The 72,089-nt window shown below is 33.2% G+C and overlaps 1 protein-coding gene across 2 annotated transcripts; it reads right to left on the bottom strand.

Moving 5' to 3' along the window:
• Positions 1 to 17,666: 17,666 nt before the first annotated feature.
• On the bottom strand, positions 17,667 to 66,565 carry LOC127710671 (carbonic anhydrase 7-like). Of its 2 annotated transcripts, XM_052216624.1 has the most exons (10): positions 66,472 to 66,565; positions 53,486 to 53,515; positions 46,832 to 47,002; positions 45,174 to 45,325; positions 43,413 to 43,505; positions 41,400 to 41,463; positions 33,933 to 34,090; positions 30,431 to 30,634; positions 30,139 to 30,174; positions 18,037 to 18,122 (listed from the first exon to the last, which is right to left on the bottom strand). In XM_052216624.1, exons 1-9 carry the CDS (start codon positions 66,545 to 66,547, stop codon positions 30,154 to 30,156), a joined length of 969 nt encoding a protein of 322 aa, XP_052072584.1. In that variant the 5' UTR covers positions 66,548 to 66,565; the 3' UTR covers positions 18,037 to 18,122; positions 30,139 to 30,153. The 2 variants fall into 2 exon arrangements, with proteins under 2 accessions (XP_052072583.1, XP_052072584.1); XM_052216623.1 differs by lacking the exon at positions 30,139 to 30,174 and having other exon boundaries at positions 17,667 to 18,122.
• Positions 66,566 to 72,089: the final 5,524 nt, after the last annotated feature.

The following is a 72,089-nucleotide window of genomic DNA, read 5'->3' as shown; positions in this document are numbered from 1 at the left end:
TTACTTATCTTAATTTGCAACCACGTTTTTAATTTCTTCTTCGGCTACTGGACTATTTAAAAATAACTCAACGTCGTCTATAATAGTATCAAAGTCAGAATCTTGTTCGAAGTCATTTGCGGGATCGACATTTTCAATTAGGATTTTAAAATGGTCATACAACGCTGTAAGTGATATATCGTCATTGTTATCTTTTTTTTTACTACTATTTACTAGTAAATTATTAGGGATTTTCCATAAAGCTTTTATATCTTTATTTTAGAAATGTTGATAATCTGCAAAAGCCTTATTTAATGTTACTTTATGTTCGTTTCTAGCTAGTTTCATTTTGCGTCTGTTTTCGGCATTTTTCGAAAAACTATATCTCTTTCGAGCTTTATGAAATTTTTTTCTTCTTATCGAGCATTTTCTATTAAACCAAGGTTTTGAATCTTGATGTTTGTAAAATGATTTATGTTGTTTATTGCAGCATGTGCTTAATATATAAACACATATCATTTTGATGTATACTTTGTACTGAGAAACCAAAATATTAACATGGTTGCTAAGTTCAATCTGGAATCAGATTATATTATCGTTAATGCCGAAAGGTCAAAATATATCTTATTTGACCAACATGTACTCATCTTTAAGTACCGTATTGTGCTGTAAGTAGTCCAACATAACAAATTAATCCGAGTAATCTATGCATCACATCTCTGTTTATGAAAAAAGGAAAGAAAGTATTGGTTGATTGTCAGACTCTAGTTTAACCATTTGCCGTCCTTCCGAGGGCAAAGTATATTTCATCTGGTTTTTGGTTAATTGCTACATGGATACCTTTAAAATTTGCAATAGCTTGTAGACACGCAGAGCAGAAAATAACTTCTAGTACAGAGATTTTTCCACCTATAGATATTTTAAAATTAAATGACTCATGCACCGCTAATTATCATTATATGGCGCTTTCTTCACTCGAAAAATAAGTTTCAAGTTTAAAGTTCAACAACCCGACTAAAGAGCAGAAAACAGATGAAGGCTACCAGTGGGTCTTCAACACAGCGAGAAAATCCCGCACCCGGAGGCGGGCTTCAGCTGGCCCCTAAACAAAATGTGTACTAGTTTAATGAAAATGGACGTCACACCAAACTCCAAAACATATAAATGAACTAAAATTAAAAAACATACAAGACAAACAAAGGCCAGAGGCTCCTGACTTGGGACAGGCGCAAAATGCGGCGAGGTTAAACATGTTTTGAGAGATCTCAACCCTCCCCTAATACCTCTAGCCAATGTAAAATAAACAAACACACAGCAATACGCACAGTAAAACTCACTTTAAAAGAACTCGGAGTCCGATGTCAGAATAGGCAAGAAAAGAAACTAAGCAAAATGACAATGATACATAAATTAACAAGGGACTACTAGCAGTTACTGACATGCCAGCTCCAGACCTCAATTAAACTGATGAAAGATTATTATGGCTTCATCATATGAAAATCAAGCACAATCCCTCCCATTAGGTATTTAGTATCATACCATCATAAAACATATGAGAAGAACATAACCCGTATCATGACAACAACTGGATTTAGAATAAATGTGTTTATTTCTGATGCAAAGACCCTATGAGTGAATCAATATTAATACCAAAATATGCCATCTTTAATGATCTGACAACAGTATCATAACTATATCCCTTCTGAATAATTAATGTATTAATTTATTTGTTTGTTGCTTTTGCTATAGAAAAATTAAGAATAATTGTTAAGACAAGCGAGGAAGTAAAAGAGATGTTCAAATAGTCACTTGATACCTTGGTGGCGATAAAGTGGTGTCCACTAATGTTGAGGGCGATGGTACTGCCTCCAGAAATGGTAAAATAGCTTCTGCACCACTATTAGAAACAGTCACTAAGAACCATTATCCAGTACTCAACTTGTCAAACAATGAGAAGTAACAATCGAGTAAACTAACCACAAGAGTGACGATTGGACAAGAACACTGGATATTGGCTTTAACTATTGGACACAACGCAGACGTAAAGATGTAAATAAAACTGTACGATCACATAATAAAAATGAAGATGTGGTATGATAGCCAATGAGAAAACTCTCCACAAGAGACCAAATGACACAGAAATTAACAGCTATAGGTCACCGTACGGCCTTCAACAATGAGCAAAGCCCATACCGTATAGTCAGCTATTAAAGGCCCCGAAATCACAAATGTAAAATAATTCAAACGAGAAAACTAACGGGCCTAATTAATGTACAAAAAAATGAACGAAAAACAAATATGTAACACATAAACAAACGACAACCACTGAATTACAGGCTCCTGACATGGGACAGGCACATACATACAGAATGTGGCGGAGTTAAACATGTTAGCGGGATCCCAACCCTCCCACTAACCTGGAACAGTGGTGTAACAGTACAACATAAGAACGAACTATAAAAATCAGTTGAAAAAGGCTTAAATAATCAGATGGATACAAATAGAAAAAACATATAACAAAAACACGTGGACGTGACCGGGTACTTGTAACTCCCAACAACAAAAAGACACTAAGTACAGATCTGAGAGTACCCGCAGTTATTGACAGCTAGTTCAAAGCCAATAACAACTAATATAAAAAATCATGCATCTAAGACTAAATTATCAATCAGTACACATCCAACATCCAATGGATTTAGAGTAAAGACGTCATAAACAGTCAGAGAAAAACATGACCTTGTGCAATGCCAAGATACAGGAGTCGACAGATTGTAGATCCATGAAAATGTATATGTATATAACAAAAATATTTAGTTTGCTTTTAGTTTACAGATAACAAAATCAATATTACTACCAATAAAAACAATATTCAAAGATCTAATGACAGTGTTGAATTGGTAACCTTTTAGAATAAGTTTATTTAAAGGATCGATAAGTTTACCAGGATCGTTTCTACAGTAAACAATATCTCCTTAAAAATGAGGATGTGCTATCCCATTTCAAATAAGTTTTCTACAGGTACAACCGAACTTCAAAACCAAATCTTTATATCTATGGAAGAATTTAGTAAAAGTTTTAAGTACTTTGTGGTAACGATATCCCTCACTTAATAATTTACCAGTAATACATAGATTACGTTCGTTAAAATCTAAAACGTCACAACAGACACGGGCATAGCGAACGAGTTGTGAAATATAAACACCGTAAGATGGTGCCAAAGGAACATCACCATCCAAAAAAGGAAAATTAACAATCGGGAACGAAAAATCGTCCCTTTTGTCGTAAATTTTAGTGTGGAGTTTCCCGTGTAAAACTGAAATATCTAAATCTAGGAAAGGACAGTTATTAGCGTTAACATTTGATTTATTTAAAGTAAGTTCCTTTGGGTAAATTTCGGCAGTACATTTAGAAAATTCTTGATTATTTAACGAAAAAATATCATTAAGATAACGGTAAGTGTTATTGAATTTATCAATTAAATGTAATTTAGACGGGTCTTTACTGAGTTTGGTCATAAACTGTGATTCATAACAGTACAAAAACAAGTCTGCTATTAAAGAGGCGCAATTAGTGCCCATAGGAATACCTACAATCTGTCGATAAACTTTGTTGCGGAAACGTACATAAATATTATCAAGGAGAAAATTAACAGCTTCAATCATCTCATCACACCTCCAGTAGGTATATCTAGCATATAACTTTATATTGGTAGAGGGAATCGTTCTACAACATCACATGCAAATTTGCCTGATTTGTTCCAGCCGGTGATAACTGAGCAACCTAGTCAGGGATTCTGAATCAACAGGGTAGGTAAGCTAGGTCAGTTAGGAGTAATACAAAATGTTTCAGCGACGGATGATTGATCACATGGAAGTCTGAGTACTAGTAATATCAACGTCGGATGGTGGATCACATGGAGGTCGGAGTAATATCAACGACGAATTGTGGATCACTTGGAGGTTGGAGTAATATCAACGACAGATGGTGGATCACATTGAGGTCGAAGTTATCAACGACAGCCAAAGTAGTTGCGGTACTTCTGAATGACGGGGATTGGCGTTGCAGACAACCAAATGGATTGTTGGAGTTGACAACTACGTTCTCAGGAGCAGTCCCTCAGGGTCAGGGTTATGAAGACGGTCCGCAGTTAATGGTTGCGCCTTTTTCTTTTATTTCGAAGTTCCGATCATTGATGTTACGGAGTGTGTAATGATAGAACTTTAACAGCTAAGTTATTCCACTCAAGAACATGAACTAGGCATTGCTGGACATTTAGATGTTGTTGAACTGTTGAAATAATTTTATTTATGAATTTTTTTTTTTGCAAGCATTCATATTCTCACCGATTTAAACTAAAATGTAAAATTATATTTCTCAAGAAAGGGAGAAATGTGACAATATGATGGGCTTCAAAATATATACATATTGTTGGGCTGTTATTTGGACGAATTATATATATATATATATATATATATATATATATATATATATATATACAAGTCTAAATTGGAAACAACGTTCAAACCTATGATTGCGTTGGATAAAAATCGCAATTTTTATACGTGTGCATGCAAAACAAATTTCTTGTTAGAGGGGTCTAAATACAGCACAAACAACATTTTCCAAAAGACCAAAAAAGTGAGAAAGTATATTTTAACAAAACGCATTTGACTAACAGGTAAACCCTGCTGACTGCCATTGGCGATTGCCAAATAAACGGATCACCGATGTAATAAATGGGTCTTAATTTTAAATTTAATACTAAACAGAAAACAATAAACTTACGGAAAAGATGGTATACCGCAAATAAAAGGTGCACAGGTTTTTGTACACCATATCCGGATTTCGACAATTAATGTCTCTTCAGTGATGTTAGGAATCGAAACAGTATTTGGAAAGCCATACAATTTACCTCAATTTAGGATAGACTCTTGAATTTTGAGGAGTTAAAATAGGATGAACGGATCATATAAACCCGAAGGCAAATATAATACAAGCCCAAACGAAAAAATATAAACAAGTCTAAATTGAAAACAACGTTCAAACCTATGATTGCGTTGGATAAAAATCGCAATTTTATACGTGTGCATGCAAAACAAATTTCTTGTTAGAGGGGTCTAAATACAGCACAAACAACATTTTCCAAAGGACTAATAAAGTGAGAAAGTATATTTTAACAAAACGCATTTGACTAACAGGTCGAACAACAAATGTTCTTAAACCCTGCTGACTGCCATTGGCGATTGCCAAATAAACGGATCACCGATGTAATAAATGGGTCTTAATTTTAAATTTAATACTAAATAGAAAACAATAAACTTGCGGGAAAGATGGTATACCGCAAATAAAAGGTGCACAGGTTTTTGTACACCATATCCGGATTTCGACAATTAATGTCTCTTCAGTGATGTTAGGAATCGAAACAGTATTTGGAAAGCCATACAATTTACCTCAATATAGGATAGACTCTTGAATTTTGAGGAGTCAAAGTAGGATGAACGGATCATATAAACCCGAAGGCAAATATAATACAAGCCCAAACGAAAAAATATAAACAAGTCTAAATTGAAAACAACGTTCAAACCTATGATTGCGTTGGATAAAAATCGCAATTTTTATACGTGTGCATGCAAAACAAATTTCTTGTTAGAGGGGTCTAAATACAGCACAAACAACATTTTCCAAAAGACCAAAAAAGTGAGAAAGTATATTTTAACAAAACGCATTTGACTAACAGGTCGAACAACAAATGTTCTTAAACCCTGCTGACTGCCATTGGCGATTGCCAAATAAACGGATCACCGATGTAATAAATAGGTCTTAATTTTAAATTTAATACTAAACAGAAAACAATAAACTTGCGGAAAAGATGGTATACCGCAAATAAAAGGTGCACAGGTTTTTGTACACCATATCTGGATTTCGACAATTAATGTCTCTTCAGTGATGTTAGGAATCGAAACAGTATTTGGAAAGCCATACAATTTACCTCAATTTAGGATAGACTCTTGAATTTCGAGGAGTCAAAATAGGATGAACGGATCATATAAACCCGAAGGCAAATATAATACAAGCCCAAACGAAAAAATATAAACAAGTCTAAATTGAAAACAACGTTCAAACCTATGATTGCGTTGGATAAAAATCGCAATTTTTATACGTGTGCATGCAAAACAAATTTCTTGTTAGAGGGGTCTAAATACAGCACAAACAACATTTTCCAAAAGACCAAAAAAGTGAGAAAGTAAATTTTAACAAAACGCATTTGACTAACATATATATATTAGTACGTCTGAACCAGTGACAACTCTACAACAGATTTATCCATCGGATCACCAGCAGTGATGGTGATACATGGCTGTGTACATTCTGTATAAAATACAACTCGTCTAAACATCAGCCCAACACTGTTAGATCTGTAAATTTGTCTTCTTTCACATGACTTGTTATATAAAAAAGAACAAGCCTTTTCGTGAACATTTCATTTTTAGAATTATTAATTATCACTCACAATTACTTCGACTTAATGACAAATAATGTCAATATTGTAATGTATATATGTCAAAAAGTGTATATAATTGTGCAAATAAAACATATTTAACATTTTAATGTCATTTAAATATTTCAAAACGTTTCCTGGTAATCATGTATGTCACACATAATGAGAAATGTTTGACATGCAAGGGATGCTTTAGTAAGCAACCAATGAGATAATAGTATGTCAGAATTTGGCCATTCGGGATTTATTTCCCTTTTATATTTGATATGATTAGTCAGAGGCTGGACGTCTGGAATGTGGTAAATCTGTTAACGGTATCTCATTGGTTATACATAACATTAAATGGCTGCATCTCAGCTGCTTCCGGGCTGCTTCTGGGGGAAGTGAAGGATATCTTAACGTCTGATTGGCTATTATTGAGTTGTATGCATTATATGTCAACGCGTCCGTAAATGGGGTCGGATAAAAATCATGATAGTAGGTCATCGGTAGAAACTATAATGAAGTGTTCAATTGCTATCATAATTTAAGCCAAATTTAGTTCACGAAGCCCTGTCAATTTGAGCAAATAGTATCATTCTGTGATGATGAAATTTATGTTACCTTGAAATTTTGTTGCAATTTTGGTACAAAGGTGTGTATTTATGATTATTAATGTTCTTTCAAAAACAAAACAATAATACATCTAATCTTCACTTTATAGTGCGTATTGAAACATATTTTGCTATATTTCTTCATAAACTATAATTTTAAATAGTAAATACACAAAACTTGTGCTCTATGATTAAAAATGTTATCCTCATATTTTTCATTGCTTGAACATATTAATTAGAAAATATTCAAATCACGGAATTTACCGTATTGATACGAAGATGTCCTTTCCTTTCCCCGCGCATTCACCGCTTCATTGATTTCTGATGTAAACAAAACAGACAATTGCCGATAAACAGCTGATTAGAAGAATAGAAAACAAACAAGGTGAGTAATTAATATGGTTGCGTATGTGCAAGGAAGCAAACACCAAGCATCACGGTTTAGTTATGGGCAAGGGTTTCAGTGCTCTATAGTTTGTTTAATGACCCCTCTAGCTGGACGTCTACGACTATAGATAGATGAAATTAAAAAAGGCAGCAATGAGCAATTTGAATTAATATGCCTGAAAACCCAAGATACTTGCAACACAGCAAGGTCCCAAATGATGTTCGCATGTGGGATAGACAGTTTAATGTACTCGTACATGATGATTTATTCTTTGGAGTCGTTGTACACCCCGGATCCAAAAGGGGGGCTTGGGGCCGGGGGCCTCCCCTCCCCTTGGTTGATTATATAGCCCCCCCCCCCCTTTATGAAAAGTTCTGGATCTACCACTGTACACAGTGGCGCTCAGCAGTCATTGTTAATTGATATATCAACAGCACTGAGAACTGCATTTGACAAATGTTTAAGATGGATAAATCCAATTCTTATTTGTTCACATTACAATGTACAATGTATCAGGTCTTACAAAAAGTATATTTCGTCGTGATGATAATTACCATTTGCTTTGATTCACATGCTCGAGATAATCAAGGTTTCCCATTTTCAGATGGTGCTGCTATTTTGCTAACCTTTTCAAATCTGAATGAGCCGATACTATATGTATAATCATCAATATACAATGGTGATGAGTTTAATCTATCGGCTGTATTTGTAAAAGTATTTGTAATATGTGATATTGGCAGATCGAACTGACTATGTAAAGGCTCTAGTTTATGACTTGGATGCGTTAACAATGATGGTGGTTGATAAGGAAATCCAGATCCAGGATGTTAATCCAAAACCGAACAGGTATTTTACGTATACATGTATATATTAGAATTCATCCTCCTGAACATAGTACCCATATATGATAACTATACACCTAACAGCTTCAACCATTGACATCATACTACAATCACTTTTCCATTGTGGCGTCAGATATTTTGTATTATGACGTCAAAATTTTACTTGAACCTTTGTGATGGCCAGTAATTGCAGACAAATAGCAATAAGTAGGATTCAAAGCAATCTTTAATAAATCAACTCTAATGAAATATTCTTATATATTATATAGATGATCACATGACATCATGAACATAGACGTCGGTTTACTAGTGCCGAAAATAAATTTTTCAAATGCATCTATTGAAAATAAATTATTGCATGCCTTTCATAAGTTCTGCTTTTGACATAACTGAATAACAATGCCGAATATAATGGAAGCATTATTAAGGTAAATATCTTTATTTTTCACATAGCATCTGACAGCATTGAATGATACGATATGAATCAGCAGATTTATCGTTGTTTTAGAAGTTCAACGAGAAGTTATATATCTTACTTAGTTGGGTGGGTAACATAACATTTATCTTGTCATTATAATATAAAAAAAGAAGATGTGGTATGATTGCCAATTATACAACTCTCCAAAAAAGACCAAAATGACACAGAAATAACAACTATAGGTCACCTCATGGCCTTCAACAATGAGCAAAGCCCATACTGCATAGTCATCTTTTAAAGGCCCCGAAATAACAATGTAAAACAATTCAAACGAGAAAACCAACGGCATAATCTATGTTTGCTCAGCATTCATCATGAAAACGATCACATTACAAATCGTTTTAGGAAAGCACTGTGTAGGCAGACATTTCAGGAAGCAACAAGTCTGTAGGCTGACTGTATATTATCTGAACAAGTTCATTTCTTGTCAACTTCATAATTATTTCAAACATTTTAATAAACGTATTTACACTTTTGGTATTTAGCTATATTTTGCCTCCGAATGACCTTAGATCTACTCCGAATCACCTTTTGACGTCAGGCAACAATCACTTTTTAATTGTGACGTCAAATGTTTTGAATTATGATGTCAAAGTTGACGGGAACCTGTGTGATTTTACGTAATGGCGGACAAATTTGCATACAAGTGTAAATAGGTCTATAGATGTCATCCAATTTTTTTCTATTTCTTTTAGCTTAATATTCTTGCTTTTTCAAAGTCATGTTCATTTATTTTTCAACTGCGCCCAGAAATATGCGGTTACCTTTAATTTCTGAAAAAGATTTAGGGAAAGGCGATCTGGGTCCCCCTTTTAAAACCTACATTTAATGTTAATGCAGATATATTAATTGTTCCAAACCAAACCTTGTCAAGTTTCGGGCCCCCGGGTACCCCTTCTTTCTATAATTCATCCTACATCTATTTTTGAATTTGTTGCTTATTTGTTATTTGGTCTATGAATATCTGTCTATATATTGACAATGAAACCACATCTTGATGGTCCCACAAAAATGTTGATAATGTGTACATTTCATTTTTTTTTTTCTTGCTCCTCTCATATGATAGCAGTTCCTTTTTGGTCACTACTCTGTGTTGTGTCTAAATATTAATTGTAACACTTTAAAGTGACTGAACAGGTAAAACAAATATTTCTCAAGAAACAGAAAAAGAAGACTACTTGGAACAGCACCAGACTATGTACATGTGTGAATAAAAACTCAGATCGGAATAGCATGGATGATGTATTTATACATTTTGTACATCATTGTGAATAAGCAAGGAAAGCTATTAATAATAGTGCATTTTTTTAAAGTTTATTGGGTTTTTTATTCATATTCTGTTGGAATTTTCACACAATCTGTCAAAAAGGCAAAACTAACTTTACTGAAACTTTCAAACAATATGAGAAGTGTTTCTTTCACCAAAACACTCTTGCGATTCTGCAAAAAAAAAAATCATGCAAAAGTCATCGATTTTGTGAATGAAAGGGGGAAGAAGATCCTGACACAGCGCACCTGAGCATGTCAATTGCGAACTGACCCAATAATTTATATATCACGACCAGTCAACTGATACTGACATTATCAGAGAGTACACATCAAAGGAAAAATGCACAAATTACCGATAAATTGTTAAATATGATATCATAGAATTAAATATGTTTTATTACAAAAAAATGTGTTCTCAATCTTGTCGATAGGTATAACAGAATGTCATATCAGTACCAAAGACAACTCTCCATCCAAGTCACAATTTGTAAAAGTAAACAATTATAGGTTGAAGTACGGTCTTCAACATGAAGCCTTGGTTCACACCAAACAGCAAGTTATATAGTCCATATCAATCATGACAATAAACATAAACAAACAAAACAACTATCGCTTACTAATAATCCTGACTATATGTATTACATGAACTTGTTGCCATCAGAAATGAAAATATAAATATTCCAACTAACAAAAGCATATGCTTACACATGCAACCAAATATTAAGCACTAAATGATAATACCAATATGAAACTCTCATCTATGGAACTTACAAAAAAAATGTCAAGATTACAAACTGCAACAAAATGATAAAAAATATAAGAAGCCAGCTGACAACATGTTCTAGAAAATTATTTGCAATTAATATTTCATTCCAAATCCATTACCACAAAACATCTTCTTACAGTTATACTACATCTGGAAATTAGTAATAACAACACTTAACCTGTACCTTCAAAACTAATTGCTTCTTCTAAGATAAAAGCCAGATGAGATATTCATCACTTGAAGTGCTCCAGCTAGAAATAGAAAGGGGCAGGGTGCCAGTGAAGGGCAGGGCCCTTTTTATGATAGGAAAATGCACTTCTCATTTCTTTTGTCTACGTTTCCGTGTGTATCACGAGTTCACTTTTTTTTTACTGTATATGTTGTTAATAAAGATGCATAAGTTGTTGTTTTGATTATTTACTCTATAAAATTTGCATTAGAAAAGTCATTCATACTACATGTTCATAAAACATGGCAATACACATTCATAAATCAGATCACTATTAACCAAAAGAAGCTAAATAAACTTACTATTCTCCCCCTTGGTAAAAGAGGGGTGCAATTGAAGGCACCCAGGGTGCGGCGCCCTTCTAATTTGGGCTAAAGGGACCACTGTCTTCTATACATATAAGATGTAATATTCTCATATTCGAACGGCCAACTATAGTAGTTAGAGGCGGATTTAGAGAGTTTTTCAGGGGACCCCCCCCCCCCCCTTTCGTGGGAAATCTTTGGTTGATCATATACATGTAGTGAATCACTGAAGCATGACTGGAGCGGGCCCCCTCTTATGAAAATTTCTAGATCTGCCACTGGTAGTCCATTTTGTCTAGCAGTAATCCTCAAAAGTAAATAATACGTTTTTCTTATCAACTTGATTATAACCTTGCTAACTATTACATAACTGTCACAGTATGCATGTTAAAACTACTTGCATTGTCATAAAGAGTAAACAATCATATTCCACAAAACAAACAAAAAAGTGTTTGTATCGTTACTCTAGCTATTACAAACCATATATATATATATATTATCATATGTGACTATCAAGCCTCCTTCAATGATAACCCTGATTCACCAATACTACAACTAAAATAAAAAAAAACAGGAGAAAAAAGACACTATATATTCTAATGCTTGGAGTGCAAGATTCCAATAAAAAAAACCCTATACCCACAATCCACCGATCTCAATACATGTATAAGCAGCTAAAATACGGCAAGCTTTTTAGAAAAGCTATTACTTGTTGTTTTATGGCTCGGTCCACATGGCTGATTGTCTAAACATCCGAACGATGTCTATCTAAGATCAGTGGTAAGACTAAACATCCGAACGTAGTATAAGTAAGACCAATGATAAGACTAAACATCCGAATATAGTCTATCTAAGACCAATGGCAAGACTAAACATCCAATCACAGCCTAAATACAAGGTATCTTGTCTTAATGAGGGATAAATCCTACTTTGTAAACTAGAGGCTCTAAAGAGCCTGTGTCGCTCACCTTGGTCTGTGTGCATATTAAACAAAGGACACAGATGGATTCATGACAAAATTGTGTTTTGGTGATGGTGATCTGTTTGTAGATCTTCCTTTACTGAACATTCTTGCTCCTTACTATTATCTCTATCTATAATGAACTTGGCCCGGTAGTTACAGTGGAAAATACTTTGTAAATATTAACAAAAATTTACAAAATTTATGAAAATTGTAAAAAATTGACTATAAAGGGTAATAACTCCTTAAGGGGTCAATTGACAATTTTGGTCATGTTGCCTTATTTGTAGATCTAACTTTGCTGGACATTATTGCTGTTTACAGTTTATCTCTATCTATAATAATATTCAAGATAATAACCAAAAGCTGCAAAATTTTCTTAAAATTACCAATTCAGGGGCAGCAACCCAACAGCGTGTTGCCTGATTGGTCTGAAAATTTCAGGGCAGATAGATCTTGACCTAATGAACAATTTTATCCCCATCAGATTTGCTCTACATGCTTTGGTTTCAGAGATATAAGCCAAAATCTACATTTTACCCCTATGTTCTATTTTTAGCCATGGCGGCCATCTTGGTTGGCAGGCGGGGTCATAGGACACATTTTTTAAACTAGATACCCTAATGATGATTGTGGCCAAGTTTGGTTAAATTTGGCCTAATAGTTTCAGAGGAGAAGATTTTTGTAAAAGTTTACGGACGACGACGACGGACGACGACGGAGGACGGACGACGACGGAGGACGGACGACGACGGACGACGGACGACGACGGACGACGGACGCCAAGTGATGAGAAAAGCTCACTTGGCCCTTTGGGCCAGGTGAGCTAAAAATGACTCTGATTCAAACAGGAAAATCTCTGAAACTGACATTATCAAGATGTTTGATTTCTTGATTGACAACATATTTGTTACGTTTGGAGGACGTGTTTTTCAACAAACAATCGGCATTCCCATGGGAACCAACTGTGCCCCTCTTCTTTCCGACTTGTTCTTTTATTCATATGAGGCCGACTTCGTACAGGAATTTCTTAGGAAGAAAGAAAAGAAGTTAGCAGTATCCTTTAACTTTACTTTCCGCAATATAGATGATGTTCTCTGACTAAATAATTCAAAATTTGGTGACTATGTTGAACGCCTCTATCCCATCGAACTTGAGATAAAGGATACAACATATACAGTTAAGTCTGCCTCATATCTTGACTTACATCTAGAAGTTGACAATGAGGGTCGGTTGAAAACAAAACATTACGACAAAAGAGGTGATTTCAGCTTCCCAATTGTGATCTTTCCATTTCTATGTAGCAACATTCCAGCAGCGCCTGCACACGGAGTATATATCTCCCAATTGATACGATATTCCCGAGCTCGATTTCCTTTCATAATGTCCTTGATAGAGGGTTGCTGCTCACAAGGAAGCTATTAAACCAAGAGTTCCAAATGGTGAAGAGAAATTATCCCTTCGTATATTTTACGGACGCCATCACGAGTTGGTTGACCGTTAAGGAATATCCGTTTCACAGATGATAGCGGATATGTTCCTAATGTCGTAACTACAATCTCGTCCCCTTTTCACGAATGTGACCTACCGAATTAGACTTATTACCGGGTTTGTACTAACATGAACAACACGACGGGTGCCACATGTGGAGCAGGATTTGCTTACCCTTCCGGAGCACCTGAGATCACCCCCAGTTTTTGGTGGGGTTCGTGTTGCTCAGTTATATAGTTTTCTATGTTGTGTTTTGTGCACTATTGTTTGTCTGTTGGTATTTTCCTTTTTAGCCATGGCGTTGTCATTTTATTTTCGACTTATGAGTTTCATGGTCCTCTGGTATCTTTCGCCTCTCTTTTCTAAATAAGAAGCTCGAGCCACATATTGAATTTACTGATCCCGCATATATCGTATTAGTTCACTAGCACACTGTGTAACGAATTTATCTTACCGACTATCTTAATGTGGTGAATTTAGCCGTAGTTGTAAACCTTGGTATCACAAATCACCTCTTGTCTGAAGAGCGCATGCAAAAACACAAATGATCTGTCTTCAACTCCAAATTTCCTTAATTACAAAACGCGTAATATAATTTTTGTTGTGCAGGATTTATAAACATTATTTAAATCCGACTAAATTTGATAAGTTAAGAAATACACGTTTTGGGTAAATCTAAAGGAATATGTCTAGTTACATTAATAAGATATTAACCGAATGAAACAACTTATCAGAAGAAATTTAGAGGTCAGCATATGGTTTTCCCCGCGTCTCACAGGAAATGAATTTAACAGAGATTTATTGAATGCCACAGCTGTCTTATGTGGAACTCTGATATTACGTTATGTTGTTTTATTATGACTTGATGACTTGATGATATTTTGTCTTTACATAATATGGTTTTGGCATTACGTAATGATGTTTTGATATATCTCAATATGGAATAGTCATTACTTAATGATATTTCGATATTACACGATATGGTTTCGTATTGACTTAATATAGTTTTGTCATTACTTAATATGGTTTTGTCATTACTCGATGTGGTTTCACAATTATTTAATGTGGTTGTGTCATTAGGCAATGTGGTTTTAACATTACTTGATGTACGGAGTTTAACATGTATGTGAGCGCTAAACCCTAACCTAAACTCGGACTGTAGTGTAACAGCACAACATAAGAAAAAAATGTAAAAAACAGTTTCAATTGGCTTAACTCAATAAATCGGTATGACTGGGTAATATAAATCCATCGGGGGTGATCTCGGGTACTCCGGAAGGGTAAGCAGATTCTGCTCAACGTGTGGCATCCGCCATGTGCACTTTCTTTATGTGCCTGCCCCAAGTCAGGAGCCTGTAGTTCAATGGTTGTCGTTGTTTCATGTGTGTCATATTTGTTTTTCGTAGATTGTTTAGTTATAAATTAGACCGTTAGTTTTCTCGTTTGAATTGTTTCGCATTTTCACGTGGTGGCCTTTTGTAGCCGACTATACGGTGTGTTGAAGGCTGTACGGTTGCCTATGATTGCTTACATCCACTGCATTTAAACTCTGGTGGATAGTTGTCTTATAGGCAATCACACCACATCTAACTTTATTTCAATTTCTATGGTGTGTTTTGTATACTGTTACATTGTTTATCTATTGTACGTATACCCCTGAGCCTTCTTTTCGGAAGCCCGAGCAATAGCCCTTGATCCGCGGTAGAAAATTTAAATACGAACTCATATTAGATAACTCGAATTTCAACTTGAAATCTTAATCTAAATGAGACTCAAATTCGAGTCTAACTCGAACTCTACCTCAAAAGGTGACTCAAATTCAAAGTTGAAGTCGAATTGTAACTCGAACTCTACCTTTAAATGTGACTCAAACTCGAAGTTCAACTCGAAACTCAATGCTAACTAGAACTTTAATTCTAATAATGGCTTGAATTCTAACTCGAAATCGAAGACTAACTCAAAGTTTAACTCGAACAGTAACCCGAACTTTAATTTGAACTCTAACTCGATGGATGGCCACACTCATCCAAGGCACATAAAACATGGAAATCTATTTAAAAATAGAACTTGTTTTTCCGAATTGGTCACGTGATTTTACCTCATCAAGTAATGTGATAACCACATCAAAGAATGACAGGACCACATCAAATACTGAAACAAACACATCATGTAGTGTAAAATCGTCAAATTTTGAAACATCATTACGTAATGTTAATGCCATATAAAGAATTGGCAAATCATCATTACGAAATAACAAAACCACATCATGTAATGAAACAACTACATTACGTTAAGTCACATACACATCAAGTAATGTTAAAACCACATTGCCTAATGACACAACCACATTTAATAATGTTGAAACCATATCGAGTAATGACAATACCATATTAAGTAATGACAAAACTTTATCAAGTCAATACGAAACCATATCGTGTAATATCGAAATATCATTAAGTAATGACTATTCCATATTGAGTTATATCAAAACATCATTACGTAATGTCAAAACCATATCATGTAAAGACCAAATATCATCAAGTAATAATAAAACAACATAACGTAATATCAGAGTTCCACATAAGACAGCTGTGGAGTTCCATAGAGATTATGTGTATTAAAGATCTGGGTTAAAAGCCAAATCCTCTAAATAACAAATATATTTAGATATTATAATAATTTAAGAACAAGTACATGGAAATGTGGAAGGGATAATCTAGTTTATTTTAGATTTCAACCATTTCCCTTTTAATCTCGAGTAATATAACAAAATATGCATAATAGAATTGTCAATTAACAACAATACAAAGGAAGCATTCAATAGGTTGACATGCGAAACAATAATATACCGTACCGATAAACACGCATACTTTATAGAAGCCCAGCATTCTTAACCTATGGACGCATTACATTTGCGCTTGTTTGGGGATTAATTTTTTTTGCGTTTGCGCGCAGCTTTTGATTACAATTGCGCGCTTCATTTCACAGGTAACACAGGTAAAAATACATACAATTCGTAATAAACAAGACGATTATAATTATTATGATTTTTCATATTGAATCCTAAAAAGATAAAAAGTGATCATGAGAAAATATACATATAACTTGATTGCGAATATTTCAGAGTAAATAGTATTGTTTCCGAAAATAAATCGGAATAAATCAGTTTGTAAAGTTGCGTCAAGGCACACACATGGAGTTTCGTTTGTCAGAAACAAGACGGAGGAAAACATAACTAGTGTACGATAATTTACTTTCCTATCGAAAGAACACTTAAGTCAATAGATATTTGATGGCGATGTACCGTAACTATTTGAAAAGATATTTCACCAGATTCCCTATTTCACCAGGTCTTTTGGCATCACTACCGTCAGCAGAATCCAGGTGTACTACAAACGGCCCGGATTCATTCTCTGGTCACTGCAATGACCAACATTATTCAGCACATCTATGTATTAATGTGTTTTCATAAAGCAGTGGGCCTGAAATATTCAGCACGTTACTACATGAATGATCGGTACTTTTTATCTTAAGACAGCTATATTTTTACATTTCTATCTGTATATATTTCCAGGAATAAGTGCTTGTGCATAATAAAACAGACTTTCTGTATACTGCTCGAAAATAGTAGTTGAATAAATGAATAAGAATAATCTACCTGTATCTGCCTAAGTTTACCTATAAAAAATGCGCGCAAATGTAATCAAAAGCTGCGCCGTAACCTATTGATATGAGACTTTACCGTAAAAAATGTTTTCAATCATCTGTGCATGACAGGGTTGACAAAAGCCCGCCAACCAAATTTCTTTTTTCACTCTCATTTTTTACCAGAACGTATGAATACGCAGTCACGTTCATATTGATCAATGTTGTTTAATCCGAACAAGACTGGATGGAGGAGTTGGTGGGTGGGATCTGTTTGCCGTTAAACCTAGATATGCAATCTTTGTTTACCAAGTCAGGCCTAAGGCAGTCAATCACAAATTGTTCCAATGCAAAATGTTTGAAATAAATTTCACAATTATTTTGACCGTACCAATGCATTTTAGCGTTTAAACCAGGACATTGTTTAGATATCTGCTGCTAAGCATGCAAGTGTTTCCTGTCTCGTCATTTATTAATTGCATGTTACAATCATTTGAACTTAAACACATTTGTTTGCCTTTGACTCTTTTATATACTGTAAACATCATGCATATAAACAGTTAATATAAGGTAATGTTTCTTGGAAATAATCTCCCGTTTAAATTATAACGGCGTATTTGTGAAGTTCTCCTGAGATTGTTTCTTTTTCCATTAAACCTGGTATTAGATGAAAGAAACTGAAAAGTAAAATTACAAAAAGATAAGAGTGCTTAAGAGTTTTTCTGAACATAAAGGTTTTGAAGGCACACATTAGAATAAATAAGCATGTTGTACATACAAGAATCTGAGCAGAAAATCTCAACCTTAGTGATTTGTGACTTTTGCTATGGTTTAATAAAATCGAGTTTAATGTGTCAATCTGGAACCCTCATCCAGGCTAGACCAAGTCCGGTGTTCGATCTCCGATGACTCATACAAAAGATCATAGCATTGGTATTTGAAGTTTCTCTTCCAGCACATACAGTATGTCCAGGAGTAGAAGTAAACAAAAACTTGTCGTGACGTTTGTTTGTTTTCAGTCCGTGTTGAAGATTCATTGTGACTTTAAACTGAACAACACCATTAACACAAAAAAGAAAGCTGTCTTGAACTGATATAATTACATATGATCATACGCTACTAGTCATCAAAAACTTACCGTCACGAACGAGTGCTTCTGTGTATACGTAATATGTCAGTTAATTTTCTTAAATACACCTGATGAAAATTAAATCATAAAAGCGCTTCAGACGCGCCTAAATAGCGTGTTTTCACTTTCTAGTACCGGGTAGATGCCGCTGCTGGTGAACTACTAGCCTCCGAGGGTAATACTATTATATAATAATAATAATAATAATAATAATAATAATAAATTCTTTATTTAAAGAGGGTAACTCAATTAGAAGTAGTCTAATTTTCATTGAGGCCCTCAAACAAAATACATGTATACAGTTAACATTCATACATTCGATTCATACATTAAAATGCAATATATATTACTAGTATATACACAATTCAATCATTCAAACATACAAATGGCAATAAATGGCAATAATTGGTAAAGTTTTGATTAAATTTTCTTATTCTTACAATAAAAGAAAGAAAACAAATTATTCGACTTGCATAGAATTTTCAAGAAAATGATTATAACAATGTTTCTTAAATAATTCCACATTTCGACATTTTTTTATTTTGAGTGGTAAATTATTCCATACCTTTGTTGCAGAATAATGAAAAGATTTTTTATAAAAATTTGTATTTGGTCTTGGAACAAATAGATCATTATTAGAGACAGATCGTAAGTTGTGGTGTTGCACATCATTAATATTTAGCATTGTTAAGTAATCAGGTGTTAGTCCATTTACAAATTTATACATTAGAATTGATTGTTGGTATTTTATTCTTTTTGTAAAAGATAGCCATTTTAAAGATGAAAACATAAAATTAGATGGAAAACATAAAATTAGATGGAACAGAAATATCGCATTCAAGTATAATTCTTGCTACTCTTTTTTGAAGTTTTATGATTCTATCTGAATCTTTTTGTAATAAATTTCCCCAAACTGAACTACAATAGTCTATATATGGTAGAATATATGCATTATAAAATTGTTGTCTTGTGTGTATAGGCAAATATACTTTAATTTTAAACAAAAGTGATATTTTAGATGAGATAATCTTGCATATACGATCAACATGATCCTCCCAGCTTAAATTTTCATCAATGTCAATTCCAAGTAATTTGAAAGAATGGACATTTTCAATACATGTTTCATTGACGGTAATACATAATTCTGATAGTTGTGTAAGTTTTTGTTTTGAACCCAATTTCATACACTTTGTTTTTTGTGCATTAATTTTCATACTGTTATTGCTACACCAAGATTGTATAGCATTTAAATCATTTTGCAATATGCTGTTTATTTTTTCAATGTTTTTATTATGAAAATGCAATGTTGAATCATCAGCATATAAATCCATGTCGGATTGTTTAACATGAAGTGGTAAATCATTTATATAAATTAAAAATAACAGAGGACCTAAAATAGAACCTTGAGGCACTCCATATTTTACAAACGATTTATCAGATTTAATGTTAGCGTATTGAACTTCTTGTTGTCTCTCAGACAAATATGATTTTATCCAATCTATCGAATGTTCTCCGATATGATAAAATTTTAACTTTTCTAAAAGTATGGCATGGTTAATAAGGTCAAAAGCCTTACTGAAATCTAAAAACACAGTACCAACTATTTCTCCATTAATAGCTCGGTACTGACATGATTCATTAAATAGCTTTCTTCAAATCGATAAATTTAGAAATTAATAAAAACCTAAGATTCCAACTCCTAGTATAGCTCTAGTATAGCTCTAGTATAGTTCTTGTATAGCTCTAGTAAAGCTCAGTATAGCACTTGTATAGTTCTAGTATAGCTCTAGTATAGCTCTAGTATAGCTCTTGTATATCTCTACAGTATAGCTCTAGTATAGCTCTAGTATAGCTCTTGTATAGCTCTAGTATAGCTCTAGTATAGCTCTAGTATTGCTCTTGTATAGCTCTAGTATAGCTCTAGTATAGCTCTAGTATAGCTCTTGTATAGCTCTAGTATTGCTCTAGTATAGCTCAAGTATAGCTCCTCAAGTGTTCAAGTAGTTATACATCTTTGGCTTTCATATTCTAGTTTTGTAGTGTTCCTGGAAAAGGTATATCCAGAAAAGCGCTGCGGACACACCAAACTTATCACGTATTTTTTTTAATTTTTTTTATCCATCTTGTCATCAATGCAAAATGTTCATTAGTTACATTGTAAGTACCTGTCTTTGTAAGAATCATGCAGGTTCCTGTTGATTGACGATTCATGACCACTCTTCAAATATCTTTATATTTGGTTTATGAAGACGGTATGGTATGATTGGTTTCATATAAAATATTATTTATTTTTTTCTTTTGAACCTTTGTTCCCATGGAAACCATCCTAACAACATTTTGCCTAAATACGTGCAAAAGTAGCCTTTGAAAATTGAAAAATAAGGGATTTTAAAGTACCATTGAAATAAAGTTAATCAAGACAAACAATAAACATGTTCACACTGTTGACAAACAAAATCCCAAACTATTCAAAAACAATAAAATCTTGAATTTACTTAACAGTTTGTTTCCATAGCAACCATTTAAAAATATGTTAAAATTCGATAATAAAACAATTCAAAAATCGCTAAATTTTATTTCTGTTTATCTCCCAAGACCAACAATACCATAACATGTCACCGACAAATTTTGAAAGACAACATATTATATATTCATGAAATAAAAAGAAAGTCGTGTTTTTTTGTTTTTTTTTTCTTTAAAAAAATATTTTTATTAAAAAAATGTCCATTTTCACAAAAATCCAGATTGCCATACAGATGAACAATCAAACATATTGAACTTAACAAGCCAAACTCTTCCAGTTATGTGTGCAATTCTGGCACCCATTTGTTAATTATAAACGAGAATATATGATTTATGAAGATATATGGGTAAAAAATGAAAACTAATCACTCTGGGTATGGTGCACCCCCTCTTTTTAAAAAAAAAATCAGTTTTTTTTAAATTTAAAAATTTGTCGGAAAAAAAATGCGGTATTTAATTGTGCTTCCTTGTGAACATTTTGAGCATTCAAGCATTACATTGCTTCTATGGTTGAGGGCAGTAAATGTAATTTTAGATGTTAGATTTCTCAGAAATATGAAAAAAATGGTAATGGTTACGCATAACCCGTTGTCTTGTCTGGGACTGATGCTGTCAGTGAAAAAGAATAATGTTGAACTCCAAATAAAAATAAGAAGATGTGGTATAATTGCCAATGAAACAACTCTCCACCAGAGACCAAATGACATAGAAATTAACAATTACAGGTCATCGTACCGCCTTCAACAATGAGCATAACATGTTTATCAGTAAAACAAAGCATAATGAACAAATTAAATAAAAAAAAAGCTCAGGATACTATCACTATCAAAATGGCTATGAAGAAGTTACAGTAAAAGTTTCATGAAACTCATTGTTGGTTTGAATCAGATTATTGATGCTTTAAAAACTTTAATCCCTAGACTGTAAGATATCTGCTAAACAAGAATGCTAATCCTGAAATGTCTCGCCTGTTTTATTTATCATTGAATTACTGTTGAAACTCTGTTATATGAAGATTTTAATACATGTATGATATCAACTTAACATTATCAATGTTCTAAGAAAATAAGGTCACGGTCAGATGAACCATAGCAAACAGACATGTACAAATTGCAATCATTCCGTACACTAAATATAGTAGTCCTATCGCTTATAGTATCGATAAACTGACATAATTACGAAAATCGATCATTGACCAATGAACCATGAACCATGAAAATAAGATCAAGGTCAGATGAAACCTTCCAGAAAGACATCTACACCTTCCAATTGTTCCATACACAAAATCGAATGGCCCCATTGCTTATAGTATCTGAGAAATAGACCAAACCAGAAAAAAACAAACATTGTCCATGAACAATGAAATTGAGGTCAAGGTCAGATGAAACCTGCCAGTCTGACATTGCATGCACCAAATATAATTGACATATTGCTTATAGTATCTGAGATACAGACTTGACCACATAACTTTAACCTTAAACACTGATCTACGGAATGAGGTCGAGGTCAGTTGAACATTACCTGACGGAAATGTAGACGTTGCAAGGAACACACATACCAAATAAAATTATCCTATGACTCATAATAATTTGAGTATTTTTATTGTAATTTTTTTTCAAGCAGTCACTAAACCTTGAAAATGAGATCAAGGACAATGGACATATAAGTTAAACAGACGGAATCTTCGTAACATAAGGTATCTGCACAAGGGTATATATGAAGCATCGAGGGGCTTGTTTTATTGGTCTCTTCTGTACATCTCCAGAATGTATTTTGGTGAAGAGTCAAAAAAAAAAAATCTGGACCTCTTCTGGAAATATTCTATAGAAGACGCAATAATACAAAAATTCAATTTGCTGTCCAATATAGCATTTTTTTTTTTATTTTGGATGACACAAATGAAATTTACGATGATTTATTGTAGAATATAAGATACGTCAGTTCCAATTCGGTAGACACGAATGTAATAGTGTGCTCTGTTTTGGAATTGATGTAATTATACAATAAGTGTAAAAACAAAGAAAATTGATTGGAAGAAATCGCTGTGTTCGTGACATTTTTTTCTTTATGCTTTCCTAACTTATTTTTTCTAAACAAATCCGACTGAAAGCTCCGACCATTTGATTTTCAGGAATAATCTCAAACTGTACAAGAATTTGTAAATGTTTGTCTGGTATATGATCGAAAAGGACATCTTGTCTACCATTTTTTTTTTTTAATAACCAAACTGGATTATTTTTTTTGGATTAAGGTAGAGATATTGCAAAGTTCTTAACATATTTTTTCCCTGGTGGTCCTTGAAGAAAATTTGCTGGTCCTAACTATTATTTACTATTGCAATATTTTGATGCTAAAAACCTTAGGACCACCATGTGCAAAGATCATTTGTGTAATTTCGCGAAATTTCATTTATTTTTTTTTATTTACACATTTTTTCAAGCTCTTTTGCATTAGTTCGATTTGTTATATAATAGAATAGGAATAACGGTTCTGTAGTTTCTTCTTCAATTTCAATTTGAACACAGTGAAATCGACATAATGACAAATAAGTGTTTGCCTAAAGGTTTCTATACATGTCGATTTACATGGGAGGTAACAGCCATAAATGTGACTCTGCGCTTAGTATAAACATATCGAGAATTTTATCACATTTCATTTTAGGATAGTAAATTTAACATGCAAATATCATTTATTTTTATGTTTGATTCATGCTATAGGAAATAACAATGATTTCCCTCTGATGATCATTGTTTTATTCAGTAAAATTAGTAGTAACTTAAGACCACACTAAAATATCCCGTCAACTAGTATTGATCACTCAAGGAGTATTGACCAGAGAGGTAAAATTGATAAATACAAGGGCCTGATAACTAATCAACCTTACCTACGAAGCTGGTTGGTGAATATTGTACACTTTATATCTTAAAATTACTTTACCAACAAACATTCTATTTTCTTTTCCTATATTTGTTTGAATAATATTTTTATTCCTTTGAATTATAGTGTGTAAAAATTTTGACTTAAATAAAGATACAATTTGCGAAAATAATACTGCCCATAAAATGTAAACTAGGTATTAAGATTATCGACCTTTTCTTTAAAGACAAAGAAGTATCGATTGTCAGAGCCTTTAATATTGGTCAGGGCCATTTGATATGAAAGATGACTTCCTCCCAAAAAAAACAGAAATCAACAAACTAACAATTACCATGCGGTTTATGAGGAGCAATTTTTTGTGTTTGCAATAGTTATAGGTTGATTTATGAAGATTTAACACAACATTAAGATTGATAGGACAAAACTCCCTTTTGACTTTAAAAACTGTTGGTTCTGTGGTGCCAGAGCTACTGGACTTCAATTGTCAGATTTAAGGGAATAATAAAATAAAAGCTTCCTTTTGATTAATTTTATGGTGAAGTAAGGCATCATTTGATTTGAAAATTATCCAAATTTGTCATTCCAGATTTTAACTGTCAGATAAATAAAAGGTCATAGTTATGCTTAGGCTCTAGTATGCTTATATCAAATTACTACAAATTGTGAAGTGTTGTTTGGATTAGAGACTGTAGACTTGCTTTGGATTTTGAAAATTTACTGGGATGTTATTCCAGAACCAGTGTATGTAATGTGCGAATCCTAAAATGTCATGTTTACTGTATCTGTGATGAATTTCTGATGTAGAATGATAAATAAATAGACGACAAATTCAGGATTTTTGAATAAAATAATATATAATGTGTACTGTTTTTATAAATTCATAATATTAGGTATGAGATGCGGACGGATATTCATCGCGCCTACAGCCATCCAGGTGCAAAATTGATACACAAATAGATAAATATTAAGAATAGTTCACGAACAGAGCGTGCAAGAGATTTAAAAGTAACAGTTAAGTTTCATTTGCAGAAAAATGTACCTTTTAACATAATCATTAATGTTGTTTAACTTAAAACAGATTTTGTTCTTCAGCTTGTTGATATTGAATCAAATTCCACTATGTTGTTTTCGTTTATGCGATTCATGTTTACTGTCGAATAATGATACATATGTACTAGACTTTCATTTTCACTGTAGGGCGATTCATTTCTATTGTATATGCGATGTATTTTCACAGAGGGAAATTGATTAATTTTCATTATATAAATTCTTAATTCAGCCGACTCTCTAACAAAATTTATGAAGTCAGAAGGATTGATTATATATGCATACTTAGTGAGTGAAAGTCTGAGGTAATATATCAATAAATTCCGTAAACATGGTATTTATTGCTAATATAGTCAATTCTATTTCCTCAAATAATTTGTCCTGATCTATATGTAGGATAAAATTTATTCTTTCCTATGACACGTCATCATTAAATACATATATCTTGGACAGTAAAGCCAATCCACGTCACCGGAAAAGCAAAGCTAAAACTACATCGCATACTAATAAATTAAACGTCATTAGAGCTAATTTCCTAATGCTTGTAGTTAAAATGTGTGGTTGGCCTTGATTGTGTAAATGTTGCCTAAGCATTGTAATTAAGATTGAGCAAACGTTTATACAAACAAAGCAAGCAAGCCAACCAAACCTTTAAACCACAAGCGTTTGGAAAATAGCTCTAATGGATGCATTTGAGATAACAAAGAGCATTCACAAAACGACCTTCATTTCACGATTGAATGAGTGGAAACGTTTTCATCTAATCAAACAATTGACGCTTGGATGACTGGATAATTGATATGTATCATGCCATTGTGTATAAATCTTATACAGTAAAGAAAGTTCGAGCAACAGTCGAGTCATCTTGAATATGCTTGATTTTCTTATATATACGTCGGTGTTATAAGCCAATACGCAATTGTGAGAATACAAAGAAATATTGAAAACAGTTTATTGTTACATGTTAAATGGTTCTATAACACAGGGTATTATAACCGCCGTACAGTTGATTCCGGACGTTAATCGCTACATCGCTACATCGCTACATCGCGAAGCAATGTTGGTAGATATATCGTTCTTATATTTACACCAAAGACTAATTGACTAAATGTTTAGTTAAGTATTCAATGTTTATGAAAACAAAGTGTACTGCTCCTGGCAGCATTGTATATCATTTATATTACATGAACACCATGTGACTATTTTGAATAGACATGTCTGTGAATTACTTGTAAACATAGCGAAACAAACACTACGTGTAACTCAAACTTGATTAAACTACAAATAGAGCATAGTTGGTTGGCTCTTTCACTAAATGCGACCGTTTATTTTGTGCTTTGTTGTTGTTAAAATACATAATACGAATGAGAAACCCGTTGTTTTAATTTCATTTGAAGACATTTACTTGAAAAACTAACCTCAGAATTTTGACACTGTACGATTCATTCTTTGTAGTTTGTTTTCTTTCTTTAGTACCGTTCGTTGTACATTCTTGTACTGTTCGTTGTGCAAAAGACTCAATACGGTAGAAATATGTATGACACGGGGTGACAAATGTTCAAAGCTTTGTTAAGCGAGTTATAAAACTTTTCAAAGAAAATTCGTCGTAGAAAAACGTTATATTCATGGATGTTCTGCTCCAGTAAATTTTCGGATCCATAACAAGCTTATAGCAAACTCACCAACAATATTTGAATATTCATGATATGAACGTGTTTATACCCGTGTATATTCAAGTAAGCATCTACGACTAGCTTGCATTTCAAATTGTAAATATCATCAATATTAAAGTCATTTAAAAAATATTTTCAGTTGTTGTACGTCAAATAATCATATAAAACGACAATGAAAATTCATCACACTTCCAAAAATTCCACATCAGAAATGGTTGCACTTACAGTGATAATTCATCGCATCTATAGTTAAAATGAACCGCATTCAGTAATCAATATTATGGATTCTGCTGCTTAAATTACACTTTTTTGGATTTAATCCTGTTATTATACATTAAAAAGTTATATTCTAATGAAATTCTGTTAAAACATACATTCAATTCTATTATTTTGTATTGTCAAAAAGTAAATAAACGCAGTTTTTCCCATCATCCTTTATTCTACAATAGACATACTCGCATACAACAGTGAAAATGAACTAACTGGATTCGCACTTTATATACACTGAGAACTATGAGACTTTAAACAGCAGTATTTGAATCAATATTGATAAGTTTAGGGAATGACTGTTTTACTTTAAGGATTTATTTGTTTGTGGAGCTTGAGACATTAAATTATGTCGCGAAAGCAGGACAAAGCTACCTTAGATTCCGTCCATTGCGTCGGCGGCCTCGACATTTAGGTTCAGTCTGTGGTTTAGGATTTTTAGACATCAATAACTTTGTCAAACCTCAAATGGAATTTTAGGAAATTTGGACAGAAGCTTGTTTATGATCAAGATATACTGTTTATTTCCATTTTTCTGTATTTTACTGATAAATGGACTTAGTTTATTACACATCAATTACTTTGTTAAACCGTCATAGAATTTAAAGAAACTTTGGTATGAGCTTTTTTAATAATGATTAAGAGATAATTTCTGGAGCAAACTTTTGAAAAAGTTTTTCATTTTTTCATTTTCAGTATATATCTGATAGATGGACTTAGTTTTTACAGTTACAATTTACAGACTGTCTTGGATTCAGGTTTTTTTTTTACATGGATTGTTATGAAATTTGGACAGAAGCTAATCTTCAAGACCATGAAATAGCATCAAAAGAAAAAGTTTTATTTTCTAATTTCAATTTGCATAAACGGGTGTAATAAGAGCCGCGTTCTTAGCTGCTAATTGTAATGCCTGCTAAAAAGGTCGCAAAAATGAGACGTAGCAGTCCTACATTCAGTCATTATTGTAAACAATTATGTTTAGTCTGTGATTATAATCTTTCTAAGACAACAATAAGATCTGATCAAAAATACCTTTTTCCACTAATTCTTCCTACCTTCACTAGATTTTAGTGCCAACCCTAAAATAATTTTTTTTATCTTTAAACATGAAATACAAGCACTAATTCATTCAAAAACGTTTTGAAAATACAATTCTTTGCATATTTATTGACCCTATTTTTTCAGCACAATCATGTTAGTAGACACACAAGTATTATTTTTTATGCCTAGCTTCGTCAAATATTTATTGAATTCTATGAAACTTAAACAGAAGTTTCTTAATTATAAAGAAAAAGGATCTAAAGAATTTTCTTTTACTTTCCCCATATCTTACATGTTATACTGGAAAATGGACTTCTTTTTTATGTTAACATTTAGAAACAGATCAAACAGTCTAGGGATTCAATAGTCTGTTTCAAACTGTCATTGAGTTTCATGAAACTTTTATTGAGGCTTCTTCGTACCCATTTAGATTGAAAATAAAGGCCATGATAGATATATATATTTTTTTTAACTCAGCGTTGACATGTAGGGACAATCTGGTCTGTGATTAAAGATTTTAAAATTTGGATAGCTATGTCAAACCTTCTGAAAGTTTTACTAAGCTTGGACTGAAGCTTCTTGAAAGTGAGAGTCTACTGAGCAAATATTTTTTTGAATGTGTTCATTATCATGATTATATTTTGCTTTACTGCATGATAAACATGTTATGCTCATTGTTAAAGGCCGTACGGTGATCTATGGTTGTTTAAATTTCTATGTCATTTGGTCTCTAGTGGAGAGTTGTCTCATTGTGAATTATACCACATCTTCTTATTTTTATATGTAGACTGAAATGTTTTTATGGAATTCAACATTCTTCTTTTACACTGACAGCATCAGTCTCAGGTAAGACAAAGGTTTGTGTAACCATTAACTTTTGTTTTCATACTTCTGAGAAATCTAATATCTAGAAATAGGGGAGGGGGTATATATTATTGCCCTCAACTATTGAAGCAATTGTATGCTTAAATGCTCAAAATGTTCACAAGAAAGCAAAATTAAATACCACCTTTTTTATTTTTCAATAAATTTTATAATTTTGAAAAACTGATTTTTTTTTTTCAAAAAGGGGTGCACCAAACCCGGAGTGATTGGTTTTCATTCTGTACAATTATATCTTCATACATCATATATTTTCATTTATAATTAACAAACTTGTGTCAGAAATGCACATATTAATGGAAGATTTTGGCTTTTTAAGTTCAAGATGTTTGATTGTTCAACTGTTTGGCAATCTGGATTTTTGTGAAAATGGAAAATTTTTGAATAAAAATAAATTTTTAAAGAAAAAAAAAAAAAACCACACGACTTTCTTTTTATTTCATGAGTATATGATATGTTCTATTTCAAAATTTATCAGTGACATGTTATGGTATTATTGGTCTTAGGAGATAAACAGAAATAAAATTGAGCGATTTTTGAATTTTTTTATTATAGTATTTTAACTTATTTTTATAGGTTGCTATGGAAACAAACTAAAACATAAATTATAAATTTTAACATATTTAAATAGTGAGGTGTTTTGTTTGTTAACAATGTAAAAAGCCTTATTGTTTTCAATGATTAACTTTATTTCCATGGGACTTTAAATACCCTTATTTTCAATTTTCAAAAGCTACTTTTTTCACCTATTCAGGCAAAATGTTGTTTTGACTGTTACCATGGCAACGCACATTATACAGGGAAAATAAAAACACAATTTTATTCATCTACCTGTGTTCTTATGATAAAGGTCAAAAAAAAAAAATTTTGTGACATGTCATGAATCTCCCTCTGCATGATTCTTACAAAGGCAGGTACTTAACACCTTGTTGACAATGCATTATACAAGTATTAGTATTGTATAGCAACATCGTATTTCTCACATAAAGTAACCAAAATTTAGCGTGAAATATTCTATTTTATTGCACTAGTACAGATATAGATTACAGTTATCGTCTTTATCAGTGACAAACATATGCTTTAAACAGTTAGCTTTGTAATGCCAAAAAGGGTTATTGCATGACTATTGGTGAATATAATATCTCGTGAAATATATATTGCACTTGCAAGCTCATGCTTAATTAAAAATCCACTAGGACTAATATTCTCCAATATTCATGTGATAACCCTACATTATCCCAACTGAGTACTTACCTTAACTTCAAATTTTCAAATGCTAACCAATGAAACCTATGTGAAAACATTAAAGAATTCTCTAAGAGCATAAGCTCTAATGTTAATAATACAATAAATCAGAACTAAAATAAACATTTTTTTAGCAATAAAAGTTTGCTGTTTCTGTTTTTTGCTGTGCACATACTGATTATGTGTCATGGATGGATACGCCATATCTTTTCTTTTTTATCAAATGATTTAATGTTGGGTGGCTGTCACACTAACATTTCCCGTCATATTAATTATTTTTTAAATATATTAAATACTCTACCTGTGGCATACTAACAAACTGTCTGTTTGGAGCAGATATGGGTTGCAGAGGTCTTCCAAATGTACCTTCTCTTCGATATTGATAACCGATTGGAGTATTGGTATAAACATATCTTCCATTTAAAGGCTGCGTTGGTCGATAGTTGTCTGACAGTCCTCGGAAACGACGAAAATGGCGATCGCCTAGATGTCTGAATTGGTCTATCTATAAAATAATAAGAATAGAACGAACATATCAAACTGTAAAGTAATAAGCAAAAAAAAAATATATCATAAACAAAATCAAGAGATTTTATCGGAAAAGATATGAAAACTTCTTTGGTTCCTTAGTCAAAGTTTGTATTTAATTTTGGATTTTCAAATATTTTGGCCTCGAGCATCTTTGAAGAGACATTGATTGTCGAAATGCGCTTCTGGTGCAGTAAAATTGGTACCGTTAATGTAATTGAATTCGAAAATCCAAAGATATTGTAGTGTCACCTAAAAGATGACATACCATATTTGTTTCTCGAATGTTATTATTATTTTTCTTATATAAACTATTTACTCAAGGCCTTCAGACTCCTTTCAATCAAGAAGCCCCTCAAATATTTTAATTCATATTTAAATATGAAGCTTGATAAAGGATGTAGTATCCAAAACTGTCAGTTAAATACAGTTTAGATTAAGTGATTGATTAATTGGTAATAATTCATATTGATTTATTGATCTTCGTTAAGCGTCCAGTGGCGAGTAGTTCATGAATATTCAGGACGAGAACAAATTAACAGCAAGTCCAACAGGTCGGTTTGACCAGGATGAATGACGGGAAATTAGACTATAGATAGAAAAGAGATTATGTTTGGGTTTTTTTTTTCTTGGCAAAAGACCACATCACGGTTCCTCAGTTATTTACTGCAAGATTAATTTATCATATACGTACAGAGACGTGTCACTACACTACACCATACATCAGAGTCACGTCCACATTCAGATCCTGACCTGGCTGTGTATTTGTACGTCCCACACAACCATACAGATGTCCTTCTTAAGCATGATGGGTTAACATATTTTTGGTTTAGAATATTTAATTGTACAAAATGGCATTTATAGTCAAACGAGAAAAAGTTTGTATGAAATCACAGTGACATACAACAAACTTTTCCTCACTTTATCATCCTTTTCTATGTCTATACAATTAACATAAAAGAATTAAACTAATTTTGCAATTTTTAAAAGAGACCGAATACTGACACTTATCCATCTGGCTTTGGAAAGTAGTAACGCTTTCGCAGTTTAACGGCTAATTATCGTCTCTGTATGCAAACATTGCTTACATGTACACCGTAAGAAACGGTTCTGCAGCTAGTACACCGTATGAACATGCATAGGGTTCAGTGATATTCAGCAGGCTCGTTATTTCATTAAGTACTAATTGTGCACCGTTAACAGCACTAACCTGTAGTGGTCAGTTTGAGAATAGTGCTCGTCACTATTGCAACATGTAAAATGACAAACAATGAATGAAATCAACATTTAAAAAGACACCGTTGGGACTTAATTGTTGTGTTATTTATAAGCTGAATAGAGTTCTGTATGATTACTGTCATGTAAAGTCCTGTATCATTACTGTCAAGTAAAGTCCTGTATCATTTCTGTTAAGTAAAGTCCTGTATGATTACTGTCAAGTAAAGTCCTGTATCAATACTGTCAAGTAAAGTCCTGTATCATTACTGTCAAGTAAAGTCCTGTATATTACTGTCAAGTAAAGTTCTGTATCATTACTGTCAAATAAAGTCCATTCAGACTAAGGATTTATCTTCGTATTCATGTCACTTGCAGCATAGTTTTTTTTCGTGGTAATCTTTCCCCCTTTTGTTGTTAGTTGACAATGGTTCTGAATTGCATGACAGGTTAAACTTGCATAGAACGATGTGTTTCAACTGGTTTAACCCAATTCGGCATAATGACAGTTCCACAGCTTCCAATCACTTATTTGTCAAATATACAGGTCTCCATTAATAAGTATGAAGTAACTTTCCCTTTGTCTTTTCACGTAAATTGTAAAAACGTTGAAGTCTGGTGGATTAAAGCCGTGTTACATGTAAGCAAACATACTGTATGGGCATATGCATATTAATTAATGTTTTGTTTTCATATGTCGTTGGTTTACTGTCCAATTCACGTTTATCTCACATCTTATTTTATTCATATAAAATAGTTTACAATGTTTGCAGCCTAAATCATACAAGAAGAACAAAATTCATGTATGTTATATATATATTGTACTGAGATATATGAACAGTCGTCACGCTAGCATTTTAGGAAACGAAAAGCATAGTGGCAAATTCATGCACATTGGAGAGCGCTTTATAGTCCTTAAACTTATATTCTTGTTATTCAAGAGCAAACTCTGTGATGTTTGCAAATCAATATAACTTAATAATTCGAAGTTAATTTTGTAATGGACCGATGTGTATATACAGTTTGAAGGTATTGGATTACGTGAATATAGTTGAAGGTCATTTTTTGGTTGGTTGCTCCAAACGTTTGATACTTTCTTGTTTCCTTTATGTTTCCGGTACCAATAATGAAACAAATATTTTTGAAAAATGCATATGGTGCATTGAATCAAATTGGGATTGGGTATCTTGTAATTTTGTATTGTTGTCACGTGTCGATGCTAATGTACTACACGTCTACAATGGTATCATTATTCCAGTAGTCAGTACTTTTGTATTGTTGTCACGTGTCAATGCTAATGTACTACACGTCTACAATGGTACAATTAGTCCAGTAGTCAGTACTTTTGTATTGTTGTCACGTGTCAATGCTAATGTACTACACGTCTACAGTGGTACCATTAGTCCAGTAGTCAGTACTTTTGTATTGTTGTCACGTGTCAATGCTAATGTACTACACGTCTACAATGGTACAATTAGTCCAGTAGTCAGTACTTTTGTATTGTTGTCACGTGTCAATGCTAATGTACTACACGTCTACAATGGTACAATTAGTCCAGTAGTCAGTACTTTTGTATCGTTGTCACGTGCCAATGCTAATGGACTACACGTCTTTAATGGTACCATTAGTCCGGTAACCAGTAATTTTGTATATAGTCTAGTGTGAAAAGTTTTGATTATAATACTAAGGGGATATTCAGTTCACTTAAAAGTAACAAAATTTATTAAATACTAAGGATATCACTGATACACATGTGATCATTAGCGGGTTCTCGAGTTGTTCTTTTCGGATATCATATTTTGTTTATTGTTCATCAGCTTTTGATATTTTTGGAATTCTTATGTATATTTTCGATCACAATTGAGGAAAGAAAAATTTCGAAATATGCATATTGAGACCCAAATAAAATCGGCATAATGTCATTTTGTATTGGTATCAAGCATGAACTTTTTGTTGAATTATTTTTAGTTTTCTGTGCCTATGTTTTAGTAATTTACCTGATGATTTATATTAAGATTTTTAGCATGATAGTATATATATAACTGTTAACTAACAATCACCTGTCTTTCAGAAATTCGAATATGTTCCTGAAAAATTGTCCAGATTACACTCTCATAACATGGAGGCGTTGTCATTCCACCGTAATATCTATAAAATACATCAGTGGAACGCGGAAACAGGGATCTTAAAGGAAACGCTTGAATTTCTACATGGTCGTCTGAAAACAAAGATGTAAATATTTATTGAAGCTTTTTGTATAAAATTGTGTACTCACAATATCACAAGTAAATATCCGAAAAATAGAACAACAGATAAGATAAACCAAAGTAGCAATAAACACGAAACATGAATAAAAACATTGTAGAACTTATGTGGTCAGGCATTTTTAGGAGTCAGCATTGCCTGCTCCACTGGTGAAACCCGTAACGTTGCTTATGTTTAAATCCGGTATATTTTAAACAGTGAAATTAAAATATAATAGATAAACAGGACAAAGAATATGTACGACTAAATGATCAAAACAACACAGACATTGACTTACACATCACAACAACCGTCATAGAAACCTAAATCAAAATAGTAGTAAACTCAATTGCTCCGAAAGGGGAAGATTCTGTTACTAGCATCGTGTTGCTAATTACAACCAAACATTCGGTGAAAAGTAAAATCACAAAAATACTGAACTCCGAGGAAAATTCAATCGGAAAGTCTCTAATCACATGGCAAAATCAAAAGACAAAACACATCAAACGAATGGACAACAACTGTCATATTCCTGACTTGGTACAGGCATTTTCAAATGTAGAAAGTGTTGGATTGAACCTGGTTTTATAGCGCTAAACCTCTCACTTGTACGACAGTCTCATCAAATTCCGTTATATTTACAACGAAAACACTCATTTTGGTGATGTTATAAACGAAGGAAAGAGGACGCTATTGTAGCTACGACTAATGGAGCATACCCATTGTCATCAGTGACACATTTTTACCCTAGCGCAAGGAGCGCTTGAATAATCTATTTCGATGCTATTTTCGTTGCTAGGCAAGTAAATATCTTGTCAATAGCTTTAATACATGTACATTTTAAATACTACTGGTTAAATCTTTCGACGGTTATCACAAAAATAAATTGAAATAACCTCAAGTCTTTTCAAATTATATGGAGTCTATTTGCTCATCCGTGCGCATGAAATGACGAAAACCAGTCATGCTTGAGTACAGCAAAACGCGGTCTGAAGAGAACTCAGACCGTCTATCGAGACAACTCGGACAGACTATAGAGTCAACCAGGATCTCCTACAGACCATTGCTATTGTATAATATGATCTACTTGAAGACATAAATTAACGACAACTTGGTCTGTATAGAGAAAATTCAGTCTGTATGGCATTCGGTAAAACCCATACAGTACCGTATATAGTAATACATAGAAGACACCGACATGATAAAATGTGAAATATTTCAAATAAGAAAACCAGCAGCCTCATTTATGCTTCACCAATAAACCAAAATCAAATAGTAATCAACGACAACCACTTACTAACAGACTCCTGACTTGGGCCAGACACATAAAGTAATCAACGACAACCACTTACTAACAGACTCCTGTCTTGGGCCAGACACATAAAGTAATCAACGACAACCACTTACTAACAGGCTCCTGACTTGGGACAGACACATAAAATAATCAACGACAACCATTTACTAACAGACTTCTGACTTTGGCTAGACACATAAAGTAATCAACGACAACCACTTACTAACAGGCTCCTGACTTGGGCCAGACACATAAAGTAATCAACGACAACCACTTACTAACAGACTCCTGACTTTGGCCAGACACATAAAGTAATCAACGACAACCACTTACTAACAGACTCCTGTCTTGGGACAGACACATAAAGTAATCAACGACAACCACTTACTAACAGACTCCTGTCTTGGGACAGACACATAAAATAATCAACGACAACCACTTACTAACAGACTCCTGTCTTGGGACAGACACATAAAATAATCAACGACAACCACTTACTAACAGACTCCTGTCTTGGGACAGACACATAAAATAATCAACGACAACCACTTACTAACAGACTCCTGACTTGGGACAGACACATAAAATAATCAACGACAACCACTTACTAACAGACTCCTGTCTTGGGACAGACACATAAAATAATCAACGACAACCACTTACTAACAGACTCCTGTCTTGGGACAGACACATAAAGTAATCAACGACAACCACTTACTAACAGACTCCTGTCTTGGGACAGACACATAAAATAATCAACGACAACCACTTACTAACAGACTCCTGTCTTGGGACAGACACATAAAATAATCAACGACAACCACTTACTAACAGACTCCTGTCTTGGGACAGACACATAAAATAATCAACGACAACCACTTACTAACAGACTCCTGACTTGGGACAGACACATAAAATAATCAACGACAACCACTTACTAACAGACTCCTGACTTTGACCAGACACATAAAGTAATCAACGACAACCACTTACTAACAGGCTCCTGACTTGGGACAGACACATAAAATAATCAACGACAACCATTTACTAACAGACTTCTGACTTTGGCTAGACACATAAAGTAATCAACGACAACCACTTACTAACAGACTCCTGACTTGGGCCAGACACATAAAGTAATCAACGACAACCACTTACTAACAGGCTCCTGACTTGGGACAGACACATAAAATAATCAACGACAACCACTTACTAACAGACTCCTGACTTGGGACAGACACATAAAATAATCAACGACAACCACTTACTAACAGACTCCTGACTTTGGCTAGACACATAAAATAATCAACGACAACCACTTACTAACAGACTCCTGACTTGGGACAGACACATAAAATAATCAACGACAACCACTTACTAACAGACTCCTGACTTGGGACAGACACATAAAATAATCAACGACAACCACTTACTAACAGACTCCTGTCTTGGGACAGACACATAAAATAATCAACGACAACCACTTACTAACAGACTCCTGACTTGGGCCAGACACATAAAATAATCAACGACAACCATTTACTAACAGACTCCTGACTTTGGCCAGACACATAAAATAATCAACGACAACCACTTACTAACAGACTCCTGTCTTGGGACAGACACATAAAATAATCAACGACAACCACTTACTAACAGACTCCTGACTTGGGACAGACACATAAAATAATCAACGACAACCACTTACTAACAGACTCCTGACTTGGGACAGACACATAAAATAATCAACGACAACCACTTACTAACAGACTCCTGTCTTGGGACAGACACATAAAATAATCAACGACAACTACTTACTAACAGACTCCTGTCTTGGGACAGACACATAAAATAATCAACGACAACCACTTACTAACAGACTCCTGTCTTGGGACAGACACATAAAATAATCAACGACAACCACTTACTAACAGACTCCTGTCTTGGGACAGACACATAAAATAATCAACGACAACCACTTACTAACAGACTCCTGACTTGGGCCAGACACATAAAATAATCAACGACAACCACTTACTAACAGACTCCTGACTTGGGCCAGACACATAAAATAATCAACGACAACCACTTACTAACAGACTCCTGACTTTGGCCAGACACATAAAATAATCAACGACAACCACTTACTAACAGACTCCTGACTTTGGCCAGACACATAAAATAATCAACGACAACCACTTACTAACAGACTCCTGTCTTGGGACAGACACATAAAATAATCAACGACAACCACTTACTAACAGACTCCTGTCTTGGGACAGACACATAAAGTAATCAACGACAACCTCTAACTAACAGACTCCTGACTTTGGCCAGACACATAAAATAATCAACGACAACCACTTACTAACAGGCTCCTGACTTGGTCCAGACACATAAAAAATCAACGACAACCACTTACTAACAGACTCCTGTCTTGGGACAGGCACATCAAGTAATCAACGACAACCACTTACTAACAGACTCCTGACTTGGGCTAGACACATAAAATAATCAACGACAACCTCTAACTAACAGGTCCCTGACTAAATCAGACACATAAAATAATCAACGACAACCACTTACTAACAGACTCCTGACTTGGGACAGACACATAAACATATCAACGACAACCTCTAACTAACAGGTCCCTGACTAAATCAGACACATAAAATAATCAACGACAACCACTTACTAACAGATTCCAAACTTGGGCCAGACACATAAAGTAATCAACGACAACCACTTACTAACAGGCTCCTGACTTGTATTAACGACAACCACTTACTAGCAGGCTCCTGACTTGTATTAACGACAACCACTTACTAACAGGCTCCTGACTTGTATTAACGACAACCACTTACTAGCAGGCTCCTGACTTGTATTAACGACAACCACTTACTAGCAGGCTCCTGACTTGTATTAACGACAACCACTTGCTAACAGGCTCCTGACTTGTATTAACGACAACCACTTGCTAACAGGCTCCTGACTTGTATTAACGACAACCACTTACTAACAGGCTCCTGACTTGTATTAACGACAACCACTTACTAACAGGCTCCTGACTTGTATTAACGACAACCACTTACTAGCAGGCTCCTGACTTGTATTAACGACAACCACTTACTAACAGGCTCCTGACTTGTATTAACGACAACCACTTACTAGCAGGCTCCTGACTTGTATTAACGACAACCACTTACTAGCAGGCTCCTGACTTGTATTAACGACAACCACTTACTAGCAGACTCCTGACTTGTATTAACGACAACCACTTACTAACAGACTCTTGACTTGTACTAACGACAACCACTTACTAACAGGCTCCTGACTTGTATTAACGACAATCACTTACTAACAGGCTCCTGACTTGTATCAACGACAATCACTTACTAACAGACTCCTGACTTGAATCAACGACAACCACTTACTAACAGGCTCCTGACTTGTATTAACGACAACCACTTACTAACAGGCTCCTGACTTGTATTAACGACAATCACTTACTAACAGGCTCCTGACTTGTATCAACGACAATCACTTACTAACAGACTCCTGACTTGAATCAACGACAATCACTTACTACCAGATTCCTAACTTGTATCAACGACAACCACTTACTAGCAGGCTCCTGACATGGGACAGACACATAAAAATATCTCGGATTTGAAGATATTTCTGGGCGATGAACAATGACATTGTCCTTAATCTATATATATATATAAGAAAAGTGGTAGAACAGAAAAAAAAACATAAGAACAAACGTGAGTGCCCTGACTTTTTGTCAGAACATACTTGTTTCTTACAAGGATAGTGTCCTGACTTTTTGTCAAAATATACTTGTTTCATACAAGGATAGAGTCCTGACTTTTTGTCAAAATATACATACAAGGAAAGTGTCCTAACTTTTTGTCAGAATATACTTGTTTCATACAAGGATAGTGTCCTGACTTTTTGTCAGATTAAACTTGTTTCATACAAGGATAGTGTCCTGACTTTTTCAGAATATACTCAAGGATAGTGTCCTTACTTTTTGTCAGAATATAATTGTTTCATACAAGGATAGTGTCCTGACATTTTGTCAGAACATACTTGTTTCATACAAGGATAGTGTCCTGACGTTTTATCAGAACATACTTGATTCATACAAGGAAAGTGTCCTGACTTTTTGTCAGAATATGCGTGTTTCATACAAGGATAGTGTCCAGACTTTTTGTCAGAATAAACTTGTTTCATACAAGGATAGTGTTCTGACTTTTTGTCAGAATAAACTTGTTTCATACAAGGATAGAGTCCTGACTTTTTTTCAGAATATACTCAAGGATAGTGTTCTGACTTTTTTTTCAGAATATACTTGCCTCACACAAGGATACATTCTATTCATTTTCATCAAAATATAATAAACAGCTGGCCGTACGTCAAAATATCTAATATATCTGTGTTCTTCTAATACTATCGTTGAGTATAGCTTGCTATGATATGACATATAGTTATTCTTAATTTTAGTATAACTAGTATATTTTTTAAGATATGCATGCCAAGTATTTGATGGAGATCAATTGTCATTGCGTGGTTCGGAAAGGTCAAGATTGTTACACCCCAGTTCTATTATTATACTTCATAGTTTCTATTTCTGAAACAAGTGTAAATTGAATAGATCTATTGTTACGAATAACAATGGATTTTGACCACAGGGTGTGACGAGCGGGGTTTCTGGAATCCCCTGCTTCTACATCCCGCTAACAAAGTCCATTGTTATTCGTAACAATAGAAATTGATTATGAACATAAGAAATTACTAATAGTGTTCACTACAAATTGTTTCATGATATTAAAAAAACACATTCTAGGAAATTCCAATAAGCATCTATATGGAATACGTACAAAACTAATCCTTTAAAAACTTTTTTGCTTGAAGGTAATTTTTTTTATCCCAGTCATATGTCTCTATTCTAAAGCATTGATCTTTTAAAAAAAATTGGGATTCTAACTCCCGGACCCCCCTCCCCCGTTACACAGTGGCCGATCCGGGGTTGGGGGTTCCGCGGGTTGGACCCGACTTTTATTTAAAAGATGCATTTGAAGGGTTGGACCCCCCCCCTTTTCTCTTGAGTTGGGAACCCCCGGCTGGATCAGCCCCTGATTGCCCCTCAAAAAAGGAAGTTCCTCAATTTTAAATATTGTATGTTTAGCGTGTCTTGTAGTCGGGTTTCTAATGCAGACACACATATTCCTTAGTATGTTCCAATATGAATGTTTGTTTATTTTCGAGATGAGGGAGGGCCCGGGCTTTTGTTTTTGATAAAATCATAGGATATAAAATACAGTTATGATTACCTTTACTAGACTGATACAGGTAAGTACTTTGGGTTACTAGTATAATATTGCCTTTATCTTTAGTCTCTTCTACCAAATCCAACGCTTGCCACAAAATGTCTTCCTTCTTATACCCGTCCATATTGACAACTGTATACCAGGAGCATGACATATTTTTTTGTTTGTAATAAGAATACACGAAACAGTCAACCTTGACCTGCTGATCCATATTAGCACATGGATTTAACGGGAATATGCAAAACAACTTGACATTTGTGAAATATACTCACTTGTCAAAGTGTGAACGAAGATAACCAAAGAAAGGTTACTAGTGGGGTTTCATGTAACAAAAAAAATATTCTTATAAACCATGGTTTGATATTATCAATAAAAATGCTATCGTCTTTTTTTTCATTTAATAATCAATGTTAACAAATATAGGGTTTAGAATGGGGTGTAAGTTAGTTATACAACTCGGGAAACGGTGTGTCTGGATAAGAAACCCCTCCGGCCGACGGGGTTTCTTATCCAGACACACCTATCCCTCGGTGTATAACTATTACATAACTTTTTCCAACCTCAAAAGATTTTTTTTTTCTCGACTAAATGATACACTCAGTGATTGTTCATTTTTATTAAAATCTACTGTAATGCTCGAAGGTTAATATTACCTTTGTGTTGTACTTCGTTCATACGAGAAATTATTTCGTCAAATTCAGGATTATCAGGACCAATCTTAAATAGAATTGTTATATTAAATATTAGGGATTTCTATTAGCATTAGGTCACATTATGTCTTCGTGAAACATATAAGCGTGACATGAAAATGGCATTAGTATCAGTAGGTCTTTGATTTAATCAACAATTACAATTTTATAAATAACTCATGCATTTAGCTGAAAGAGATTGTCACCCCGAGAAAACAGGGTCAACCAAGGCAAAGCCCAACTTGACAACTTTTTTTAAAGTACAATCTGCTATAGCATCCACTCAGACATGTTTTATTTAATTTATTACACTAAATGAACTGTTATCATTTACTTTTAAATTTAAAATCATTTTATGAATCATTTTAGAATTGTCGCTCACAAAGCCATGTGTAAGAATTGAACGTCACTCTCGTATTAACTTATAAAACTGGTATTATAAAGTGAAATTTCATAAATTAATTTAAATTTCCTAAAAAACAACTGGTAATGACTTTATGAAATGACATTTAAACTATTGCTCTTTATTACTATTGAAGCGTTATTCAATTATACAAATGAAATAAAAACGGACTTTTTGAATTTTGGTTACTTTGCGCGCGCATGACTCGTGTTTCTTGAATAATCGACATCAGGCATGCTTGAGAATCCGGCAAACAAAATCTATTAAGTGCCAATCTACCTAAAAATCAGGCAGTGGTGAAATCATGACAAACAAAAACCCACTCAAGTCACGTTTACATTAACTTAAGTTCAAAATGTAATATATATAACAGTCGTTTCCTTTTCTTGTTCTGGTATTTCAAGATATAATTTTGTTGAAATACAAAAGAAATTACAAAATAAGGGGAGCTTACTCTGTAATTTGCTCTTTCATTCTAACCAAAAGTTATTTAGAGATTTCTCGAATTTACAGACACGCAAAAACAAAAGACCTACCATTTCTAAATCATGATGAGGGTAACTTCAAAATAGGAATGTTAGGTCGGCGAGTTTTTTTTTCGGTCATGTTTTGAAATTCTTTTAAATTGACTAATTCTTACAAAGAATGGCACTTTAAAAAGTTGAAGAATATCAATAAATAATTGTAATATACTTTTGTCACACTTTGGATCTTTCTGTTTGGCAAAACGAAGTTAATGAAATCAAAAACGACTAAATTATATGCTGAAAGATTGAGAGTATATTTCTATTTACATTTGGGTATTTTTCAATTACTGAGTTCAATTCTAACCGAAGTTTGGCAGAAGACCATTTATTTTTCAATATTTTAATAAATACAATTTTTGTTTTAGCAAATGGCTTTGTAAATCAATATTTTCTTCCTTTTCAGAATTTTTTCTGCAGAAATTTGAATTTAAGAAACCCCGATTTTTCGTTCTAAACATTTACAAATGCATATCAACTGACACGTCAATTTAATCCATTGTACATGTACCCTTGATGCATCGATCATTCATCTTTTGTGAGGGGGCGAGGGGTAGATTTTTTTTTCAAAAATATTATTTGATTCCGAATTGCTCGAAAAAGAAAGTAATTTGCTTCAGAAGAAAGTGGAAAAATAGTATGCTTTCATTGAAAATTTTCTATTATTTGAATCGAAACCAAATGTTGCTACCCAGAATGTTTCCATACAGCAACTTTCTCACATTAAAAAATTCCGATCGTCACAAAGAAAAAAAATAAGGATTTCCAAAGGAGATGAGTACATATTATATATGTATACGAAACATAGAATTTGCTTGCTATTGATTTAAAAATTATTGACTGTAAACAATGGTAAAAAAGAGAATGATGATGTTATAACACATTATTAAAAATATGTTATTGTGCGTAGATTATTGCACAAGTCAATTACAAGCGCTGTTGAATTATAGTTGTAAATAGAAAAGTGTATATGTACAGCTACATTTCAAATTTTCCTCGAAGACTTGACTATTTTATATGGCTAGTATCTTATGCCTACAATATACGTACGTCAAATAGAAACGACAGTACAGCGAGGCCTCCTGTTGCATTTTCAGCTTCTTCAAACATTCTGTATCTCTGTGAGTAGGTCACAACATGCATCTAGATTCACAAAAATAATAAAAGTTATGAGAAAATATTTATAGTGTTGTTTAATTGCAAAACATTTTACTATCCTTTTATACATTTTTGTATTTTCAGAAAACAAAAAAAATTCTTTTATACTTCATTAAACATTGAATCTTTACAAGGGTTTACATTTATTGAGAAAAAAACAATAGTTTTTAACGACGGATACTATAAGAATTCAATGTGACTTTTGCTTTCTCTTCCTACTTCATATTTATTAAGTTGATTTTAAAAGAATTGTAAAAAATGTAAGCATAGTTTGGTTTTGATTACTGTCTTGTGTCTTATTCCTGGTTGTGACTTGTTGACTTGAGTGGATTGAATTTGCATGGCGATTGATGCACGTATATTAAGAAAATTTTGATGTTTGCCCTGTCGACGCACCCTGTCTTGTGTCCTGTTCCTGGTTGTGACTTGTTGACTTGAGTGGATTGGATTTGCATGGCGGTTGATGCACGTATACCAGGAGAAGTTTACTTTGTCGACACATCCTGTTTTGTGTCCTATTCCTGGTTGTTACTTGTTGACTTGAGTGGATTGGATTTGCATGGCGATTGATGCACGAATATCAGGAGATGTTTACCCTGTCGACACATCCTGTCTTGTGTCCTATTCCTGGTTGTTACTTGTTGACTTGAGTGGATTGGATTTGCATGGCGATTGCTGCACGTATATCAGGAGATGTTTACCCTGTCGATACACCCTGTTTTGTGTCCTATTCCTTGTTGTGACTTGTTGACTTGAGTGGATTGAATTTGCATGGCGATTGATGCACGTATATTAAGAAAATTTTGATGTTTACCCTGTCGACGCACCCTGTCTTGTGTCCTGTTCCTGGTTGTGACTTGTTGACTTGAGTGGATTGGATTTGCATGGCGGTTGATGCACGTATATCAGGAGAAGTTTACTTTGTCGACACATCCTGTCTTGTGTCCTATTCCTGGTTGTTACTTGTTGACTTGAGTGGATTGGATTTGCATGGCGATTGATGCACGAATATCAGGAGATGTTTACCCTGTCGACACATCCTGTCTTGTGTCCTATTCCTGGTTGTGACTTGTTGACTTGAGTGAATTGGATTTGCATGGCGATTGATACACGCATATCAGGAGATGTTTACCCTGTCGACATACCCTGTCTTGTGTCCTATTCCTGGTTGTGACTTGTTGACTTGAGTGGATTGGATTTGTATGGCTATTGATGCACGCATATCAGGAGATGTTTACCCTGTCGACGCACCCTGTCTTGTGTCCTATTCCTGGTTGTGCCTTATTGACTTGAGTGGATTGGATTTGCATGGCGATTGCTGCACGTATATTAAGAAAATTTTGATGTTTACCCTGTCGACGCATCCTGTCTTGCTCCTTTTGGAGTTCATGCGATCCCTTCAATTTTTGTTTTACCTTGGTTTGTCTTCTTACTCGATTTATGAGATTAGAACATCGATGAACTTCTGTAACTGTCTAAAAATTTATATGCATGCTTATCTTCCATACCACTATTGTTTCAGAATGATTACGAAAATGTTGTGTAATGACAAAACTGAAATTGTGTCCATGGTTTCTACTATTTACAAGTATAAATATGTCGATATCTTATTTTTTTCCATTTTATTGAGGGGTTATATACTGTTGCCATTACCTCCATAGGGAAGAATCGTCCATTCATGTCATGCTCCGATCCACGACTGTCCTGTGATCCCCAATGGAAATGAAACTGTTTTACAAGATAAGGACCAAGGAGTCCTCCACCAGTAACTACTAAGTTGTTTCTTCCTTCCACGTCAACTTCAACTAAATGAAATATACTATGTAAGAGAGATAATTGAGAAACAAAACCTCTACTACGAATTCGTTCCTCTTATTGGTCTGTATGTTGTCAATAGTACAGCCATTTAGTGATTTAGAATTACCGACCTTCAGACATAATGTTTCTAAAGATCATAAAAAATAAGGCTTCAAAATTTCGATTTCTGTTTCTCACAATAACTTGCTTTTGGCATGGCTCGGTATTTATACATCCCGCTATTGTGTTGTTGTGCTATGGTCATTTTTTGTATTCTTGTCTTTCATGTTTGCTTATGTGCTTTGTCTATAGAGTATCTACATGTCATTTTGTTTTTTTGTTGTTGACATAATTGTTTGTTTTATAGTGAAAAAGATTATAACACAATGTTGACTGCTGTACCCCAATTTTTGACATTTTTACCTATCATATCTGTTTGTTTTACTCACACATTGTTGTCAATATAAAGGAATTTTATTCGACTGTAATTCAAGTGATAGGTTTAGATAGCTATGAAACCAGGTTTAATCCAACATTTTCTACATAAGGAAATGCCTGTACCAAGTCAGGAATATGACAGTTGTTTTCCATTCGTTTGATGTGTTTTAGCTTTTGATATTGCCATTTGTTAAGAGACTTTCCGATTTGAATTTTCCTAGATGTTCGGTATTTTTGTTATTTTACTTTTTGCAACTGTTTAAAGATTTTCTAACTAATTGTTATTATTAACGATATAGTTATCTTAACATTAAGGATGGCGTGGTTGGCGGAACCAAGCCTTCATAACCTGTATGATAAAGAATCTTACTCAAATTGTGTTTGGGTAGGACTTCACTGTAAATATATGCATAACTGATGTCGAATGGTGGGGGGAGTAACAACACTGTACATAAAGATAGAAACCGTTCTGGACGTGAAAATATGAAGGAGGGTGTACCAGCACTGTATATACATAGTGTAACTGTTCCACATATGAAAATATGCTTTCTCTTCAAAGGGGGTTTAAAGATAAGTTAGATTAGATAGTTGTGTTACTTGGCGGAAAGAAACATTATCCCGTCCTTTAGGAATGTGCATGTGTCGGAGTAGGAAAGTCGTCGCGGAATTCGGCGCCGTTTTTTAATTTTATCGTAGACTTTTTGTTGGCATAATTACTATTTTCCACATCTCATGTCATTAATAGACATTAGGGTTATCCGTTAATTTGTATGAAATGTTTGAATTGTTTGCTGAGTCTTGTACATAGTTGGAGATGTTTAGGCAAACGACCAAGAGTACACCGTATTACGTTGTAACTTGAGCTTCAAATCAACAACAATAGTACCCCGTTATCCGTTGTAACTTGAGCTTCAAATAAACAACAAGAGTACACCGTTATCCGTTGTAACTTGAGCTTCAAATAGACAACAATGACCATTCTGACTTGTTATTATTATTTTGATAGATTTAAGAACATTTGTGATGAAACATTTTTTTTTACTGTAAATATTAAGACAATTTTTTCATCAATATACCTGTGTGTCCATTATTTTTTAATGTCAACATAATATTGTTGATCATATTCAGGTCGCTCAGGTCAAATCTGCCCAATCGTTGATTCACCACTACTTGATTAGTTTGTATGTTGATAGGGGATTGACGCCGACCACCACATGATCTATATTCTCTTGGCCACAATGCAGGAGCTACAAAAAAAGATATAAACCGTATTTGAACAGACTCCTTAAAAGTGTTACAATAGACCTGTTATTAGTATGCATGTATCGAGAATTTTTAATAAGTAGTTCAATACTCGTATCAATTAGAGTATGTCTTCAAAACAAGTCTGATAGAGGTCTATGGAAAAGATTCCAATCGATGGAGAGATTACAACGGGACGTGGTATTTTAGTTGAAGGTATAAAGGTCAATATGATTTTTCGTATTGCCCAATGGTTCACTTTGAAACGTTCTTTGTTTGATTACGCCTTTTTTTTTCGTTCACTCGTACCACAACTTTGTTTGACTGTACATCCGTATCGCTTCAGTTGTTTTCCACTAGTTCCGTTGGTTAATATCGTTGGATTTCATCAGTTTTTATGGAATCCACCTCTTGAATTTGCCTTGGAGTTCGGTATTTTATATACTTTTTTCCTTTGCTTCGTTTTGCACGTGTATTGTCCTATACAGAAAACTTTTGAATCATTGATTCCGCTTTAATGTAGTTGATCCGGTATCTGCTACCTTTTTTTTTAAATAAACACATTTATCACACATTTTACCTGTATTTGTCCCTAATATACCACATTTCTGTACGTATCTCTAATACGAAAGTAATACAAGCTCGTCCAGTTTGGAATCCTCTACATATGTCCAGCTAATGACGAGACAATATAATTTTAAAAGATGACTTGACACCCATATTAGTCCAAGCTCAAGAAATGATGTGATGTAAGTAATATATTTAAAGGATGGCCACATGTTATCATCGCCACTGGAAATTGGGTACCACCGAAGAGGAGAGAAATGACAAAAAAAATAATAAGGTAAACATTTATATCATTTAAAAAGTAATATAACAAAAATACCGAACTCCAAGGAAAATTCAAAAGGAAAGTCCCTTATCAAATGGCAAAATCAAAAGCTCAAACACATCAAACGAATTAAACCATTTCTATCGATTTGATGAGGTTAACTCTTATGAAATGCTTTTCTTATATATAATGTTTTATTTCTGTAAGACAACAAGACAGTACCAAACAAAGTAAAGATTATTTTTTCATACTCCAAAATTGTTTACTGGTATATTTCCATTTTCTCCGCTTCGGTGGTACCCAATTTCCGATGACGATGACAACCTTAACAGTTTATGTCATTACTACTTGTGTACTTTGAAGTACCATTACGTTAGAATTAGTACCTTAATAAATGTCTTTGTGATGAAGATTAGAAAACTGTGTAGAAAATAAATGATGAAAAATTATTGACACATCATTTCCATATGATTACCATCTCTCGACTAAATATCAGGCCCCTGGCTATCGATTTTACCTGATTTTGGATTCTCGGGCAGGTTTGATTGATTGTTTCTTGCTTAATGGCACGTGACATATGTTTCGTGCATGTTCGGGACGAGATGTCTTGAGAGAGTTCTTGTCTTTCATTTTTGATTATGTACTTTGTCAATAGGCCATTTTGTGTTTCTTTGTTAAAACAGTTATTTGTTTTATAGTGATTAAGATCATATTACAATGTTGACTGCTGTACCCCAATTTTGACATTTTTTCATATTATGCCTGTTTGTTTTGCTCACACATTGTTGTCAATATAATAGAACTCTATGCGACTGTCATACAAGTAGGTTTAGCTAGCTATAAAACCATTTTCTACATAAGGAAATGCCTGTACCATGTCAGGAGTATGACAGTTGTTTTCCATTCGTTAAATGTGTTTGAGCTTTTGATTTTGCCATTTTATAATATTTATAGAGAAATATTGTATAATGATTCATATGCCCACCACTAAACACTAAACAGTATATATTCTTAATCGTAATGTCAAGACCTTTCAATACACCAACGAATTGCAGGGCCCTGTTGAATAGTTTGCGGGTGCCCTATAATGATCACAATGTTTGTCTGTCCGTCAAAACTTCTATATCCTACAAAACGTCAAGATGGTCTCAACAGATTTTTAAAAAAAAATTAAGCAAAGTGTTAATATCTATAAAAGCAAATAACCTTATCATTTGTGAATTTAAGAGGGATAAAAACTTGTCTTTTGTTGACAAAAATCTTTTAGAAACATCTGCTTGTGCTGGAATTTCATTTAGTAACATAGTATGCTATTCAAATTTGTTTCCCAATATCAATTTTTTTTTTTAATTGAAATAAGGGGATGAAATTTAATGAAATGTTCAATATTAGTTACAATATTCATTCAAAATTTACAAATCATAAGTGTTTTGCTATATCTTTTTGTTGTTGGATTTCAAGAAAATTTGATATACATCAAAAATATATGTATAATATGCTATTCAAGAATGTTTCCAGGTGTCAAAAAATGTTTTGTTTTTCTTATTATATAAAGTACGGGATAAATTTCTGTCTTCTAACATGTCTAATGCTAAGATGAAACAATAATGTATAGGTGTAATATATTATTCTAGAGTGGTCGAAGGTACCAAAAATTATAAAAGAGTGGTATAAAAACTACCTTTTTATTAAAAAATCCAAAATTTTGGGAATTGTCTGTTTATGTTAGGATTTAAAATTTGATATTTAGGTATAATGTGCTATTTTAGATTATTAATCGATATTGAGTAAACAGTTAGTTTCCGTGAGAGAAAAAAAAAATGCAAATTTGGATAAACGTCTTTTTGTGTTTGGATTTCAAATATATATATATATATATAAAGAAAAGTCAAATAGAATCCGTATGCTTGTAACATATAAGAAAATTAATATAAGATAATGACGGTTTCAATTCATCACTTTTACTAGCGCTTTCACTGCTTTCACAGATCGTCAGGTAATGTGACTTGTATACATAAATGTTATAAATTATTATGTTTTATAACATTTATGTATACAAGTCACATTACCTGAAGATCTGTGAAAGCAGTGAAAGCGCTAGTAAAAGTGATGAATTAAAACCGTCATTATCTTATATTAATTTTCTTATATATAAATTGAGGAAAATTGTTGGGCTTTCCAAATACCGTTTCGATTCCTAACATCACTGAAGAGACATTATTTGTCGAAATCCGGATATGGTATACAAAAACCTTTGCCCCTTTTGTTTGCGGTATACCACCTTTCCGCAAGTTTATTGTTTTCTGTTTAGTATTAAATTTAAAATTGAGATCCTTTATTGCATCGGTGATCCGTTTATTTGGCAATCGCCAATGGCAGTCAGCAGGGTCTAAGAACATTTGTTGTTCGACCTGTTAGTCAAATGCGTTTTGTTAAAATATACTTTTTCACTTTTTTGGTCTTTTGGAAAATGTTGTTTGTGCTGTATTTAAACCCCTCTAACAAGAAATTTATTTTGCATGCACACATATAAAAATTGCGGTTTTTATCCAACGCAATCATAGGTTTGAACGTTGTTTTCAATTTAGACTTGTATATATATATATATATATATGTATAACTACATTCCAAATTGTTTCTTGTTGTCAAAATTGTGATCAGTTTTTGTAAAGATATGATAATCTTTAAGAAATATCCATTTGTTTTGCATTTCAATGAAAATCCAAAATTTAATAACACAGCATATAGTGTTATGATAAAAATATGTGTATACATTTGTATTTTTTATGACCCCGCAGTAGCGGAGGGAGCATAAAGTTTTACCCTTGTCCGTTTGTACGTTCGTCCGTACGTCCGTTCGTACATCCCAAAATTGGTTTCCGTTCTCTAACTTTAGTTTGCCTCAACCAAATGTGATGAAACTTATATACACTATGCTTATTACCACAAAACAAAGATCAAGTTTGAATTTGGGTGGCGTGCTTTTACCTTTCAAGAGTTATGCCCTTTACAATTGGAAAAATTGCTGAATTTTTCGTTTCCGTTCTCTGACTTAAGTTTGTCTTAAGCAAATGTTATGACTCTTATACACAATGCTTATTACCACAAAACACAGATCAAGTTTGAATTTTGATAGCATCACTTTTACCGTTCTAGAGATATGCATCTTTACAAATGGAAAAATTGCTGAATTTTTCGCTTCCGTTCTCTCATTTAAGTTTGCCTCAACCAAATATTATGACTCTTATAAACAATGCTTATTACCACAAAACTCAAATCATGTTTAAATTTTGTTGGCATTACTTTTATCGTTCTTGAGTAATGTCCCTTTATAACGTTATATGCAAGCGAGGGCATCATCTGTGTCTTATTTACACATTCCCCATGTATTTTTATATGAGGCTTATGTCAACACATCCATTCAATCCCAAAAAAGTCATTTTAAAATTTGGAATACACTGTAAAATATACTTAGCAATTTTTATTTCACAAGGTATACCAAAAAGATCTTCTTACATCACTAATGTAAAACTTATTCTTATATATTTCTCGTTAATTATAGTCTTTGCTGGAGAAATAATACAAAAACTTCCTATTGTTTTGTATTTTTTTCTTTAGCATAAATTTAAAGGTAAGTTAACACTACCACATATTAATTTCACTGTCGTAGCCCAGGAACCTAGTCAGTGGTTGTTTGACAAGTCTGTCATAAATCTATGTTTTATTTTGGAGTATTGACAGTACATCTCGATTATTTCTGTGTAATCTATTGAAACTTTTATAGACTTTAGCCGACTATAAGGTATGAGTTTTTCTCATTGTTGAAGGCCGTACGGTTGCCTATAGTTGCTTACATCTACTTTATTTGAACTTTGTTGGTAGTTGCTTTGGTAATCATACCACATCTCCTTATTTTCATATTGTGACAATTAAGAAATTGGCATATTGTATAAATACATGTCTATATTGAAGACTGTATATTGCCCTGTGTATGATGTTTCTTTGGTTTTTTTTTTGTCATTGGGTTGCTGTCTGAACGATGCAAAACCTTCTTTACGTAATGCATATATTTGCCATATGCATTGTACATGTAGTATGTCATGTATATGTAAAACATGCCTTTCAGTTTAATATAAATGTGATATATATATATCAGGATTTGAGCACACTTTTTTCATGTATTTCTTGAGTGCACACTATTTACAATATGTGATACACCTATTAAAATACTCTGAAAAGTATATCTGCAGATCATGCGATTTACGCATATCGCTCTCTCTCTATATATATGACATTTACTTGTATTGACCTTCATAGATACATCATGCATGGCACCTTTACTATGAAACATCAAACCAGTAACATAAAAACTTAAGGCTGTATATCTTTAATTCATGACGGGATGTCAAAAACTTTAACTTTCTGATAAATCAAAACATTTTATTTCTTTTAAACCATTTTTTCACGTTGATGTATCAGTTTCTTAATGGTACAATGAAAGAAATGTATAAGGCAAATATTTTATAATGCTTTTTTTAATGAAAATAAAACATGTGCTTTTACTGCCGTAATACGGATGTTTAAGAACCGTTTTTCAGACGTGGTACTATTTCTCCGTAAAGCGTCCGTGATACGGATGTTTTACAGACGTATTTCAAAACGTCGGTGATACATCCGTAGCTATTTTACCTGTTTAGAGATGGTAAAAAGGAGATACCCCGACAGCGGTGAAATATGAGTGAAACACACAAGATAAAAGAAAATACGTGCAAAAAAAAAACCAAAAAAGCAAAAACAAAAATACCGAACTCCAAGTATGTATTCAAAACGGAAAGTCCTTTATAAAATGCCAAAATCAAAAGCTCAAACACATCAAATGAATGGAAAACAACTGTCATACTAGCATTTCCTTATGTAGAAAATGGTGGATTAACCCTGGTTTTATAGCTGGCTAAACCTCTCACTTGTATGACAGTCGCATAAAATTCCATTATATTGACAAAAAAGTGTGAGCCAAACAAACATACCTAATAGGTAAAATATACTGCCAATAAACAAAGAAACTCAGGATACTTCTATAATGTGTAATTTTTTTCGTCACATAAATTTTTGGATTAGTGAAATCTTTGAAATTTGAGAAGAAGGCAACAAAAATCTAGTAAACTAACGTAATTCTAAAAAATAAATGAGATACTGATTGATTGATTGATTGTTTGGTGTTTAACGCCACTTCCAACACTATTGGCTTTTTCGTGGCGGTCAGTTTTTATCAGTGAAGGAGTGCCTAAAAAGAACCACATACCTTCGGTAGGAAAAACTGACAATCCTAATCAATTAATATTGGAGTTGAACTCACCTACCACGTGCAGGATTCGAACTCCCAATCGCAGTGTTGACAGGCTAGTGATACAATAGTTGGACTACTTAGACCACTCGGCCACCGAGACCCCAAAATGAGATAAAGTAAGTATTTAACTATTAAATAAAATAAACATTTCAGATCTAATTTATCATTCGAAGCGTTGGGATTAGAGGCTTATTCCTAACTGGAGTCATAGTTATGGTATTTCTTTCAATGTCAATATCATATCGTATCATCAAATTCAAACATCATGCTTAAGATCTTTTTATGTCTACAAATGAACATGCAACTTACGTATACCATCTTGATATCCCCACATGTTTCCTGGAATAAAAAAGTACATGTAATCATAGAAAAAATCTAATTTTTGTGAGCAATTTCAAAATAGTCCTTTCATTTTACAATTCTTATATTTTCCAGCTGTGGTATCGACTAAGTATTTTTCAAGTATAATCACATCTACCGACTGTGGTATCGACCTTGTTTTAGAGAGGTATACTCACATCTTCCAGCTGTGGCATCGACCAAGTATTTGTCAAGTATAATCATATCTTCCAACTGTGGAATCAACCTGGTTTTAGTGAGGTATAATCACATCTACCAACTGTGTTATCGAACTAGTTGGTGTCAGGTATAATCATATCTACCAACTGTGATATCGACCCAGTGGAGGCCAAGTGTATCATCTAACAGCTGTGGTATCGACCCTGTGGAAGCCAAGTTTATCATCTAACAGCTGTGGTATCGACCTATCGACCTAGTGGAAGCCAATTTTATCATCTAACAGTATGGTATCGATCCAGTGGAGGCCAAGTTTATCATTTAACAGCTGTGGTTTCGACCCAGTTGAGGCCAAGTTTATCATCTAACAGCTGTGGTATAGACCCAGTGAAATCCACGTTTCTCAACTACCAGCTGTGTTATCGATCTTGTGGAAGCGTAGTTTATCATCAACCAACTGTGTTATCGACCCAGTGGATGCCAAGTTTATCATCTAACTTCTGTGTTATCGACCCAGTGGAATCCAAGTTTCTCATCAACCAACTGTGGTATCGACCCAGTGAATGCCAAGTTTATCATCTAACAGCTGTGGTACCGACCCAGTGGAAGCTAAGTTTATCATTTAACAGCTGTGGTTATAACTTATTGGTAGCCTAGTTTATCATCTAACAGCTGTGGTTTCGATCAGTGGATGCCAAGTTTATCATCTAACAGCTGTGGTATCGACCCAGTGGAAGCCACTGAGTGGTTGTCAAGTATAACATCGATCAGTTATGGTATAAAGAAGTCAAATTTAAAGATAACATCTAACTTGAGGGTACCCAAATAGCACCTATTTTCACAGTTTTGTCGCCCACGTTTATTTATGATCCAGGCAAAAGTTTTCCTTCAGTGTTCATTTTTTAGATGTAACTATCCTTTTTTACTCCATAGTTTCATCAATTTAATGTTTTATCGATAATGAATCAAAATAAATGGGTTTGAACCGACTTCCAAACGAATTAAGATTTTGAAATGAGGAGAACCCAAATTGCATCCATGCTTAAATTCACATACGTAAAAATTTGATAACTAATGTTTTGTTTTATTTCTTCAAATATTATGAACAACTTGGCAATAGTGCATGCTAACTATTCATTTTTCAGCTCACCTTTCCTAAAAGGAAATGTGAGCTTTTGCCATCACTTGGCGTCCGCCGTCGTCCGTCGTCCGTCCGGTGTAAACTATTTCAAAAATCTTCGCCTCTGAAACAACTGAACCAATTCCAACCAAACTTAAGCTGAATGATCCTTAGGGTATCTAGAATAAAGTTTGTGTTTTATTTTCTGTTTCGTCAAAAACATGGCCGTCATGGCTAAAAATAGAACACAGGGGTAAAATGCAGTTTTTGGCTTGTATCTCAAAAACGAAAGCATTTAGAGCAAATCTATATTTGACATGAGGTAAAAATGTTCATTAGGTCAAGTTCTATCAGCTTGAAATTTTCAGATGAATCTTACAACCCATTGTTGGGTTGCTGCCACTAAGTTGGTAGTTTTTAGGAAATTTTGCAGTTTTTGGTTATTATCTTGACTATTATTAAAGATAAAGATAAACTGTAAACAGCAAAAATGTTCAGCAAAGTAAGATCTACAAATAAGTTTAATATGACCAAAATTGTCAATTGACCGCTTAAGGAGTTATTGCCCTTTAAAGACAATTTTTCACAATTTGTTCATCTAGTTTGCTTACTTTGAAAAATCTTCTCCTTTGAAACTGCTGAATCAATTTCGGCCAAACTTGGGTTGAATGGGTTTCAGAGTATCTAGTATAATTTTTTTTTTTTATTTCCTTGTGCGTCAAGAAACATAGCCACTATGGCTAAAATGGAACATAGGTCCTGGGGTAAAATGCATTTTTTTTTGCTTTTGAAGAAAATATGACAGATACAAAGAACATTTTAATGGCATTTTTAAACCACTCATTAATATATAATGAAAAGCAAAAATAGTCATTGATGAAAGATTTAAGCAAAAAATTAAAGGTGAGCGATTCAGGCTCTTGAGAACCTCTTGTTTAGAAATGGATGCCTGTGACAAATTTTGGTTGCTCAATTTTTGTTGTTGAAAAGTTTACTCTTTGTGGACCCGACGTTTTTGTAGATTATACTTTTTCCACTGAATACTCCATCTGTTGATAAATACTTTGACCGTTTTGTGTAGATTTTAAATATATTTAGCTGTGTTGAAAGACGTATATAATGTCAAATCATGAATATACAAATTGTTTAGTCTCTAAGAAAGATTTCCGCTCATATCTTTTGCTGAACGGGTGCAATTTGGGTACTCGGTGCAAATTGGTTACTATGACGTTACATGTACCAGCTGTGGCATAAACTCATAAGCTGGTCCTCGGCTGACTACTACACTTTGTTCATAGACAGCCGGTACGGCCCAATGTGGGAGGCACAATTTTGCCCTCGAGATTTTAACGAGATTTGACGTTTCGTTGTTACATGGCAACGCATCGATGTAAATGGCGCAATTGAACATTCGGCTCTCATTGTGACGTAATAACATAAGTATTGTGAAAATTAAAAAAATCGGGAAATGCACGAATGTGAAAGTTATGTATTTCTCCATGTTAAGTACGCGTAATTTGATTGGACGAATATGTATCTGTATGTATTCTTCACCTCTAATATAGGAGATTGAAAACAAGTCTCTTGACTAATCAGATTCTACAATAGAACGGCTCTGACCGGCTGTCTATGAACAAAGTGTAGTAGTCAATCGAGGACCAGCTTAATAAACTCAGTGATAGTCAATTAAATAGAACGTACCAAATTAAATGTATCAGAACCGCCCTTCTCCATTCCCTTCACCAGTGAGTGATAACATTAAATCAAACTCTTTTCTTCTATTCGTATTGCTTTGTTTTTATATAATTTTCAACATCCTCGGCTTTCAAATATTCGGCTTTGAGCGTTCCTGATGAAAGTAAATCCAACAAAGCGCTTCGCACGCATGAAATTAATAGCGTGTTGTTTTCATTTTTTTCAAAACAGTCATATATCACCACATGTAAAGTATTGTTGTATAAGTTTGTTTTTCTTTTCGTCGTTTTCGTGTTATTTATCCATGTATCAGTTTGTTTTCGATTTATTAATTTATGGCTTTTATATGTTCGGCTTTTAGTGTTCCTGATGAAGTTAAATCCAGAAAAGCGCTTCGGGCGTTTGAAATTATTTAATGTGTTGTTTTCATTTTTTGTCTGTCTTTTACAATTCCTTACGGTTTCAGTTTAAATGGATCTTTTTCATATATGTAAAAAAAAAAACAAAAAAAAAACAAGATAGATGGATGACTTAAAAGAGATACTCAAAATGTGCAAGTTGAAGAAAAACCAACAAAAACATGGCAAAAACGAAAATCGACGCAATTACAAACGACAGTCGTCAAAATTAATTTCCTACATTTACATCCATTTCGGAAAAAAAGAATTTGAAATTAAAGTTATTACTTAAAGGGAAAATTCGCGATTTTTTACTTATCATCTTATTATGTTCATAATACCATTAAAAACATATTCACCAAGTTTTATCTGGATATGAAAACTAATAAAGAAGAAAATTGGGAATTATTAATTCTATTTATTCAAACTTCCTGACTTATGTGACGTAGTTTAAGTCTTTTTGCATGCCGGGAGTGGATTAATCTCATTTAAAGTCTTTTTCGTTAATCATCTAATAACGCGATTTAAAGCGCATCAACGACTTTTGGTGTAGCTATTAACCAACTAACAATTGAGAAAGAAAAGTGATCAGCCGTGCATTTTTTTAAATTAAAATTTACGATTTATATTTTAAGGATTTCTGATATGATTATAGCAGAGACATATAATACAATATGTCTCTGATTATAGTAATAAAAGCAAATCATACAATAGAATTTTTTTATGATTTTTTTTCGACGGATATTTTGAACAACATATATAACTGATAGTATAATAGAAATTCACGTTTGTATTCCCCCTATTACTTCAGTCGAGGATTTGTCTTACTATACATATCCTTACTTCAGTCTAGTACTGTGTAAATACAATGCATGTGTATTATGCTGACACCACCTGGTAAAGGCGTGATTAAATTCATGGTAATTAAAAGATTAGCATTATGTAATTTTAATCCTTTGATCTTCACTAGAGTGGTGTTTGTCCTCAAGGATTCACCGTTGCAGGTATGAGACAGATTTTTTTTAATTATTAAGGGAGGAATATGGTGGCAAAATACCTTAATCGCCGTTATATATATATTTTTTTAACATTTTGCATTTGCTCAGTTTTTAAATAAATAGGTGAGTATTTTGTTGTAACATCGAAATTCTGAATCACTTTTAATAAAATAATTATATAAATATTATAAATGGCCCACGAAAACGAGCGTATAAATCAAAACAGTACTATTTTAAATTATCATCGGTAACCTTGAATATTTAAATGTGCAGAGAAAATTATCAGTTACAAAAATATAGTTTTGTCGTCCAAAGCGATCTTCATTTACCTAATCAGAAATGCCCTTATTAAAATATTATAAATCTCACAACGTATTTATATAATTCTTAAGCTATTTGACCAACGATGTTTAAAAAAAATTAACAGAATCAATCTAACGTCAACTTTCCTTTTTTAAATGGTGACAGAACGGCGAAATCAATTTTCAATGTGCTTGATATCTTGTACCTTTGTAAGACTTATCATTCATTCATAAACCCACTCTAAACCAGAGACATATATACGTCTGTTTAAACTGACAAGAAAACTCCTAAAGCGGGCAAGCAGTATATTCTGTAAATTTCTGAGATTTAATACAAAGAAATAAAAAAAATCCCGAAATGAATTTGATCCTGGAAAATATTCACATCCTCATTCGGTCTGAAAAAAAGATACGAATTTGGTATACAGAACATGCAGAAGTGTGAATGTTATAAAACCTAATTGTTATATCAGAAACCATTATAAATATGAACATGTATACGTAAGACGTCATGGGACGTCACCTAACCACATTCAGGTAATATACAAGTAGCTCTGTTATACCCGGAAATGTCAAGGTTAATCATAGATAGATAGACATGACCTCAGACCCCCTCCCTCCCCCCCCCTCCCCCCCCCCCCCCCCCCCAAATCGAGGAACAGTATATCTTACAATGTGTATATTCCTGCAAAAATAAAAATAAAATGAGAAAAAAGAAAGAGATGAACGGTAAGTCACATCAGATTCAGATATTTATATAGTTGCTTGTCGTTAAATAGAGATCTAGTGTATACATGTCTCTGCGTTAACTTATAAAAATAACAGGAAATAATAAACTTGAAATAGATTTATGATGAATACTTTGAAACTGCGACACCCCTTTTTATCACAGCGTACATGCATGCATTTAAATGACTGTCCGTTATGCGATTTAGAATGACGATCGTACGTACAATCCTATAGTTCATGGTGAGTCATTTTCTATCAGATATGCGACTTTTCGTATTTATATTTTCTCTTATATTACCGGTACTGTCATTTAATATCTAATGCATAAGTGCAATATTAAGAGTGGTTAAATCCCCTACAAGCTAACTAAATATATAAATCAACCCTCTAGCTGACCAGACGTTAATACAACTACCATCAGTCTATCCGGAGTGAAGTTTCTTTATTTCTTCAAATAGGCTTTTGGGGATCATTAGTGCACGTCCAGTGGCATATATATATAACCTGCATGTCGGACCAGGAAAATGTGATGATGACGAATTTCTTAAACTGTTCGAAATAATCTTATTGAAATATAAATCTGTGATTTTACTATGTCTTTAGCTTCGATGAACCAAAGCAAGTTAGAAATCGACCTGTATTTAAATCAGATTAGTTCTGGATGTTTCTCTCGTATATTCAATATACTTGTATGATATTAGTTCTATATTGCGACTATTCATAGTTCCGTATTAAACCTTCCATCTAGGCGTATAAACCAATGATCGACAAGTGCCGCACATTTTGTTTAATCAATATTTGTATGTTTCAAAATGTCCATAATTATTGACAACGAGTATATACTTACATTTTCCCCAATTTACCCTTGGAAAATGTGTAAATAGATTTTTATTTCATCAAATCTTTTTTTTTTAATTATTAAAATTTTCTTAAATATCATTCTTTACACCAAAAATGTTATTTATAAACAAGCGTATGAGTTTAGCAATGACTAGTATATCACTATCGGATACGCTATACAAAGTTGTATATTACACCTGATAGATTCAAAATGGAAGTTACATGTTATCGGCCGTGTACACTGATCAATACCCCCAGAAAAGAAGTGATGCACGAACTTGTTTTATGTAATTGTGTAATAACAGTTTTAAAGCCCGACAGGAAATCGCTTGAATACCTGTACGTGTCACCTCACAATACCTCTGGGAACAATTCCTTTAGCCATTCTGGTGATCAGATAAGGGAAGGTCCGAATTTATTTTAAAAAGTTTATTACATAAAACAATTATGAACAAACTAGATTTTCAAAAACAATTTTACACGGAACACTTATTTATAACTTTGACTTTTTAACTAATTTCAATTTCTTGTTTTAAATACTTCGTAAACAAAACAGTTTCAAAACGACAGACCATACTATTAGTACTAGTTATTTAAAAAATAATATATATAAAATTACATTTTCCGTATCAAGTTAGTTAGGAAAGGTTGCACAACCATGTCTATCATAATCTTTTTTGTGACCCGGGAAACTGTTTATGCTTTCCTTGTCGGATAAAACAACCGTACGCTTGACAAGATATCGACACTCAATGACGGCTACGTTAGGTTACTGCTTGTTTTGGTCCTTTGTGGTTTATAGATATATCGAGGTCAATATTCGGGGAGGATGTCAAAATGGCCGCATGCGGAGAATTGATACTCTAAATTTAAAATCGATGGTGACCTCTTAACTTGCAGAATAAAACTTTAATATCTATGAATTTGTGCTTTTTTATACATAATGAACAGAATATGAATTTTTCAATTTTTTGCGAAGTTTCCCTTTAAAGGGAAAATTCGCGATTTTTTACTTATCATCTTATTATGTTCATAATACCATTAAAAACATATTCACCAAGTTTTATCTGGATATGAAAACTAATAAAGAAGAAAATTGGGAATTATTAATTCTATTTATTCAAACTTCCTGACTTATGTGACGTAGTTTAAGTCTTTTTGCATGCCGGGAGTGGATTAATCTCATTTAAAGTCTTTTTCGTTAATCATCTAATAACGCGATTTAAAGCGCATCAACGACTTTTGGTGTAGCTATTAACCAACTAACAATTGAGAAAGAAAAGTGATCAGCCGTGCATTTTTTTAAATTAAAATTTACGATTTATATTTTAAGGATTTCTGATATGATTATAGCAGAGACATATAATACAATATGTCTCTGATTATAGTAATAAAAGCAAATCATACAATAGAATTTTTTTATGATTTTTTTTCGACGGATATTTTGAACAACATATATAACTGATAGTATAATAGAAATTCACGTTTGTATTCCCCCTATTACTTCAGTCGAGGATTTGTCTTACTATACATATCCTTACTTCAGTCTAGTACTGTGTAAATACAATGCATGTGTATTATGCTGACACCACCTGGTAAAGGCGTGATTAAATTCATGGTAATTAAAAGATTAGCATTATGTAATTTTAATCCTTTGATCTTCACTAGAGTGGTGTTTGTCCTCAAGGATTCACCGTTGCAGGTATGAGACAGATTTTTTTTAATTATTAAGGGAGGAATATGGTGGCAAAATACCTTAATCGCCGTTATATATATATTTTTTTAACATTTTGCATTTGCTCAGTTTTTAAATAAATAGGTGAGTATTTTGTTGTAACATCGAAATTCTGAATCACTTTTAATAAAATAATTATATAAATATTATAAATGGCCCACGAAAACGAGCGTATAAATCAAAACAGTACTATTTTAAATTATCATCGGTAACCTTGAATATTTAAATGTGCAGAGAAAATTATCAGTTACAAAAATATAGTTTTGTCGTCCAAAGCGATCTTCATTTACCTAATCAGAAATGCCCTTATTAAAATATTATAAATCTCACAACGTATTTATATAATTCTTAAGCTATTTGACCAACGATGTTTAAAAAAAAAATAACAGAATCAATCTAACGTCAACTTTCCTTTTTTAAATGGTGACAGAACGGCGAAATCAATTTTCAATGTGCTTGATATCTTGTACCTTTGTAAGACTTATCATTCATTCATAAACCCACTCTAAACCAGAGACATATATACGTCTGTTTAAACTGACAAGAAAACTCCTAAAGCGGGCAAGCAGTATATTCTGTAAATTTCTGAGATTTAATACAAAGAAATAAAAAAAATCCCGAAATGAATTTGATCCTGGAAAATATTCACATCCTCATTCGGTCTGAAAAAAAGATACGAATTTGGTATACAGAACATGCAGAAGTGTGAATGTTATAAAACCTAATTGTTATATCAGAAACCATTATAAATATGAACATGTATACGTAAGACGTCATGGGACGTCACCTAACCACATTCAGGTAATATACAAGTAGCTCTGTTATACCCGGAAATGTCAAGGTTAATCATAGATAGATAGACATGACCTCAGACCCCCCCCCTTCCCCCCCTCCCCCCCAAATCGAGGAACAGTATATCTTACAATGTGTATATTCCTGCAAAAATAAAAATAAAATGAGAAAAAAGAAAGAGATGAACGGTAAGTCACATCAGATTCAGATATTTATATAGTTGCTTGTCGTTAAATAGAGATCTAGTGTATACATGTCTCTGCGTTAACTTATAAAAATAACAGGAAATAATAAACTTGAAATAGATTTATGATGAATACTTTGAAACTGCGACACCCCTTTTTATCACAGCGTACATGCATGCATTTAAATGACTGTCCGTTATGCGATTTAGAATGACAATCGTACGTACAATCCTATAGTTCATGGTGAGTCATTTTCTATCAGATATGCGACTTTTCGTATTTATATTTTCTCTTATATTACCGGTACTGTCATTTAATATCTAATGCATAAGTGCAATATTAAGAGTGGTTAAATCCCCTACAAGCTAACTAAATATATAAATCAACCCTCTAGCTGACCAGACGTTAATACAACTACCATCAGTCTATCCGGAGCGGTACGTCTAAACACTGCTAAGGAGTCCTTAGTGCACTAAGGACGTTTACTATGCCACTAAGGATTAGATGGGGTGCTGTTACATGTATTATTTTTCCATATTAAGTTAGAAATTGATATTTAATGCATAAATTAAAAATTTTATAGAAAAATAAACACAAATAAACGAGTTATTAAGCATTGTTTAAGCACGTGCCCATTTTTCTTTGATATGCCGAAAATCAGTGAACCGATTGACACGTGCCTATAACATAACAACTGAATAAACAATCATAATCTTTTTATTTTAAGTAATTAACAATGGTATCGAAAAGATTAATGCTTAATAATTTATAATTAAATATGTTGTTCTTATTTGCAATGATTAAAAGGACAAAAAAATTTATTTATTTTTTATTTCTTTCTCGACAAAGTTATATTTGCCATTTGTGCACGACTTTGATGTGCGCCGACTAATAAGTTAAGAGTGTGGTCAGCTTGTTAAATGTTTATGTAAGAGCATGGAAGTAATATTTAGAGATACCAAGACAAAAGGAATAGATATATTTATAAGTTTTTTGTTTTAATTTTAATTCCGACAAAGATGCGTGTTTCATTAAAATTTATGAGTAAATTCTGAAAAAAATATAAAAACCTGGTGTTTGCTTTTCCACTTTCTATTACTGCTTCATACTTAGTACGAATTACGATTGAATTGAAAAAAAAATCATGTGACGTCCTTCGGGTTATTCAAAACCACTAGTGTTCAACCAGTTTGATAGCTGTTTACAAAGGCTTCATACCGTACTTATTTTTTTTGTAATTGTCGACATTTGTTTTTTTCTCAAAGTATATATAAGAAGTTTAGATATCATTATCGAACTTTGAAGTTTCATTTTCAAATATATAAAGGAGACAAATGTTTTTTTTTAAATGTTCCACAGTTTTTAGCACATTATTTACGAAAATTATCCCGTATGTGTTGATTTAGAGCTATAGATATAATTTTGACATTAAAAGGTTATGCTTCGTACGAATGCCTTGAAAATATGCTTTTTCATGATGTGAAAATATGCTTTTTCATGATGTGAAAATAATCATTTTTTGTAATACAAGATTATTTGAATACTTTATACCTAAATCTATCAAGTGTAAAAATGAAAAAAAAACAAACAAGGATTTGTGTAGTATATTACTATACAAATCCTTGAAAAAACCAACAGAAATATTTTCAAATATAATTTCTTTAAATCTATTTTTTCTTTAAGAAGAACAAGTATGTCAGAAGGAAATCCGATTTGTATTTTTTTAACCAAATTGTCTGTTTAAGATATTGTATGAAATAATGACTATGTTGTATGTGCTTTACTCATTGTTGAAGGCCGTACGGTGACTTAAAGTTATTAATTTCTGTGTCATTTTGTTTCTTTTGAAGAGTTGTCTCATCGCCAATCATACCACATCTTCTTTCTTATATTGGTTGCATGTAGTAAAAATTTATTATCATATTGAATTCGTTTTTGTCCAGTAATACATTGCTTAACGTCTTCATATATGAAAATAAATTTAGATATATTGCTCTGGAAACAAATCTATTATTTACAAGAAATAATTACAAAATACTCTTGAGAATCTGAAAAAAAAACATGAATAAAATTTTAACAACTTATTCAGTGCGAAGTCAAATCAAAAATGATCACTGAAATATAATCTTAAAAACTATTCATTTATTAGTTTCCAACTTTTCCAATATTGTCTATTAAACACAACAGATAGCAGGATTCCCGTGTAATCAGTTATGTAATTTGACACGTGTCTAACGGTTCATTGATTTTCGGCATATCAAAGAAAAACAGGCACGTGTCTAAACAATGTTGAATAACTCATTTATTTGTGATTATTTTTCTATAAAATTTGAAATTTATGCATTAAATATCAATATCTATAATAATATGAAAAGACATTACATGTAATAGCACCCCATCTAGTCCTTAGTGGCATATCATAAGTCCTTAGTGCACTAAGGACTCCTCAGCAGTGTTTAGACGCACCCACTACCATCAGTCTATCCGGAGTGAAGTTTCTTTATTTCTTCAAATAGGCTTTTGGGGATCATTAGTGCACGTCCAGTGGCATATATATATAACATGCATGTCGGACCAGGAAAATGTGATGATGACGAATTTCTTAAACTGTTCGAAATAATCTTATTGAAATATAAATCTGTGATTTTACTATGTCTTTAGCTTCGATGAACCAAAGCAAGTTAGAAATCGACCTGTATTTAAATCAGATTAGTTCTGGATGTTTCTCTCGTATATTCAATATACTTGTATGATATTAGTTCTATATTGCGACTATTCATAGTTCCGTATTAAACCTTCCATCTAGGCGTATAAACCAATGATCGACAAGTGCCGCACATTTTGTTTAATCAATATTTGTATGTTTCAAAATGTCCATAATTATTGACAACGAGTATATACTTACATTTTCCCCAATTTACCCTTGGAAAATGTGTAAATAGATTTTTATTTCATCAAATCTTTTTTTTTTTAATTATTAAAATTTTCTTAAATATCATTCTTTACACCAAAAATGTTATTTATAAACAAGCGTATATATGAGTTTAGCAATGACTAGTATATCACTATCGGATACGCTATACAAAGTTGTATATTACACCTGATAGATTCAAAATGGAAGTTACATGTTATCGGCCGTGTACACTGATCAATACCCCCAGAAAAGAAGTGATGCACGAACTTGTTTTATGTAATTGTGTAATAACAGTTTTAAAGCCCGACAGGAAATCGCTTGAATACCTGTACGTGTCACCTCACAATACCTCTGGGAACAATTCCTTTAGCCATTCTGGTGATCAGATAAGGGAAGGTCCGAATTTATTTTAAAAAGTTTATTACATAAAACAATTATGAACAAACTAGATTTTCAAAAACAATTTTACACGGAACACTTATTTATAACTTTGACTTTTTAACTAATTTCAATTTCTTGTTTTAAATACTTCGTAAACAAAACAGTTTCAAAACGACAGACCATACTATTAGTACTAGTTATTTAAAAAATAATATATATAAAATTACATTTTCCGTATCAAGTTAGTTAGGAAAGGTTGCACAACCATGTCTATCATAATCTTTTTTGTGACCCGGGAAACTGTTTATGCTTTCCTTGTCGGATAAAACAACCGTACGCTTGACAAGATATCGACACTCAATGACGGCTACGTTAGGTTACTGCTTGTTTTGGTCCTTTGTGGTTTATAGATATATCGAGGTCAATATTCGGGGAGGATGTCAAAATGGCCGCATGCGGAGAATTGATACTCTAAATTTAAAATCGATGGTGATCTCTTAACTTGCAGAATAAAACTTTAATATCTATGAATTTGTGCTTTTTTATACATAATGAACAGAATATGAATTTTTCATTTTTTTGCGAAGTTTCCCTTTAAGCAAAACCCAAGTTTTTATGTTTGAATATCAAAATTAAATAGTCAGATGCATTAAATATTTAAAATATCTGGAAAAGATATAGTAGTCTTACCTGCATCTCCCTTCACAAGAAAAGAACAACAAAAAACAGATATCACAACAAAAGCCTCAGCCTTTAACAGAGACATTATTTTAATGTTATCTAATTAGATAGACTATTCATCGTTAAGATAAACATGTACGTATATTTATAGCGACTTTAATTTGTCATCATGTTTTTGATACTATTTAAATTTTTTTTATTAAGGTTTTCTTTCATATGTCATGATTCGTTTCTTCTGGAAACAATTAAATTTTGTATGATGTATACAATAAATGTAATCACAGTTACCTCACTGTTAAACACTTTTATTTGTTGAATTCATTACATCATTCTAGACTGATTAAACTCATTATATATCCTATATTCTAAACTATTTTGTCATTGCAAATCACAGGAGTAATACTACATTTTTATATAAAGTCAAAAAGAAATGTATATGTGCTTGTTAATATCAGACAGACTGACGTTTATAAATTAAACACTGTGCGGGACAAATTTGCAATTCCAGAATTGGCAAATCTGACTTTGTCGGTTTACAAGATACCAAAAATATTTTTTGCCCAAGTGATAGATAATCAAAAAAATTAAATTTCCCCATATGTCCCAACATGTCACCGTTGTCACTGTTGTCACCACAGCTGATTAAAAGTACATTTCCCATGGGAAATTAAAAAATTCCCATGGGAATATTCGAAGTTCCCATGGGAAAAGTTAAAGTTCCCATCGGAAAAAGTACTTTTTCCATGGGAATTTTAAAGTTCCCATCGGAACTTTACAGTTCCCATGGGAAAAGACGAATACAGAGAGTTCCCATGGGAATTTAACTTTTCCGATGGGAACAGTTTATCTTCCCATGGGAACAATTTTTCTTCCCATGGGAAAATTTGTCTACCTATGGGAACAATTTTTCTTCTCATTGAAACAGATATTTTTTTGTATGGAACATGTTTTCCGTTTGATTGCTTTTCTCCTAGAAAAATAAAAATTTGTTGAAAATGCAGGATTTATGTTAAATTATTGCAGTATGCAGGTTTTCTACAAAATGTCAATATGGTTTCATATCTAAAGCTGCTCTCAACATGCAACTTCCATAAAAACTCTGATTATCCTGTTAAATATGAAGCAATGGCATGTAAGTTTTAAATAAGTTGTGCGTGTGTGTTGTGAATACAAATTTCTATTATTGAACTTATTGGAAAATAGATAATAAATGTTTAACAACTTTTTTCCGGTGCTTAGAAAAACCTCATTTAAATTTTTTTTTTTTTGCAAAATACAAGACCCATAAAACAACAACACTATAACCATGATAACATGCTGAGATAATATATTCAGTTACAATCTGTATACACCTGCGTAATTAACGGGTTCTGGTTGAATGAACATGGATTTCGATCGATTACACACAGATGACGATCAATAGAGTGTGGCACGTGTCGTTAAAACATTTACATGGGAAAGATAAATCCTCATCTCATCAGCCGTAAAGGACAGTTGGTTCACAAAAATCAGATCTTTATTAATTAAATACAGCCTACCATCAATCTTTAACATTTTAGATGAACCACCTCCAAAATTAAAATGGAAGAACTCTATCAGGAAAGAGATTGACACCTTCTGGGTTGAACATGTGATTACCATGTCTGTCTACTACAAGAGTATTTCATTTATTTCTACATCCAATTTTAAAACTGGTCATCTACACAATGCTTTAGCAAGTGTCCAGACTTCTGCAAAAGACATCCAGCGTCTCCCCATCAAACTTAGACTCCTTACTGGTACATACATTCTCCAATGTAATAGAGCAGCTTTCAATCAAGTTGACATCAACCCAACATGTCTCTTATGCGAGGAGGACGCTGAAACATTAGACCATTTCATTCATTCATGTCCTGCTTTAGCAACTGCTAGAAACTATCGCCTGCTTGAACTTTCAAATATTATCAATAAAAGCGAGCTCTGTCCGAAATGTAGAACATTAGAAAAACTAGAAATTAATACACAACTAATATTGGATGCTAGTGCCTTGCTCTGTAACTGTCAATGTAAATGTGGATGTACAGATTTTCTTTATCTTGTAGAATACATAAGTAGAAAACTTTGCTTTGCTTTGCACATTAGACGTAATACAATATTATTAACATTGCCGGTGAATAAAAAGAAAGGATTGCTTGCAACCACTCAGTCAAAGGCGTGAATATTTAAAATCTAAATTATCTTTTGTTTTAGATTTTAATAGTGTAATAAACATTTAGTGGGTGTTAAATACACCATATCCTACTCTGTAACCAGAGGTGTGCCTTTGAAAGGCAGGATCTTCATACAAGACAAGACATGGTAATTACTAAAGATGTGATTATATAATTTGGAATTATTTTTTAATTTTTTTAATTTAAAATAACATAGCCTACTTTTATATTTCATGTCCTTTGTGGCAACTGTATCATCACATCAAGTCCCTAGTGCGTATTATTGAGGTGGTCATTTGTGGTATTTCTACGGACGTCTTTATTTCAATATTTTGATTCCTTTCGTATTATTATATTTTGTATAGGCAGTTTATGTAGATGAATTACAAGAACAGAAAAAAAGTAAATTGAAGTCATATTATTAGTCTCCGTTGTGTTGTTTTAAAAACTTAACATTGACATGGATTAGTGATTTCTGTGACATATACATGTACATGTACCAAATGTACAAGTTTGTTACTTGAGGTTTTTTTTGTGTGACTTATCTTCGTTTTTGTTTTGTTTTTGTTCAAACACATTTTATTTTCGAAAGTAGCATATGGGATTGAACACAAAATACATAAGATAATAACGAAAAACAAAATAGAAATAGATGTAATACAAACTATAAACAAAAACGAAAACGCAATATAATATTTTTGTAATATGAACTGGCGTGAAAAGTAGGAAGTCAGAATTTTAATTGTATGCGAAGTTCTGAATCTTTGTGTAATTCTGATATAAGGTTGCACAGATTCAAAAGTTGCTTTACTTTGCTGAAATGTATAAATGTCACCGTGAACAGCTCAATTGGTATAACATATCTTTTTAAAATCAAAAACAATATTTCTCTTGCTTTATTGTGAAATGGGCACTCGAAAAAATTGTAAATACAATCCTCAACAGCATGGCTACAGCTGCATGCGGGATTTAGTTTAATATTAACACAGATCTGCATTTAAGGAGCTTCGCATACTTCTGAGCCATTAATGATATTAAGTTTTCTAACACCACAACTAAAGAAGAATGGTGGATGTTTTTAGATTTCTGAAAGTCCATATGTCGGGGTTTACAATTCCATTCAATAGAAGTAGATGGGAAAATAAGATGTTTTGGTTATATCTAGTCTATGACGCGGGGTACTACATAGTTGTTACTAATTCGTAAATCATAATTTGAATTTGACCAATAATTGGGAGCATTAAATCGCAGAGATAATCAAGGGCAGTCTCTTTATGTAAAGAATATAACACAATGAGCTTTCTTGGCTTTCTTCTGTCTACTAGCAATTTCCGGCCTATTTCGAGGTGTCAGACCACCAATTAAAAATCCCATCTGTTCAACCAAATTTTTCAATTTTCACAGCTTTCTAAATATTTTACCTTAAGTATAACTTCAAAGAAACCAGGTATATCCTGAATTGTACATGTATCACCTTTCTACATGCTAATTTCAAACCCAGGTTTGAAGTCTTATAAGAAAATTCTGATCTTGAAAACACAGGTACTATCAAAATAACTCCCGGTTTTCTGGAAATCTTAAATTAGTATACTATGTAGCGCATTAATCCTGAATTTTTAATGCAAACTCATACACTACCAACAATTTGCCTAACGTTTACATGTACATTAAATGCCGCTATATAAATAGTACTTTTAGGAATCATAACTATTCAGTACATTAAATGCCGTTATATAAACAGTACTTTCAGGAAACATAAATAATCAGTACATTAAATGCCGCTATATTTACAGTACTTTTAGGAAACATCGCTAATCAGTACATTAAATGCCGCTATATAAAAAGTACTTTTAGGAAACATCACTAATCAGTACATTTATTTATATATCATTTTTAGTAATGTTGAGAAAAAATTGTTTTCAGTACTGAAAATTTCGGTCATTTTTCAGTACTGAAAAGTTCAGTCACTTTTCAGTACTGAAAATTTCATTCATTTTTCATTACTGAAAATTTTAGTCATTTTTCAGTACTGAAAATTTCAGTCATTTTACAGTACTGTAAATTTCAGTCATTTCACAGTACTGAATATTTTAGTCATTTTTCAGTACTGAAAATTTCAGTCATTTTTCAGTACTTAAACTTTTTGTCATCTTTAAGTTAAGCTGAGTTTAAGTTCTTCTACACATACAACATTAGGTCAATGTCAGAAAAATATAAAATGTTTGTATGAGGCTGAGAAATGGGGGGGGGGGGGGGGGGGGGGGTGGGGGGGGGGGGGGCGAGGTTTTACTGAGCACTTCCCCAGTTTTGTGCCGTTTTATATCTTTGACCTAATATTGTTTTTATACTGCAACTTAAATTAATACATTGATAGCTTTTTAAATCGTAACTATTATATAATAATAACATAAATATCAAAGTTATTTTTATCCCCTAATGAACCCCTGATTGTGGAGAAAGTGTTCCATGATGAAATTGACATTGCACAAAATATAGAAATCAACGACAACGGAAGCCCGCAATAGAACGGTGTTTTAATCTTTTGCTGACGACAACTTCAAAATCTACCAGCACCAGGATTCTTTAAGGTAAAGTTACGAAAAGTAGTTCACATTTCATTTGGTTAGTATGGTATGGTGGTCATGAAATTTAATATGGTGTTCAAACTTGGGGCATTTTAGTTGCGTGCAAGACAAGTCCGCTCTGGGACAACTCGGACCGTCTCAAAAAAAGACAACTCGGACCATCTATAATGACAACTCAGACTAAGTTAAGGTATAAAATTAAACTTTGGAAGAAATAAATGATTTAAGGAAAAATAGAGTCTGAAGAGAAGTATCTAAATTGATACTTTTTTTATTCCAATTTTGAGTATATATAAAATTATAACGTCAACTAGGAGCGTGTTTTTTTGTTCTTCGGTAGTGAGCCAGAAGAGGTCCGTTTCTGTTTTGTTTTTTTTTGGCGTTGGGAAGATCTTCTGGCATTCTTCTTCCTCTTCTTTTTTAATATGTAGTTTAGACGGCAGAGACACATAACAAACATCGCGTCGCTTAGTCTAAATGACAATAATAGATTTATAGATGCAGAAATGATAAAATATGAGATGTGTGATAAACGTGTTTATGGTATGGCAACCTTAGTAGGACACTATAAGGACAACTAGCTGGATAAATAATAAAAACACACGGATAATAACAGTAAGGGTACGACCTTTTGATATTCTAAGGAGGGGAATTGGGCAGGAGGATCTTCTGCGGAATTTTTTATTCATTTAAAATTTTTAACTTGTCGCTAAGCATGCTTATTTTTTCCAGCTCTTACCAGGCCACCATATTCGTATTCAAAATCCTCCTGCCCCGCCCCCCCCCCCCCTTTTTCCCAAAAAAATCAAATGATTTTCTCCTTATTTAACACGAGTTTAAATTGATTGATTGT

This window comes from Mytilus californianus, unplaced genomic scaffold (assembly GCF_021869535.1).
Source record: "Mytilus californianus isolate M0D057914Y unplaced genomic scaffold, xbMytCali1.0.p SCAF_8, whole genome shotgun sequence".
Taxonomy (NCBI): domain Eukaryota; kingdom Metazoa; phylum Mollusca; class Bivalvia; order Mytilida; family Mytilidae; genus Mytilus; species Mytilus californianus.
This window is presented reverse-complemented; position numbering and strand designations above follow the sequence as displayed.

Coding starts and splice junctions, on each gene's coding strand:
- LOC127710671 (XM_052216623.1), bottom strand. CDS start 66,547: ATGTCTCTGTTAAAGGCTGAGGCTTTTGTTGTGATATCTGTTTTTTGT. Junction 41,464..43,412: donor TACTGTCGTTTCTATTTGAC/GTACGTATATTG, acceptor ATTCTATTTAAG/ATTGGTCCTGATAATCCTGA. Junction 18,123..30,430: donor AGTTTGTTAGTATGCCACAG/GTAGAGTATTTA, acceptor TTTACTTTTCAG/TTTCTTTCATCTAATACCAG.